Source organism: Pyxicephalus adspersus, chromosome 6, assembly GCF_032062135.1.
Source record: "Pyxicephalus adspersus chromosome 6, UCB_Pads_2.0, whole genome shotgun sequence".
In the NCBI taxonomy this organism is placed as follows: domain Eukaryota; kingdom Metazoa; phylum Chordata; class Amphibia; order Anura; family Pyxicephalidae; genus Pyxicephalus; species Pyxicephalus adspersus.
The window spans coordinates 56110515-56175235 of record NC_092863.1 but is presented as its reverse complement, the minus strand read 5'-3'; the positions used below and the strand labels follow the sequence as shown (position 1 = coordinate 56175235).

Below are 64721 nucleotides of genomic sequence, written 5' to 3'. Positions count from 1 at the left end.
GGAAAAATAAGACATCCCCCTGAAAATAAGACCTAGGGCATATTTTGGCATTTCAAAAAATATAAGACAATGCCTTATTATAGGGGAAACAGGGTGTATATATATATATATATATATATATATATATTTATTTTTATATTTATATAGCCTGCAAATGCCCATTTATTTTATTGCAATAATAAAGTCAATAGTCTAAAGATTTTACTTCCTCAGATCTATGTATTCAGGCCAGTGTGTGCATTGTGGTGTTATTCATTTGAAAAGGCAACACACATTTGTGTGTTGTGGTGTGGTGCATTCAAAAATGCTAATTTTTTGGACCATTGCCATGTACTGACAAAAATCTATGAACTGTCTAAATTTGAATTGCAAGTTAATATCCAACGTCAGGCTAGCCTCTGACACTGGTCTGACACATTTCTTATGTAAATACACACAAAGAATAAACAATGACAATACATTTTCTGTAAGAAAAGTGAGTATATTTATGGTTTGCTTTATAAAAGTTACTATAATACAATGGTACAGAGTATTCAATTCACAAAAAATATGAACAGATATATACAGGCAAGACACACCCACAAAAAAACACTTTCTTCAAAACATGGTACGTATCCAAGGCAGTTTTATGCACAAAAAATCCCTAAATGTAGAAGTCTTTAAAAAATAATTATATAGAACCCGCAAAATCTCTTTGGCAGAGATTCCAAAACAAAAGCTAAATGATGCTAATGAAAAAATAAGTTCTTTTATTGCAAAACCTGTCACTTGGCTTCTGGTTGATTTTTCTTTTTTTTTTTCTTTTGTTTTTTTAACTTTTGTGAATTAAAAATATCCTTATATACAAAATAATCCCACAAAACTTTCAGCAGTGTGCCATTAGATTTTAATTTTAAACAACCCCTTTAAAATATTCCTTATAGTGTTTTATTTATAACAAATACTACAATGGCAATTTTTATCTGACAAAGGAACCAAAAATATATATGAAGTTATTGAATAATCCAGTTGTGACTCGCCGCAATAGCCTTCGCAAATATTTTGCATGTGTTCCTGGCCATCTAACAATGAAGCCAAGCTGGTTTAACACTCTTGCAGTTAGCAAATTGTTGCACTGCTTGTGGAAGCAAGAGCATTAAATATGCTATATGCATACTACAATACAGATGTTCTATCTGGCAATAAATACAAGGTTTATATTGCAGGGGGTGACCTCCACTTACTTCCATTTAATTTGTTAATGCTTCTAAATTACACAGAACATGACAAAAATATTTATACAGAATGTACATATTATAAAGCTTGACACAAGCTAAAATCTGCTACTTGTTCACTCCAATATACAATGCCATATCATTCTAGGTTCATTTTCAATGTGCTAAAAGTTGCCGTCTTGAGCTGAAAGGGGAAATGTTGGTTCTCAAGTATGGAACGCAGTCACCCTGGTAGGTTCACTTTTTAACATATTGAATAGAAACCATTATGTCTTGAATTGTAACTTAAAAAAACTTGAAATTATAATAATCACTTCAGTTATTTACACTTTTTCAGATGCAAAAGAAATTAGCAAAGAAAAACCAAATCCATCTTGTTTCTACAAGAAACAAATGCTTAGGGATAAAGTCAGACTTTGTACACAAGATGCAAAATTCTGGGTACATGGAAAACTCTTCATTTATATATTTATATATATAGATATATACACACGCACTTTCACAAATTTTTTTTTTTTTTTTTTTACACAAATGCACAGATAACAGAATGACAGTTCATTGTTGAAATGTTTTGGTTAAATTTTTTCAGTCTGTATAAGAATAGTTATTAGAATGAACTCCTATCTTAAACAGAAGGATTAAAAATTGTATATAAAAAGTTTGATAATGGAGAAAAATACTTGTCCTGCGCATTTATTTAAAAAAAAAAAAAAAAAATAAAATAACAGGAATGCTAGCTTATATACACTTGAAACAAACACGCGTCCATTTCCTAATTTACAATTCAATATGGTACAAAGCATTCACATTTAACTATCAAAGCTGAAGTCCTGTCACCAAGTCCTTGTGATTTTTTTTAACCACATCAGGCATTGTGTGATATGTAGAAAAACAAAGGAAGAAATAAAGATTTTCACTGTTACCACCATAGCTTTGAAAAGAGATGTCACTGCTCCTAAACCATACAAGCTATTGATGCCCAATGTTACTTTCGAATAGGCCAGGGAGTGTAAAGATCTGGGCACATATTAAAGGCCTTACGTATTAAAGTGTCTAAATGAACTGTTATTAATGTACAGAAATACCAAATTGCTTCTATTTAGACACATAATTAATAAGGCTGTGTGTGAAAACAGAACACATTTAGTTATGTCAACTAGTAAAATAAAAAAAATACTATATAACTACACTGAATGCTCCATGATCATCTTAATATGCATCATATGTCATCTCAGTTCCTAAAATATTATTTCAAGCAGTCCCATTGCGATATTTCGCCCTGACATAACTTATATAGTCATATGGATGTTAGTGTTCTCAGTTCACTTCGTATGTATATATTAAGGAAGTGTTATTTAAACAAACCTAAAAGTTAGTTTGGAAGAGGTTGCAGGTGTCTTTAACATGATTCATTTCACCAGAAAATATATGTTGGCAGGTTTCCTGATCTACTAAATAAGCATTTCAAAATACTACCTCCCTCCATGGGTTAATATGAATACACTGCATGTCTGCTAGGATATAATGCATATACTAGGGATATAAAATTATGCATTTCCTATGTAGCACCTGATGAGAATAAAACTTGGAATACAATCAACAATAAGCTAAATCTGGACTTTTCACAATAGAGAGCAACTTGTAAGGGAAGAAAACTCAATACAAAAAAAATGTTTCGTATATGATTTTTAAAGTTCGTTTTTTTGTGTTAGAACTAGAAATATAAATCTGCCATTCCTAAGAAATGCATCTTTGCAGACTTGAAATCTGACAAAAATACATTGCTGACAGTTCCTGGTCTCTTGCAAGCCAGAAATGGCTGATCCTGCAGTGTATAGCAATGTTGTGCTTTAGAGTGGTTGGCTTGTTAGGCAAGCAATTCTTTTATGTCCATCACCATTAATGTAAATAATTCATCTCATTGTAACAGGTGTCTGGGATGTTTGTTCTCAGACATAGCCCAATGAGCCCTTACAAAAAAAAATACCAACTAGAAAAAGTTAGAATTCAGAGCTTTATATGATGGATGCAAGAAAAAAATATCCAGCCCATACTAGAAGCTGCACATCAATGCAACTATGAGTAAGTACATACTAATGCAAAAACATGATCCATGTAAATACTAATATGTTGCATCCTCTCCAAAACCCTCATCCACTGGAAAAGCCCTTCTTTAGTGTATAAAGAATTTGACCTACTGTTGCATAAAGATAAAGATCCATGTACTTCCCACCATACTGATAACAGAGCTCACTTAAGTGAAGAAAGCAATCTAAGCATGCCAGAGATGTGAAGTTGTGCTTTCAAATGTATAATGTCTGTGCATGAAAAAATGGGGTCTGTCTACTATAAATTATTTGGATGGGGTATTTGTAATTTAAATAATCTCTGGTAGACAGTAGTACTTATATCTTATACTCCATATGCACTGCAACGGGATGGTTCCTTTAATAAGCTGTTGATTTCTTTTTGCCGCTTTACAGCTAGAACAATCTGCTAACAGAGTCAAACTGCTTCGGTGGAGTAAAAACTCAAATACAGATTATTTGAAATCTGATTGGGTATGTAGGAGGAACACTGGCTAGCATAATATTGATATTTTGTATATCTGAGAATAAAGGGAAAATGTTTTTTAACTGCATTACTGAAGTGAACATAAAGTGAGAGATTACACCTTCTCAAAAAAACTCTGCGACCAAATAGAGGAAATAATTTCCAGAATGAAGGCAAGCAAACATGATGTCCACAGGAGGCCATGATTGGAAAAATGACAGTGCTATGACACTGAAACACCAGGATTAGCAATGATATAAAACATATATGCAGGGTGGAAGATCATTCTGCCTATAGCTGCACATCAGAATTCATTTTTTGGCAGGCATGCTCTTATCTATTTACTGTTACACACTCATTATCCTATAGCAGAAGAGTTTCACAGAAGCCATTCAGTTATTTGGATTGTTGTCTAGTCCATTACACGTGGATATTTCAAACACATTCCTTTAATACTGGCAGCAGTTTATAGCTAAAATAAATTAATTAAAAAGGTCTGGGTCATGTATGAAGGCTGCCAACACAGACTTGACATTCATTACAAGGCTACAACATAGCAATGTTTTTGTAAAATCAGACATGACTTAGTGACAACACCAACAAACTCATGGAAGAAACAATGCAGCCTAAGGCTCATGCACATAACCTAATGCAACTTGATGTCTAGTACTCTGATGCACAAACATGAAGAAATGGAAATCGATGCTTGCTGGATAGACTGGAAGCACATGTGCGACAACCTTTTCGACAAGCCTGTATGCAGGCTAGGACACAACATGGTACTGAATTGTAGTGCATTACAGCGGAAACAGTGCTCAAGGAGGTGTCCCTGCAGTTTTTCCCATGTGGTGTACATGAGTGCAGCAGTGTACATCAGGCTGGTCTGAAAGAATGCATCTATTGGCCTGTGAGCATGAACCGTAACTCTACAATAAAAGGGTAACAAAGATACATCAAGACAAAAAGATTGATTGGAACATTAGTACTGAGCTATTTTTGGGAATCTGAAGTGCAACATGATTAAAGAGCAAGACAGTCTAATTATGCGGTTTACATTGATGGTGTTCATATATATGGGTATTTATCAGGTGCTATACTTACTGAGGAATTCTATTTTTTTTATTTATTTTCCAATTTATATTCATGAATGTATCCATGTTATGTCTTTTAGGACTTTTGTGAAAACCAACAGCTAACCCTATTTTAGGGAGGGGAGGGCCCTCCTACCAGACCTGGACCATTACTGCCTATAAGATTTATTTTAATTGCTTGTCTTCTGGTCCGCGCACAGCTGACATACCCTTATATATAAAGATTAACTGCAAAAATGTATTATACAACAAACATTCCATAGAAAACAGAATAAATAAATAGGATGTGCTGTAAAAGAAAAGGGTTAAGAAGGAATTAGAATGATTTATGCTGATTAACAACACACACAAGGACAATTGTAAGCCTGTAAGTGGAGACTGTTATAAAATCTTCAGGACCGACCAATGCTGGTAGCGAGCAGTGTATTCCCAGGTGCAGCTTGATGCCCACTAAAGTCTGGAGCACTGATGACATTAGATTGTGCATACACACCATCTCTATAGCAAGTGCTGGTGGTGAAATAAATCAACAAGTGCAATTCACCAAACACAGGATTGTATCTTTTTACAGTAAAATGTGTTGCAGCACTGCATGATTATCACAGCGTGTGTGATGAATGGGCCACCTTGCTAAATCTGAATCCATCAAACAATAAAAATAAATAAAATTCCTGACTAAGAACAGATACCACAGGATGCCTAGCATTACCAGTATCAAGCGGTCTTGATCTGGTCCAAGAACTTCCAGGTGCCATAAGTTGTATTAAATTGAATGCCTCAGTGGCCAATAAGGCCATTTTCACTGAACAAGACAATTAGCCATGTTTAGTCATTAGGTCAGCCCCTGGCAATAAAGTGAACAGGATTCAAAAAAACTTTTCTGGATTTTAAAAAATAGTAAAATAAATCTTGTGGTATTTGCTGTTTTGCAGAACCTTATCAATTTTAAATAGCTGACAGATTAATTTTAAATAATGCCCAGCACCTAAATTTAGGGGCCTTTTAGCAAACAGTGAAATGTAATCTAGCAAATGTTTACTAAAAACAAAAAACAAAAATCCCTTCTAGAAAAGCCAAAAGGTAATAGCAGTCTTGCAATGGATATCATTGTAGCATCTCCTCTTTAAATTTATGATGACCACCTGATAAGAAAACTAGCAGCATTTAGGACAATAAAGGAAAAAGGTACCGTATCAGCTCCAACAAGAAACAAGCTTGTCTTAGAAAATACTTTCTACTGGTATATGTTTTCTGTGCCACTTGGTGACAGTCACCTTTTTATCTTCAGGGTGAGGTGAAAAACTAAACAAAAAAAAACCCACGCACACAGAGCACCGGGGTCCATACAATCAGGAACAATGTCTTAATGTACATGTGCTCTTGTTGCTCAAAAGCCCAAGAGAAGTGCGAAACCATTACCTTTTTTTCTTTTTATAACTTTTTTTTTGGCAAAAGTGCAACTTACACCTGTATCTTGCAGTCCACTATAGCTGAAAGGTGCAAAGAAAAGACAAGTTGATTAATTCAGCGTTCCTCTGCAGTTCTCTGTTCCGCAAAGACAAGGGATCTTAACGTCCTCAATTGGGAACTTATAATCATATGTAATCTCTTCATTCACATTGATATATTGTTTGGAGTAAATAACGATCTTCTTTTGGGACTCCACAGTGATGACCTTTGCGTAGCAATTGGGCTGTAATAGGGAAAATAAGTACTTTGTAATTCCATGAGGTATAATAGAGGTTGATAACTTTACAGTTTGGTGATCTATTTGTATCAGGGGTCTTGCTTGAATAAAGGATTTTAACACATCACTTTGAAGAAATGACTGTTCACCTGCTGCCTAATATATCATACCAGGTGCCACTGTAATAAGATTAGTTATCTTCACCGGTCAGTGTTTTTTGTAATGTTTGGTATGTTGAAATTTACAAAATTACTGTATTTTAAAAATGATTTTGAAGGCTACTGTGACTCAGACCAAGGACCACAGTCTTTGGGTGATCATCATAATTTGCTATGGTTTACCCATCCAAAGCAATGAAGAACGCCACACACACCAAACTAAAGGGTTCATGTAGGCTTTTTGTCTCTTACCCCTTGCAAAGCAAATCATAACTATCCAATAAATTTATGCTATCAATACCGTCTTTTTTAATGCAACCTGCAATTTAAATTTTCTAATACTTACTTACGGATACTAATACTGACTTAGGCTCACTAGTGGAAGTGCAAATCAGGTTAGGAATATATAAACATCAATATGTGCATGTTCACAGTTAGATCCATAAATATTTGGACAGACAACAACTCAGATGCAGTTGAACTGCAGACTTTCAACTTTAATTCAGTGGGTTGAACAAAAATTATAGTTTTTTTTTTTTTTTTACACAACCACTTAATTTGAGGGGCTCAAAAGTAATTGGACAATTGACTCAAAGGCTATTTCATGGGCTGGTGTGGGCAATTCCTTTGTTATGTCATTATCAATGAAGCAGATAAAAGGCCTGGAGTTGATTGGGGGGGAGGGGGGTATGTGAAAGATTTTGCTGTGAACAGATACTATGCAGTCAAAGGAACTCTCTCCATGCAGGTGAAACAAGCCATCCTCAAGCTGCAAAAACAGTAAAAACCCATTCGAAAAATTGCTACAATATTAGTAGTGGCAAAATCTACAATTTGGTACATCAGAGAAAGAAACAAAGCACTGGTGAACTCAGCAACGCTAAAAGACCTGGAAGTCCACGAAAGACAACAGTGGTGGATGATCACAGAATCATTTCCATGGTGAAGAGAAACCCCTTCACAACAGCCAACCAAGTGAACAACACTCTCCAGGAGGTAGGCTTATCGATATCCAAGTCTACCATAAAGAGAAGACTGCATGAAAGTAAATACAGAGGGTGCACTGCAAGGTGCAAGCCACTCAAACCTCAAGAATAAAAAGGCTAGATTGGACTTCGCTAAAAAAAAATCTAAAAAAGCCAGCCAGCACAGTTCTGGAAAACATTCTTTGGACACATCAAACCAAGATCCACCTTTACCAGAATAATGGCAAGAAAAAAGTATGGAGAAGGCGTGGAACAGCTCATGATCCAAAGCATTCCACATCATCTGTAAAACATGGCGGAGGCAGTGTGATGGCTTGGGCGTGCATGGCTGCCAGTGGCACTGGGACACTAGTGTTTATCCATGATGTGACACAGGACAGAAGCAGCCGAATGAATTCTGAGGTGTTCAGAGACATACTTTCTGACAAATCCAGCTAAATGAAGTCAAATTGATTGGAAGGCGTTTCATAATACATATGGACATTGACCCAAAACATACAGCGAAAGCAACCCAGGAGTTTATTAAAGCAAAGAAGTGGAATAATCTTGAATGACCAAGTCAGTCACCTGATCTGAACCCAATTGAGCATGCATTTCACTTGTTGAAGACTAAACTTCAGGCAGATAGGCCCACAAACAAACAGCAACTGAAAGCCGCTGCAGTAAAGGCCTGGCAGAACATTAAAATGAGGAAACCCAGCATTTTTTAACAACCTAGGGTTTTCAACCAAGTATTAGAAATTAACATTTTATTTGGAGCTTTTTAATTTGTCCAATTACTTTTGAGACCCTGAAATGAAGTCATTGTGTAAAAAAAGGCTTTAGTTTCTCACATTTTTATGCAATCTTTTTGTTCAACCCCCTCAATTAAAGCTGAAAGTCTGCAGTTCAACTGCATTTGAGTTGTTTCATTTAAAATTAACTGTGGTAATGTACAGAAACAAAATTAGAAAAAAGTTGTCTGTGTCCAAATATTTATGGACCTAACTATATGTGTCTGGATTTTTTAAAGTCTCTGACTGAATTAAGATGAAGGTAAACAAACGATAACTTACATTGCAGCTATGGTTAATGAATCGAGCAAAATTCCCACATTTTGTGGCATCGATAATGGTGTCATGATCAACCCTGAACATATAACTGCTTCCAATTCCTTCATCTTCATATCGCTTCTCCCGCATGTCTGCAATGACCTAAAGGGTAAATTGAAAATAAAATTGTGTTACATATGTATAAGTAACAAGGCAAATCTGGACCAGTCATCTGCTACCACAAATATCTTACAAGTAAACAAACTTACCTGCCGAATGTTTTGTCCCACATATTCAATAACCATCTCATCTGCTGCAATTGGCTCCATTGCAAAAAGGCCCCAGTCGTGAATATGGCTCTTGCAGAAACGCAATTTCTTTTTGCGGAACTGAAAAAAAAATTGCATGTAAGGTATTTTTCCATGGTTATCAGTACACCATTTTCAAAGGCTTTCAAAGTATTATTTGAAAACCCAACTCCAGAGATTTTACTAGTCTTGGAAAATATGGGGAAAGTTTAGAACATCTGTCAAGTGTTCCAACTGGTGTGATTCCGCGTCTCACATTTTATGCTGAAAATTTCTTAAACTGGTATATGGAAATGAACAAAGACAGTAGGAGTAGCTAGGACCTCTGTCATGTTTTTATTGCAGTTTTGGTTATGCTTATTTCCATCATTTCCTTTCCATTGTCATAGGGAGGCAGGAAGTAAGAAATAATCTGCTCAGGTGGGCCTATACAACGTGATAAAGATCCTATAAAAAGTTCTAATTCTTTCCCAATCATTCTAGAACTTTGAAAGCATTTTGGCTTCAATTGGGTTTAGTGCTGCTTCATCTTCTTGCCCAGTAACTCCATCAAATTACACTAACACAGGTCCCTTTTGAACCTTAGCTAGCCTAGGGCACGACTGAAGGCAATGGCATTTATTTATAGTTTCTTTATATAAAGTAATTTCCTTTTAGGGTTGTTAGTCCTGCATATTATGTAATAAAAAAAAGCATATTAAATGCATTATACCTATTTATAATCAAGTACAAAATGTAAAATAACAATAATAAAGGGCTGCCAAACCTTCAGCTGATTAAATTTGAGCAGATCACTATCACAGCTTCCAGTAAACGAAGAAAGCAATCGGCGTTGTTCTGATCTCCTTTCCGAGCCTGCTCGGGTGGAAGTGTGAGGCTGAGCAGGAATACTCTTCCCCTGGAGAATGAAACGAAGTTGTTACTAACAAGTATGTGGGCAGATAACTTACATAAAAGGTGAACATAAAAAAAAAAATGATTAGAGAAGTAGGTTTACTATACATTACACTTTTCATACAGAGTAGAATTAAAAAGTAAATACAATAACAATAAACATGTTAAAAAAAAAAAAAAAAAAAATCATCTGTTACTTAGGTCAAGAATCCTGTTTTGACTTGTGCAGACTCTCCTATTGACATGCTTAGATTCTTGATTTCATACTATGATATTAAAGCCAAGGACAACCAGGAATCTAGCATTTTTTAATACAATCAAGGCAAACTCCTTATTTCTTTCCAGATGTGGCTTTCACATAATGGAATCAATAACTTGTAATTCTTTTATATAATAATATAATAGGTTTCCAAGGCCCTTTCAATATTTTCTTTATCAGACTTGTTTTGTTCACTTCTAAACACCTACTCACTTTCTTTTAAGACTTCATTCGTAAACTCAGTTTCACAAATAAAAAAGTACATTGTTAATATAAAACTATAAATTGTATCCAAGTGTCCAACCAATGTAGTGAGTTCTTTACTTTTTCCAATGTTAAGTGATTTACTACGTGAAGCATTTCTAGTTCCATGAACAGTAGTAAGGTTCACCTACCTGGGTATCATTCAGAGGCTCTTCAGTCAAAGAGCGATTATTAATGAGGTATTTAATTTTGTCTTTCTTATCAATTTTATAATAGCCCTCGCTACGAGCACAGCCCGTAAGATGCTCTCGTAGTCCATCATCCCGTTTCTTCTTTTTGGGGGAATAAACACTGGTTGGTAAGAAATTGTTAAGGAACATGCATGGAAACATTTTTAAATTAGAAAAAATGATCCAACCAACATAAAACAACCAAACAATAACTACACAAATACTTGTTCCGTGTATTTTCTGATGCAAGAACACTACTTTGTTCTTTAACTGTAACTGGTGTTGTACACCTGGGGAGGGGATTGTGCAAATCCTAGGAGAGAATGGACAGAAGAAATGCTGTTTCCCCTTCCAAATGATTTACATCTGTTCATTCTGATGTTTAAAGTTTAGTGTCAAATTATATGGAAAAATGCAGAATAAGGAGGACAAAAATACAATCTGTACTTACCAATAAACAATCTTCTACAACAATCATTTATATGTGCAAAAAGTATGTTTTATTTTTTTAATCCCTTTAGAGGTAATCCCGAATGTGACTCAGGGTGGATTTTCCATGCAAAAAGCGGTAATCCCGAGTCACACTCGGGTCGATCAAAACATTCAAAATAAACACCTTGTTTCGTTGGCTTCCCCCAGCGTCCTGCTGGTCCCCGCAGGTCCTCGGGACACGTCTCCTTCCTCTGATCCCCAGCCAGTGACTGCAGAGACGATCTCCGGGGTTTCCCGGTGACGTCGGTGTGGGCAGGAGAAGCAGCGGGAAATTCAAAAAATTTTGTATTGGACTCAATACAAAATAGGTGTATTGAGTCTAATACAAAGAAAGCTTTATATAATATATTTTATATATATATATATATATATATATATAAATATTTTATGCATGCTACTGTACAGTTATATTACAGGTTTCACTATTAAAAAAAAAAAAAAAAAATATATATATATATATTTTTTTTTATTTAAAGTTTATTATTAAGTTTATTAAATATTGGACATATTTCGGTGAGTTATGACTAAGAATTATAGGCCTACAATGTAAAATAAATTTCCATGCAAAAAAATGTAATGCTTTTTGCGTGGAAGTACGGACAGAATTAGAACGCTAGGGGGGTTAAATAATCCTAGCAGCAGCAAGCAAACTAATCTAACAGCCACCTTTAAGTACTCTTAGGGTGGGTTAGACAACAAAAGCTGGCTGCTCTGTAAATCTCTATATAAGTGGTTTTACTGTGTTTTAGAGCATACTGTGCAAAAGTAAAATATTCTCTATTTTTTTTTTACTTTACACTAAACACTGCAATGATGCATTGATGTGAATTGAGACCATGAGTGATAAACCTCTGTGGAGTGGTAATTAAATGAAAGGTAACATTGAGCCCTGACCAGTTCTCTTTGAAAATACCCCGTCACTACCTTCTCTGCTGCTGTCTCAGCAAGCCAAGTAGTGAGTAATTTATAATGTTAAAATTTAAACTAAGGTCTTTTTAATATTAAGAATGGACACATTAACACCTGTGTAAATCATGTCATGCATTTTAGATGCAATGTAAATTTAAAACCCAATATTTTACCTTATAACTACTAAAAAGACAAGTCAAAGGGCCATAAAATGCAGTATATAAGACTGTTTGGTAACACAAAAAGTAGGTAATATACTTTACACCTGTAGACAAGACAAATGTATGACAATCAACCTTAAGGACTCCTTCATTCAGGTTGTCAATGTATCTTTTAGTGTTCTATCGGATTATCACCGACATATCACAGAGTAATATAATTGTAAAAAAGGATATGAGGATGGTAGACCCAAAGAGTGTCATTAAGCCAGTCCATACCATTGTCCTGCTGTAGCAGCCTATCATAAGTGATACACATATATTTGACATCTTCTTCATCTATTCCCTCATTCCATATGTCATACAGTATGGTCATCTCCTCAAACTCCGAGCGAGGCTTGAAGAGAGATCGAGGTGGAGAAAACTCAGGAGAAGGAATAGCAGAAATTTCATCAAACCTTTTCTTAATCCTCCAGTTAGGTTTTTTCAATTTGGTGTAGTCTTCTGCATCCCTTCTCTCCTCTTTCCATTGGTTCTCCAGTTCCTTTAATGGGACTTTCTGATTTATGGCTTCATAAACTGGAACACTAGGATGCTCATCGTTCCTAAAGTCTAATGGAACAGCTGCTGGATCTTTAATTCCACACACTTCATTAGCTTGATCAAACACACCTTTACCAAGGGCAATTTCGGTTAATGCAGCAATAGGAAGAGTTTCTGAGTTTTTGTCAACAGTATCTTCTATTGCTAGCGCAGAAGGAGGAGGCCTTTTGGGCCGCCCAGATTTCCTTTTACTTGTAGGGGGAAGAGTAGGTGAGGGTGCAGATTCCTCAGTGGAAGGTAGCTGCTTTTTAGAGGGTTCACATTCACTTTCTTCACCTAGTAGTTTACCTTCTGATAAGTATGTTTGAATTTCAGATGATTCCAGATCATCAACATTTAAACCAATGTCCTTCTCAATATCCCCTCTTGGGGGACTGGCAAATGGGATTGGTGACGGAACACTATTCATGATTATGGAAGCACTGGCTGGTTCTTTAAATGACTTTTCATCTGGCTCATCAACAGAGGGCTTCTTGTTAGAGGGGAGGCAAGGGAACATAGCATTAGATTCAGGAAAGGTTGGGGTAAAGTTAAAGTCTCTTCCAGGAGTTCTTGGAATGCCACTATTAATTATGCCCGGGGATTGAGAAAGGTAGGAAAATGGACTTCCAGGAATGTGGGGGGAAGTTAGAGCCAAACTATTACCTGTGAGTGGTGCATCACTACCAGGAGTGGCAGGAACAGTATCAGTGCTCTGTGATTTTCCAAGGTGTGATGATTTGACAGAGAACTCTCTGCCTGGAGTTCTTGGCAATTCTTCCTCAGACAGCATTTTTGTGACTGCTAAATGCCCAAAATTCTTTTCACGATGAATAGTTTCCTCATCTTTATGGGGTATTAAGGGAAGTGCAGTAAGAGCAACTTTGGAGACAGCTGGTAGGTGAACCTCAGAATCCAAATGAACAGCTGTGTCTCGTCCAGGTGTGCGAGGACAGAGTACTTCTTCCTCTGCAACAAAGAGGGGTAATTTAGCTGCTGTTTGCTGAGTATCTGAAGGAATCTCTTCAGGTTTAAGAACAAAGCTAGATTCACCAAAAGCCCCAGTAGGTGTTACAGGACGAATGGCCACATTCTCCTGAGCCTCTTCACTTGGGAGGTCCACGACCGGCTCCAGGTGGAGTTCTACATATACTTCAGAAGAATCTTCTGCAATAGCTAAAACAAATAATGAGTAATTATAAATGTTTTTTTATAATGTCACATCAGATCTTAGTAATCTACATAAAAAAATGTGCATTAGGAAAATCTTAGAAAGATTTTCTATTGACATATTCTTGAATAGGAAGTAATGTAAATTTACTATGCACATTTAAAAACACAAACATTACTTTGTAATTGCAGAAATGGCATTATCACTCTGCAACACATAGTGTATGCAGATAGTAAAGGTGTTGGTGGAACCTACCGGCAGAAAGCAAACATAAGATGGCAGCAGTGACCATTTTTAATACAGGAAACTACAGCACAGGGGAAACGTGGAAAAATAATTTCATGCTGGTTTACTACACGGGTTAAAAAAAACACCCAGAATCAAATAATGATGTATGTGGCTTTAAACAAGCTTTACATAAATGAATAAAAAAACATTTTGAATGTACCCACTGGTGTGACTGACCTAATTGGATCAAAGCACTTCCAGTCATAGTAAGTGCAAGTTGTCCAACTCTACAATTCCAAAACTGTAAAAACAGAAACAAATACAAACACACTTTCATAAGTGGTACCTTTGTTTGATGGTGATGGAGCTTTCTCAATATCCTTCTCAATGCCATCTTCCAGAGGTTTTTCTGTTAGCACTTCTCCCACAGCATCCTGTTCCAATACATTTTTGGACTCAACAGCTGCTGTATCCAAGCCTCTATCTCCGAGGGCTGATACGTGATCAGCTGCTGACGATGTTAAGTCGTCTATGCCTTCCCCTTCAATTCTTTGCTCTTCTTCAGCTGAGGCCTTAGCTGGACTACTTTGAATAGACATATCATCAACTCTGTCAATCTCTGCATCATCCTCATGGTCTACATCTACCTCCTCATCTTGATCATCCCCAAAATCTAATTCTTCCTCTTCGGAGTCCTCTTCATCTTCTTCAGATTCAGAACTTGATTCATACTCTGAGGACTCTTCACTTTCATCTGAGGAATCTGCTTCAATTTTAGAGGAGGTTGCACTGGTAGCATCTTGTACTGAAAAGTAAACCAATGGTTACATTAAACTTTGAAATAAAGGTGTTTAACCTAATTTACTCATTTCTGAGAAAAAACACACACTGTTTAAAATAACTAGTTCAGAGAGAGCTATTGGAGGAACCTCAGATTCCACCCCCATCCCCAGTAGGCACTTTAGGTAGGTTATGGTATCAACTAATTTTGGCCATGTTTTTTTTTTTTGCCAAACATGTTGGTTAGGTGAATGTTGCTAAGGATATATGGGCAGTGCAAACATTAAAACATGGGTATTACAAGCCTGAAAACACATGAGAATTCCAGCAAAGAAAAAAATTGAACAAAAGGAATTCCAACACTAGGTGGCAGTGCTTGTAATGCTTAAAATATAAAATTCACTGTACACTAGTATGTTTCCAAGCACTGGGGATTGAAAGAGCTTCTGTTTTGATACTCACTTATACTTTAGTGAATACGCTAAACTTGGGGTGACACAGAAATATACAATGTTTGCAATGTAAATTACTATGCATTTTGCTGCTTAGAGTTGTCTTTCAAAAGTAACTCCTTGTAAAAAATTAGTTTACAAATACAGCCTATAGGTCTTACATAAATCTCTATTGTAATTTTACATAACCCTAATAAACACTAGAATTGCAAATACCATCATCTGAGTCTTGATCTTCGTCCTCCTTTCCGCTGGTCACTTCATCTTCTGACTCAGATGAGGATGATGACGACTGATCATCATCTTCAACAAAACGCTTTTCCTAAAACAAAAAGAGAAACAAAAATAAATATATAATATATAAAGAAACCTTACAAATAAAATAAAAATACACACACAACACTTGTTCCTATTTCCTTTTTAACTGATTGTTAACCCTTAATATTCCATAAGGTCCCAAATTAACTCTTTTAGTTTTGTTAACTAAATTAATATTTTCTTGCTTTTTCAATTTTACCAACAATGAAAACAGGACCCTAGCTTGTAGACTGCCAAGAAGGAAGAACTTCTGATTCCAGAGCTGGGTTCTCACGCAACCAAGCAGGAACAAACTAATAAGGTTGTCTCTCTCCCTGCCAGAATAAATTTGTCCCTGTTCTGCTGTCCCTGCCCGAGACCAAATCAACTTGTTGCATCACAACACAAGTTTGCGTGGCTGATATCTGGAATGAAATTAGTCAATTAGAACTAGAGGAAGTACAGGTGTGGGAGCTTAAAAGTTAAAATCGTGTAGCCTTACCAGTCAGGAATATTTAAAAAAAATATCTGATTAGTTTCTTGTATGTTCTCCTTGTCAGAACAGAAATTGTAGAAGAGGTATAAAGCTGTAAGGTTATCTCATGGCTTGGTTTAATGATAACAGACAGCTAAAGCTGAACTGTGCAAAAACTTTACCTTACAGGTCTCCTGGCCACTCTCACAATGGACAGTGAAAAGTAGTCATACATAAATTAACATCTATCTGTCACTCTGTTTATTAATAAAACAAAGAAATCAAAATCTTGCAAAAGGACAGGACAAATGACCTTGCAGTGAGTTGCACTTACTTTACTGGACAGAGCTCCAACTGAGCTGCCATCTTGCTCTTCCTCTTTCTCAGATGTGTCTTCTTTATCTGAAACCTCTTCTTCTCCATCACTTTCTGCTTCTTCTTCACCCTCACTGGAGAGAGGTCTTGCTGGCTTTCTGTGGACAGTTACAGGGTCTGCATCTTTCTTGGATGGATCTGATGACGCATCCAGGGCATCTCTGTCACGCTCACACTCTGCAATATTCAAACCAAAATTAAATTGCTGGATTTCTCTCCCACATAATCTCACACTACAGTAAGCAATTCACTTGAATAAACAGTCACAACCAGTATACCACTATGAGGTAGAAAATTCAAGAACCGCTTTGCTTTTGATTCAAATGGTAACAACAAAAAGAGCAATTTCTTTCAGCAAGATAAGAGGTTATTTTTAACAATGGCAGCATTCTAATTGATGCTGCCTAATGGCATCACATTTAAAAAAATTTAAAGGTTACACAGGCAGTAATATTATTTCAAGTGATGCTTTAATACACTGGAATTTCCATGAGGACATGCTGCTATAAAATATGAGAAACACCCTAATTAGACAATATAAATCTTTGACAACTGTGCTTATATCGATGGGGTCACAAACCTTCATCCTCCTCGTCTACTGAAGGTGATGGACGTATTCTCTTCTGTTCTCCCCCAAGTGCAGCTTCAGGAGGTTCTTTTCTTTTCACCTTTTTAAAGTTAAACAGACCGTTTATTTACTGCTTTTTACAGATTACAGATCTAAGTTTTTTTGCAACTTTTAATGCATAAAATGAAATAAACAGAAATGAATGTATAAACCATTGAAGTATTAATTTATGTTACATGAACAGTGTTGAACCCAGAAGTTTTTTTTTTTTTAAACGGGTGGACAGAAATTGTAGGTGGGTGGCAGTCCCTGTATTGTGACCCAACTCATCAGTACCCATCCCAAAAACAGCTGGGTAGTTACTGAAAAGTGCCAGGTGGTGTGGCAAGCTAAAAGGGGCTGGGGAGAACATATTTATTTTACATGTGTTTGTATTTTATCTTATAATAGCAATTACATACACAAATGTTTCAATGAAAAAAATAAATGCTGCTTCGGTGTGAAATTGGCATTCCCATGTGCAATGTAAAATAATTCTATTTCTCAAAATGCATTATTTAATCTAACAAGCTATTTTACCTCCTTGTTAACACCTAGCGGTAGTCCGGAGTGTGACTCGGGGTGGATTTTACCTGCAAATAGTGGTAATCCCAAGTCACACTCGAGGTAGCCTAAAAAAAATAAAAACCCACTTACCGGGAAATTCAAATAATTTTGTACTGCAGTAAATACAAAACAGCTTTATTGAGTCCAAGTTAAAGAAATTTTCATATATATATATATATATATATATATATATATAAAATTATAATATACATAAATTATATATGCTACTGTACACTTACATTACATGTTTAACTATTTTTAACAGATTTTTGTGTTTCTTTATTTAAAGTTTATTATTAAATGTAATAAATATTGGACATATTTCGGTGAGTTATGCCTAATAATTATAGCCTATAATGTAAAATTTATTTCCATGCAAAAAAAATGTAAGGCTTTTTGCATGGAAATTTGGATGGAATTAGAATGCTAGGGAGGTTATTGAAGGCAGTGATGATGAAGTTCATTTTCAGATTATTATTCCAGATCAGTTACTTACACCCTGAAAAATTGTATGTACTCATCTCCTTAATTTTATCAGGATTGGTGGCAACTTGGTGACTGCAAATAAAGTATAATTCGTAAATCATCATGAAGATATAACTACCTAGCTTAAAACCTTTTTAGCAATTACACGTAAAATAGATGAAACCAACAGATTATGATTTTAACCCCCCTAGCGTTCTAATTCTGTCCGTATTTTCATGCAAAAAGCATTACATTTTTTTGCATGGAAATGTATTTTTCATTGTAGGTCTATAATTCTTAGGCATAACTCACCGAAATATGTCCAATATTTAATAAATTTAATATTAAACTTTAAATGAAAAAAACACAAAAATTTGTTAAAATAAAAAAATACAGAAACCTGTAATTTAACTGTACAGTAGCATGTATAATATAATATAAAGATTTCTTTGTATTAGACTCAATACAGCTATTTTGTATTGAATCCAATACAAAATTATTTGAATTTCCCGCCGCTCCTCCCGCCAGCACCGCAGGCTGAGGATCAGAGAAAGAAGACGTGTCTCGAGGACCTGCAGAGAGCAGCAGGAAGCCGGGGCACACCAACGGAACAAAGTAAGTGTTTTTTAAAATGTTTTTAGCGATCCCGAGTGTGACTCGGGATTACCACTTTTTGCAGGTAAAATCCACCTCAGGATTACTGCTAGGAGGGTTATTAGTACTAGGCTTTTCAAAACATTCAGACCTTTGGTTCAACATACAAAAGCTTTTTTTTTTTATTTATTTATATAACACTCTATTTAACATTTTCAAAAAACAAAACAAAACAAAACATACAAATAAAACAATAATCAAGAGAAATATTATGTTATATGACATATAACTAGTTTTCAAAGATAGAAAAACAAAAATACATAGGATGACAGGGGGTACACCAATAAAAAAAAATAAACAAGGGGAATATGTGCTGGGGAGAAGAAAGGTGTGGTAAGGGGGAAAGGGGAAGGACAAAAGCTATAATCTCCCAGGGCACATTATAAATAGTAGAACAAAAAGCAATTAAGGAGGTCTGGGATCTGCATGACCTGGGGCTAAGGTAACTCTGCAGAGTTTTGATATTGCATCTAGTAAAACCAAGTGTTGTGGAATTTCTCTTCAGTACAAAGCTTCAATTTTTTAATCACCAAAGGTTTATATCCCTAAACACCATTTTAAAAAAAATCTATCTTTAAAGAGACCCTCATGAGTCTTAAGGCTGCTGGGGGTATGAATATAATAGCTCTTCTATTGTATGCAAATGCCATTAGAATTAGTTTTAGAGGCTGAAAGCGGACTACCTACAGTTAAAAAAATCTTATGTTCAGTGCAAATGAACTATGAGGTAAATCCAGATAAAACACTATGTTACACATCCTAAAATGCACTATTTTAAACAATAAAAAAAAATTACCTTAAATGACGGAAGTCTGATTGCACCACGCAGACCAAAGCCAAGTCCTCCTATTCCATCAAAACCAAGACCTTCTCCCTTGTTCCAGCTTTCTAGCAGACTTGATGTTATTTGGTCCCTTGCCTTTGGTTTCTCTTCATCCTTGTTATCCCCAGATTTTACAGGGGTCAAAGACTGCTAATAAGGATGGCAAAACAGATTAAATCAGCATGGCAAAATAGATTAAATCAGCACTGTCGGACTATGAACACGTCTGGAAACTTTTCAGCACCCTTTAAAAACAATATATACTGCAAATACTAACCTTTGCTTGACACTCTTTTTTATCCCACCACTCATCAAAAGCCCGGAAGGCCACCACTTCTACCATTTTTCGGTTCAAATCTCTTTTCATAATGGCTTTAAGTTCTTTAACAATGACTTGCAGCACACCATCTACTGTCGCCTTGTGCGGATCTTCCTTCTTGTATTCATAGCCCGGTGGTGGCACAGAAGGGTCAAACTTTGGAAAAGGTGGCCAAGGCTGCCCTCGTGCAAGGTAAGAGGACATGGCAAAGGGGCGATATTGGTGCTGGTTGCCAAACTGCATGGAATTTCCTATGAAGTGGTGGTAAGGGTAAAGATTTTGTCCCTGCATCATGCGACTGAGCATCTGCGTCTGCATTTGAAAGGACATAGACATTCCTCCCCACTGATTACCAAGAGCACTCATCATGTCACCTTGCATCATGGGGAACATACCTTGATGGTATGGTGGTGGATGGTGCAACATATGCGGTGGAGGTACCCCAGGTGGAGCAGGTAATGGTGGAGGGGGTACTGTAACTGAAGGATGAGTAGGAGGAGGAGGTGGGGGAAGAGGTGGTGGCATGGGAAATCCTGGCTGTGGGGGAGGAGGTGGTGGCGGCGGTGGTAGTGGTGGTGGTGGTGGAAATCCTGGAGGTAGGATAGAAATGACCGAGGTCATAACGGCAGAATTGGTGACCGCTGAGTTTACAACAATGGATTTGGCACATTCTGCACTAGTGATAGAAGTGTTCATTTCATCATCTGAAATCTCCATGTCCTCTCCTGAAGAAGGATGACCCTGCATAAACAGAGAAACCACTATGAGTGAACAGTTTTCTAGGAAAAGGATTAACTGTCAGGATATAAACAAAAACACAGATTTGTTAGGAAAATTATTCCTCGGTCAATATAAGTAAATATATGGATATAGATATATAAATAGAATCATTAACCATTGAAAATTTGTTATTCTTTTTACTTAAAAGACAAGTTCCATGCACTAGAAATAGTGGGAAAACTCAAGTGATTACAGGTCATATTGAGTTACTATTAATGCTCTACTGCGCCTCACATCATTACAAGTGTATGGCGCAACATAAAATAATTCACTAGTTGGCTATTTCTGTAAAAAAGATTTTTTTTTATTGGCCATTTACCATAACACCATTACCAAGTGGAAGCTCTCAAACCCTCCACTATCCTGGTCCAATTGGTCCTGTGCTGTCCCAGGTTTCAATGCACCTGTTTTTTTTAATCAGCTAGGCATGCTGGAACTAGTTTCCAAAAATGTCTGTTCAACATTTTCGCATATCTGTTAAAGAGCACATTTGTATCCAGAGGTTAAGCCTTATTTCCCCTCCAGGTTTCCTCTTCTCCTTTGGAATAATTTTACAGCTCTTGTCCCACACAGAAAGGTTTCTGACCCGATACAAAAAATACACCCCTAGCCCCCCTCGTTGCTGCGGACCTACAAATGACTTCCTCACTCATAACCTCATCACATGCACAACTTTTAGAGTTGTCCTGGCTTTCTTCTTACACCTACTTTCCTCACATTTAAAAGAGCCCTCAAAACCCATCTTTTCAAACTCTCCTACCATCTTCTTCTTTCTCATAACTTTCACTACATACCCATCATTCCATACTGCCCCCTCCTACTGTTTGCTACTTTCCCCTCCTCTTAGATTGCAATCTCTTTTAGGCAGGGTCTTCTCCTCCTCCTGTGTCATTGTTTGTATCTGTCATTTACAACCCCTATTTAATGTAAAGCGCTGCGTAATATGTTGGCCCTAAATAAATACTGTATAATAACAATAATAATAGGTATAAATAGTAACCTTCAAGCTAGCAACAATATGTAATCTGTGTGACTTTAGGTTTAGAAATGCAATTCCAGTGAAACTCCTCATTTACAAGTGCCTGTTTTGTAAAAAGTACCGCTTGTACCAACAATTAAATTATGTTGTGTGTAGTTTACAAAAAAATTCAAAATAAGTGTTAAGTCCAAGAGGACAAGTTTATGATGTTATAGTTATAAATATCAAACCATTACCTACTTGGTAATATGTATGGTTTACTATTGTGATAGCTGTACTGAATGTCTATACACTGTACTAGTTCTCCTGAATTTGATTTTCTTCAGCTCTTCATTACTTTGTACTGTTGACATTTGTATTTATATTGTGTTTTGTATATGCCTCCTTCTACTTACCTAATGAAAATATTTAAATAAAAAAAAATTATGTTGTGCTAAGAAAATGAAGATTGCTAATACATTGAACAGGAGTATGCGCCAAACATAATGTGCTGCAATGTTTTGAAATGTATGGTCACCTGTGGACCTTGTTTAATCACTTCAACTTCCTAACCTGTATACCGCATATGGAACATAATCTTTACCTTTCTTCAACTGGACAATATTTCTGGTATTACTGATAGTAAAATAGTTCATGTAGCATTTACTTTGGGATAAAAAGTATTTTCCCAGAATGACCAATGTTCCTTTTAAGCCATAATTTTTTTTTAATTTTTTTTTACTTACTCTTAAAGGCCTTTTTTGTGTACATTTATTTTGATGTAACAAAAACAAACCAAACAAACTCATCATATGTTTATTTAACATATGAATGGTATATAAAGAAATAACCAAGAGGAGAACAAAAAAAATTAAAAAAAGTTGTTCACTCCTGATCAACACATTAAAATAACTAGTCTAAATACATACAGCTTTGTTTAGCATGAAGTATTTTCTGTAGCCTTTCAGCACAGCTCCAATAATTTAAATAGTTAATAGAAGGTATAAAAGGCACTTTGTCTTCACTAATCACAATACCTGTATGTGTATTTTAGGTTATACTGAACATTCTCTACAGAAAATATTGGGGATGCCACTGCTATTCTCATTCTAGAAAATGCTAGCAGTCAGTTACTGGATTACTGTTTTAAAGCTTTGAAACAAGGCGATCAGCAAGACTGACAGGCAACTAGTATTTGTAGAATGAAAAATCAATAATGGGAGCCATTAGGAGGCTACAATTTACATAATAAAATCATATTAACCTGCAGGGTGAATAATAATTATTCAGAAAAAGCTTAAAATAATTCCAAAAAAAAATAATTTCAAAGCAGGTGCCAAGCTGAAAATAGGGGACAAAAAATTGATTACATCACGTTATTCATTCCCTGAAATCTAACGTTTCACCATAGACTTCTGTTACCAGCAAGCAGCTGGTCCCTTTTATCCTCAGTTAACAGGGACACACAAAAGCATTGTACCCTTGCTGTAATCGCATAAGGCTGAAAAGCTATGAAACAACTTGTGAATACACAGCAAGGGCACCAACTATTTCATGCTGTGTAAAAATTATTCATTTTATCATTGATATTAAATATCAAGCTTTACATTTTATATATATATATAAAAAAAAACATTACTGTAGCTTACAACAACTACATGCTCACTTTTCTTTTCCTTATGCCAAAAGAATGTTTAAAGCCAAAACTTTTTTTTTAAATTTAGGATACAGAAGGGAAGGATAGCAACCTACTTATCATGATTGTCTTCCACTTAATTCCTGATTCATCCTTAAAACTTGAAGGAAAATTTCCTAACAAAGTTGTCATACACATACTTTATAAAGCTAACCCCATTGAACTAAACTGCAAGCACATTAAAGCTGTCCATTCTTTGAATTCGCTAAAGTTTATTTTAGAGGTTATCACTTTTAATGTAATTAACCCTTGCGAACGCTAATCTACATGTCAAACTTTTGCCAATAGAACCAACATCAAACATTCGTTTTCATTTAAAAGGTTTATTCAAACATCAGTCTTCGTTGCTAAAGGTCTCCACTGAATTTACATCACTGCATTTGCAGCACATGGTTGTGTCTTGGATACAAGGAAAAAAAATCTACTTGCTGCAACTTGCAGCAAAAAGAAAAAAAAATACCTTTTATAGGAACAAATAGTCACATGTGTAAAAATCATATATAAAAAGGTGCTACAATAAACTGCATTATATAAGAATGCACAAGGTGGGAATGCAGTCTAACCAGAAAAGCAAACTGCTTTCTGAAAGAAAAAAAAAGTATTAGAACTAATCCTGCAGAAAATTACTAGTACTTTGATTACACTACTAAATACACCCAAGATTGATTGCTGAAGTATCCATTATTTATTCCTTGATAGTAAACAGTGTTACCTGTTGAGTAAGCTACACAAGTTGTGATTATTCACACTTATACAGCACAATGTAGTTATGTATAATTAGTAGTCGTTTACATAGCAATAGGCCTGGAAGCATACAGGTTTGCTTTAATAAAAGGAAAAACACTGTCAGCCATTAGATAACTTCACTGAAATCCTCAGCCATGGGATGCCTGTCAAGGGTTCTGAAGGAAACTGATATAAACCCATTGCCCAACCTGACTGCATCCAGCTGGACAATTTGCATCTCGATCAGACCCAGCGCCAGAGATTACACAAGGTTATTGACCTGTTCCCCTCTCTCCACATGATTGTGTTTTGGCATAGCAGTTACTACAGCTTAAAACATTGCATCTGGGGAGGAAGGTGAAGGTACATATGCTCCTTTATATCCAAAAGCTTCAGAGTGGAACAAAGCAAAGCAGAAGTAGGGAAGCACATATAGAAGGTAAGTAGCAGTGGATGTGCTCTCACAAGAACCCTTTACTTTGCTCTAAATGAGCTATCCACAGACCTAAGGTAATAGTCTGTCATGAGAACGGTCAAACTGGTTAGTTAGAAAGCCTGCCTTGATCGCTATGGTTCCTTCAACCATAATATACGGTAATCTTTAATTGGGAGCCTCCGCCTGCATTGCTCTTCTATTTTCTTTCCAGAAAGCCAAGCTTGTTCACAGATATGCCAGAGATCAGACAGATCATGCCTGCATTGCTGACTACCTATGGCTGCATGCTTCTCTGTAATACTTACACATTACTTTACTCCTGAGTGCAATGCTTCTTAGAGTGTATAGCTAGGCAATCTTTTTTGTTTTAGCAAGAGTAGGGAAGCTAGAGAAACCTCCGTCAATGTAAAAAACACTTAGCAAGTGGTATTACCATTACCTTCTAAACCAAACAAAATGATTTTGTTTTAGATACACTTTAAGGGGGTTGGCATATAAAGCAGCGAGGGTGATTTTTACCAAACATTCTCTGGTGGAGAATCTTCCAGATTTATGCATTTTAAAATGGTGGTGACAAGTTCTCTACTACAAAATTTTACTGTAAAACACTGGTCATTTGTTTAGCAATAATGTTAAGGAAAGAAACATATCCAGTGTTAACAACTGAAATGAAAATAACTGTTTGAAGAACACCTTACTATACTAAAAGAAATCAGTTATAAATAAAATACATATGTCTAATTCTAAAAATACTGGCTTTCTTGGTGATCGCAAGGTCATTCACATCTCTGTCTTTCAGGAGCTGTGTGATCAATTTTGTAGTATGCATCAAGTGGGACTAAATTTCAGCATTTAAATATTGCAAGCAGGCAGTATTTTATTGCATAAGGAACAGGCAATGTCCCTTCAGCAATAAATCATACTTATCTGCCAGTTTGCAATCTTTTTCTTTCAAAGTATGGCGGCTACTTTAAAACTCTTTCGCGCATGCGTGACATCATTCTAGCTAGCCCAATCAAGATGGCCAAAGATCCATAACCCAGGGAAAGACCAGGTAAAGATGTCGTTCTCTGTGATGAAGCCAGGCAGGCTAGTGTAATTTAAAAACTGTGATTGGTTGCAAATTTTTTTTTATTTTTAAGGTTTATTTCTGCTTTCAGGTAATGGTCATATTGGAAGGTGAACCTTCCTACCAATGACAACTTTCTGGCAGGGGACAGCAGGTTTTCCACAGAAATTTGAATAGTATTTTGCCCCATTTAATTTAAATTCTATACCGATAAATGGACTATGCTGCAAGTAAACACCCCGACAACATGATGCTACCATCTCCATGACACACACACACACAAACACATACATACATATACGGACCATGTTGAATAGTTGAGGTAGACCACCATACTACATGTATAATTTTCCTGGATCTACCCCCACATAATATGCATTGCCACCTTCCAATTAAACACTAAAAAAGAGGACTACTTGGACCTTCCTAAAATATATAGATGGAAATATTTCACTATACAAAAAAAAAATCTATAAAAATTTCTACATTAAGCAGAACTCCATGAAATAAATCCATCCCATTTCCAGTTGCATCAACCAGCTGACAGTCATTACTTTATAAAAGTATAATCATTGTACATGGAGCAGGGCTTTTACAGGGACCCATTATGCTCAAACACTGCAGAATGTCTGCAGAAATCTAGGAGGCTACATACAAAACTCCTGCACAAGCATAGAAAGAAGCAGTGACCTGGTCTTTATTAGAGAAGACTTTTGCAAAAAGTTTCAAACTGGATTTTTGCACATAAGTATTAATAATACATAGAACACACCTATATTCAAGTAGGAATGCCTGTTACATTTAGACACTATTTGCTTATACAGGGGCTCATCTTTAAATCAATTAAAAAAACAAAAATACATATTATTTTCAAAAATTCCAGCCACTGCAACGGTGGGACGTTCTGTCTTTGTGTAGTGAATGACCCAATTTTTTTTTTAACAAAAGTCTGCTAAGGGTTTAAGGTAAAGTTTCAGGCATCCCTGGCACTCTCCATAGGTTTTTGTAAGTGATGTGTCCTAAGAAGAGTGCTGTCAGTATTGTGTTTACAAAACGATGCTAAAATGCGAGTTCTCTTTATTATGTACCATGTTGTTCATAATTTAAATCAAAATACAACAGCAGAAAGAAAAAAAATAGAAGCAACTAATTAAGCTATTCTATTGATAAAAAATGTTGAAACCTACTTGCTTCTGAGCCTGCAACCTGTGTACACAATCCCTTATATATTGTGCTCTTGTGATACAGTGAAAATCTCGGGAGTAATTTATGTACCCTAACGGTTTAGAAGCAGCAATCCTTCTTATAATGCTCTTCTTATAGGTCTATTAGATTCTTGAATTAAAAATTGAAGAGGCAATAGACATCAACAAAAGATGGTAAAATAAGTTTAGCAAAAGCTTGCAGGTAACTATGCCATTTGGCAGCCATCCTTTGTTAAAAATCTGCTAAATTGGATGTAATGGCTTAAAGGAGAAATCAACTATAGATAATTTTTTAAAACATGTTTTTTTCTTTAAAATAGTACACAATTATAAAATTATGAGAACAATGTCTACATAATCCACGTGCAAATAAATAGACCAAATCAGTTTTTGTATTGCTTCCTGAGCATCTTACCTCATCCATTTTTTCTGATGTAGGGGTTGCATCACCTGCCATATGATCCTTTGGTTCTGTACTATCCACTTTCCTGCAAGGTTGACTCAGTTGATCAATTGGAGTTGTTGACCTTGAGTTCTGGCAAAGAGATGCAGTGCCAAGTATCGGCTCATCATCATCATCAGAATCTGGCAGTGGAGTTGGGCTTATATCCTCTAACCCAGTGCTGGAAGGTCTAGAGGAAGGTGTAACATCCTGATACTGGGAGTTTGAACTGTAAGGAGGGATTGGCGAGAGTTGCGAAGAAGAGGATGATATAGGGCTTCCTTGCATCATCACTTCATTGTCCGAATTTGGTTCATTTAGAAAACGTAAATTCGTTCTTTGCTCTTTTAAAAGCATTTCAATTCTGGAGTCTAAACTATTGTGCTGCATTTCCGACTCCAAAGTGGGTGTTCCTGGTGAGTTTCGACTCTCAGGGGTCCGAGCACGAGATGCAGGTTTATGCTCTATGAGGCACTCAGGCTCTGGTGGAGGGGGTTCCTCTGGTTTTTCCTTAACTGGTATAAAGTCAATATTTGTAGAGCTACCATCAGAGAAAGGCTCTGGTGGCAGTGGTGGAGCAGTTCTCCTATAATCAGGTTCTCGTGATGTCTGTGGGAAAGAAGTCTCATCATGATGGGTGTAAACTGAAGATGTCTGGTAAGGGGAAAAGGCTGACTTACTAAAGTTCAAACCAGAATGGCTCAAGGGTGGTGTCTGTGGAAACTGTGAAGTCTCTAGTTGAGATCTGGTTGCATTAAAAGTCTGCTCAGATCCTCTAAAAGCATTGGAGCTGTGTACATAGTGATGTCCTGGCCTCCGGTTGTAAGCGTCCGTAAACTTTGTTTCTTGTCTCCTTGGTTTAAAATCTTGACCGTAATGAAAAGCTGGTGTTGTTTGCCGACTAGAATAGCTGGAGTCTTGAGAAAAAGGTGTTCCCAGACGTGGGGTGTGAGGGGTTCCTTGTGACTGGGGGGTAATCTGGCTGTAAGAGTTAGGGGTGTCTTGTCGACAGCTTGAATAGGCTGTATCGTGGGAAAATGGAGTACTGCTGTTTGGGGTAACTGATGCACTTACACCAGTTTCTTTAGTACGTTTCACAAGTTCATTGACCTGGGTTTCAAAAAAAAGATTAAAATCATTATCATCAAGTATACAAAAAGGAAAGACAACAGAAAGAAAATTAGTCACAAATATATTTTAAAATTAAATACCACTTATAACAATCACTAACTGACCACAAAATAGTTGTTAAAACTTAGTAGGTTTAATAAATCACATCTGCTAAACTATAGTTTCTAGGCATAGCTATCATTGTAGATCAAAATTATATTCAGTATTTTTTGCCTTAAAACATTGCAGCTTTGGTAACATATCTTAAGACAAGGTGGTTAACAGTAAATAGCCTCAGCCTTAATTTTCCGGTGTACAAGATACAGCCCACAAGAGTTCTGTGTGGGGCCTACCATGATCCAGATCTCAATGTATGTAGGAAACAGGGGCCCATATAGAATTTATCACTGGAACTACCTGCTGTCAATTGCAACCACAATCCAGTACTAAACCTCAGATGCTGAAACCATCAGCTACTGGACTGTAATTGGGCTTAGTAGCAGCACAGAGGGGAAAAAAAATTACAATGCTTCAGTAGCATGTTCAGAGAAAAAGTAAGGCAACATCTTTGGCATCCTTGTAACTCCAGCATTGCCCAATCAACAGTAATAGATCATTGCTTGAAAGATCTATAATTTGATGAAAATCATTAACAATAGATGACTATTACACATGACCTGATCCAGATCCCTCATGAAAAAAAGTTTAAACATTTTTAATATTGTGATAAACCAAACTTTTACTTTTCTGCATTTTAAAATATATATGTGTGGTTTTAACACATAAGACATTTAAAATGATTGGACCCACTGTATTGAATTGCAAAAGGTGCAATTAAACCAAAAATAAAAAATGCGGTTTACCTGTGGAGTTTCATTCACTGTAGGTGAAGCATCCAAGTCGCCACCAACTGGAAGAGTCTGAGGTGTGTACAGACCATTAACTAACAGTTCATAGAACCGCATCCGTGTCTCACCTATAGACAAGATTAATAATGAACACAGTATAATAATTATAGGTTAAAGAAAAGGGTAAAATAAATCAGGCATGTACTAAGAAGTGCCTGAAGAACAGTTAGTGACATAACTATGACTGTATAATGCTGCATAATATGTCAGTGCTATTACAAGATAATGTTAGTAACAATAACAACAATGACGCAGGTCCAGGTTGTTTTGTTACAATTTATTGAAAACTATCTTGGGATTTCTGCTGTAGTTGCACTATCTGCAAACATTTTGCATTTGCAATCACTAGTCTCAGCTTTTTCCTGAATGCCAAAGTTGTGAAGATGCTTTCTGGTAAAGCCGTGTCCCTGTCCCCTTTGCCATGTCATGGCAGGTGTAATAAATAAAGCGCATTTCCAGCCACATATCATTTTTAGTTTTCTTTAAATCAGGGAAAGGTTTTCTTTTTCCTAAAACTAAAATATTAATAGGCCAGTTTAATGAAAAGAGGAATGAGAAAAAAATTAATGGCTGAAACCCAACACCACCTATATGCAAATGTATGTTTTAGCAGCTTTCCTTTAAATCACCGAACATGAATGGTTAACTAAATTGCAGCTACTGGGCACCAATGAATACACGATTTACCAGTCATTGCCCTGCATTGTCATCATTTAGTGCACATTTGATTAGAAGGAAAATGACCAAACTTTCACACAGGTTATTTCCAAATAAATGAAAAGCAAGCCCCAGTTGATACATGTGCATGACTTTCAAGTGAAGGCTACTTTTTCTCCCGTGGCTGTGTTATAGATTACAAAAAGAATAGCTTAATCTGTAAAAGAAAAGATGACACAAGCACTGTGGAGAGGAATGTCAAGGAAGGATTTGAGTTATTAATGTGTCACAGTCCATTGAGCCTTATAAAAGATCCTGGATATAAGCCCACTTTAAAAAAAAAAAAAAAAAAATTTGTGTATATATATTTTATTACACACACACACACACACACACACACAATACATGAAAATTTAACGCTGCTTCTTTTGCACTGAAATCATTAAAAGCTATTCCTGCAAAAAGCACTTTGTATGAGGGGTATTGATGAACCAGTAAACATAAAACAAATTACTGTGTGTGTAATATATATATATGAATTATTAGTATAGATATATTTGATATATTTTACTAAATGCCAACAAATGTGTAGAAAAAGTGTGTAGAAATATTTCTTACACACTGAGCAACAATGTAATATCTATATAGAATGATATGTTTAACTAAGTAAATTCAAGTAAAACCAATGAGCAATGTTCTCTTGGGCAATATAACTGCACTTTTACTAGGCCTCATACATTTGGTTCCTTAACTGAAGTTATTATGTGTTTCTACTACCATGGCTTGGTACTTTACTTATGCACTGCTTTCCTATGAACAGAAATTTTCCGACTTGTACTCGAGGGCAACAAATGCAGCGCAGAGGGCAGATGTGCTTTGCAGTGAGGCCCCTCTTTCCTCAGTTTTATATCTAAAACCAAATAGCTGCAACCTGCACTGCTGTAAACAGGGCATATCTTCAAAAATTAACTTGGTCAAGTGATGCAGGGACTAGTGCAGACATAGATCCTGGAATATGTAAACTTTTATTCTAAATTAACTCATTGCATGAGCTTTACTTTCTTGTCAGCTTACTCTTAAACACTTTTTTAACTTATTATACATTAATTAGACCACACATGCCAATTTGGTATTTGGCTGCATACCTTAGTCTAATGCATACCTTAGTCTAAAGAATATATATATATATATATATATATATATATACACAAATGCCTGATAATAAATTGTTTAATATTTGTTCAAAGTATAACAATTAGACAATATTATATTATTAAAAGGATTAATAAAGTAAAAATTTATATCCTAACCTGTACCAGTATATGTGCTGTAACAAAACAAAACAAAATACTACCACAATTTTCTTCTTGAGTTATCCATTCCAAATCTGGCTCCTAGTTGACTGTGACTGGCTTGATATACGAAGTCAAATGCACAATAGCCATTAGGTGTTTACCAGTTAAACCAAGGAAACAGCAGCTTTAAAACGTATTTACACCCAGATCACTATATTAGATTATACGTTCCAGCATACTAAAAGATATACAGTATGCATGTAACATCAGAGAGGTCTGGTCTTGTTGAAAGTTTGATCACAACCTAATACCTCCAGTAACTATATGGGTCAATGTTTTTGTTTTTTGCATAAGTCACTATTATGTTTACTATTATATTAATAATGATGTTTTAATAAATACAACTTTATAATCAAAATTACAGAATATACTGCAGACTCCCATCTCTCTTCTCCATTTTAGTATGCTTTAAAAGAGCCAAGAGGAAATGTTTTGTACTTAATATGAGACATTTCCAAGGTATGCCAGGTTCACTTAACAATTTTGTCTGTGCAATTGCCTCTGCGCCTCATGGTAATATCTTTGATATGTCATTGAGTAAACCAAAGCAAGTGTAAATTGAGATAAAGTATTTCCTATTCTACAAAGATATTCTAAAATGACCTGGACACATTTGGTGGCACCCCTTTAAATGATCCTAAATAACTGGATTACAGTATTTTTTAAATTAGCTATTTAAAATGGGCAAAATGGCTCACTTTGCTGTTTGGTTTAACTGGTTTCCAAAGAATGTGGATTGGAGAAGCAAATAAGAAAGGTATATTCGGGAATCAGGAAGGATGTAGACAAGCATGTAAAGGCAAAGTCTGTAAGAACCATCACCAAGCAGCATGATGTTCTTGCAAAAGGGTTGCAAATATTAATATAAAAATTTACTGGCCATTTGACTGTAGTCAGTCCCCCTGGATGCACCTGCAAGAGGAATACTTAACCCCAAAATGGGCAGAAAGATAGTAAGAATGGCAGACAAAAAAAAAAAAAAAAAACAAGAACTTCTAAAGAGCTGAACTCCCAAGATTAGGGTCATTGTTGTTTGATTGCACCATCCGTTGCTTTTTGAGTAACAGTGGGCTCAACAGAAAAAGGACCTAGACCTAGAAGGACTCCTAAGTTGAAAAAATACATAGAAAAGCCATACTGGAATTTTCTAAAATGTATATTGACAAGCCACAGTGCATTTAGGAGAAGTGTCCTTTAGACAAATGAGACAAAACTGGGGCTTTTTGGCAAGTCACATCACTTCTATGTTCACCAATGATAAAATGAAGCTCTAAACAGAAGAACATCATAACTAATGTGAAACATAGAGAAGGCTCATTTATGCTTTGGGGCTGTATAACTGTGTCTGACACAGGGTGCCCAGAGTTTTTCCGGGGGAACAAATAAAACTCAAAAGACTAACACAAACTGCCCAGTGACAGAAGCCAACAGGATAATAACCCAAAACACGCTGAAATCACTCAATGAAGGCAAAGAACAAAACCTTGGACTATCCTGATATGACCTTCATTGAGCCCAATTCTTTATAGAAAGAATTGAAACCTGCAGTCTGAGCTGGCACCATTCAAACCTAATACAACAAGAGCAGTTTGCTCAGGAAGAGTGAGCAACACTACCTGTTGACAGGTGCAGAAGTCACTTTGAGAGCTGCAGTAATTGCTTTTTTGTTCCGTTGCTTAAGGTTGTATAACAAATTTTTAGGTTAAGGATGCCATCATGTTTATCCATACCATTTTCATTTGTGTTATTACTTTAAATATAGTGTTGAATAAAATTTTTAAACCACAGTCTGTTTTTCATTTAAAAAAGAACAATGACAGATGTCAAAAACTTGTCAGTTTCAAATTATTTAAAGACTATTGAGGGTTTAATATACATGAAAGGGTACAAACAACACTGTCCATTCTTGTATGCATCTCTGCTGCCTGAACAACATTCAGTGTGGTATCACTCACCAATCTGCTGATTTTGCACTTGGGCACAAATGCAAGTAGAGACCCATCATTTACCGTACATGCTTATGACCCAATGTTTAAGAAACACGGACACAAGGCCATCATAGTAGCAGGTGGTTAAACAGAGAGGAGAAGAGGAAGTACAAATAAAGGGTGGAGTATGTGCAATCCCTAACAAGATGTACTCAGGATCCACAAGTTTACCACAAACATGTTTAAATCACAAAACAAATTAATATGGTATTAATCAGAACAATACCTATTGATGGAACTTTGCATTCTTAATAACAAGGAAGTCATATTTTTGGAGCTAATTCCCACATGATGGGGCAAGGTTAGACCATATCCAAGGAGGAGAAAACAGCCAACGTTTTGAGGTCAGCTTTAAGAACAGCACTTTGGGTGATGCAGTTGAAAACAGAGTTGAAGAATTGGCAGAAGTTGCTGCTGTATGAACAATAGCCTTAGCAGGGTATACAGAAGGGTGATTATGCCAAGCATAGTAAGTCAGACAGCTCTAGGAGAATAGGAAGTGACACCACAATGACAATTATTCCTTCTGACAGCACAGAAGATGTTGTAATTTATATTCCAGGCAGGATAGGCTTCCATAGGCTGTGTTAGTCTCAATCCCACAAGATTTCCTAATGTTCATGCTATTTTCCTATTATGAAAGTTACAGAAGAAAGTTGCTGAAGGTAACTGCAGAAATTGAAGACGGACTCGCTTCTAAATGTATACAATAATCAAGGGTAAATATGTTGTTTTAAAAATACTAACACTACAATTTCTTCCCTTCTTCTGAAAATACTAGCTGCCACTGTCATGTTGTCAAGCGTTGTCACGCTGAACCACTGCCTTCAGTTCATTCAATATTTTTGACCTATACAAGACCAAGGTCATATTAGCTGATGGACAGTGGGGTTGATATACTTGAGAAGTCCCCTATAGTGAATGTTCATTTAGTTTACTGATCGTTTTACCAACAATGTTAAAGCAAAAGTTCTGAATTTTTTTCACAAACAGCACAAAGACAGTTTTACATTTTCACCTAAACTGCATGTGCAAGTGAATTAAAGCGAAAAGATAATTAAAGACAAGACCATGATTGCACATGATTGGATCAGTAGCCCAATGTAAATCAAAGTTCTGCATAGTCAGAAAACCACCAACAGAGGTCACTGATTCCAGGCACAGATTAATTGGAACAGTACTAACATGCTTACTCTGGTCTAGTTTTGTATGCTGCTTGTTGTGCAAACAAGAATGATTCTTTCCTTGATCCTAAACCCACCAAAATCTCTTGAAGAGCAAAATTTGCAAATTGAGTCTGTGGTTTTCATAGAGGGAGGCTGCCTCGCACAAGACAAGAAAGCCGCTATAGTTCTTTCCATTGACACTCTAAATCCATTGTTTAACACATCCATAAAGGGTCAAAAGTGTATTCAAAGAAATCATAGTAAATAAAGCAGACTTCCTAAGCAATATTGTGACTTGGTTTCCTTGAATCTAGATTATTTGATAGCATTTACATTCTCTAAAGAATTTATGTGGTGTTGCTCCTTAGGCATGAGTGCAAATCCTATTTCATAGAAAACATTTCAGCTATTTGCTGCCAATTTAAAAGGATGCTGATGAAGAGCAAGATGCAAAACAGCCAGAAGTAGCATATTATTTAATATGCATTACAATATAGTACAGTGTTTGCCATTTAGGGTTCCAGAGTTCGTAAGAGGTTCTTTGAGCAATGAACAATCTAAGCCTACTAGGTCACTTACCACTGACACCAATTATATTTGTGGATATCTGTAAAGATGGCATTCTTCCCAATGACTATTGTAAGAGGCATTTATCCCACTGACCACAAGAGTAATGCACCATGAATTGGGCATATCATAAATATTAGCGGTGGTTCCCTGGTACCTGAAAATGATTTCAGGGATTTGCCCATGTTAAAAAGGCTAATCCAGTATGTACAAATGATTCCCTATAATAAAAGCAAGCTAAACATTGAAAGAAATAAAGTAAATAAAGAAAAAGTTGACAATAGAGGAAAACAAAATGCCCAGTCAAAGCCATTCCAGTCTTAGCTTTATTGATTATACATGACAAACACAACCTAAATCAAGTCAGATAGCTCACTAATATAACTGTCAAGTGAATGGAAAACCAAAAAGTTAAAATGGGACTGGGAAGGGATACTTTTCTATTTGTCTTGCTGACCATGTAGGGGATGAGGAGAAATCACCCAACTTTGATTGCTGTTACAGGGGTAACTTTTTGAGAGGACAATTGCCCCACTTTGTGAGATTTGCTTTACCTACCTGTTTTGTCTAGGAAGGAAACGGTTATTTTTACGGTGATAGACCAACTGCAAAACATAAAATGGCATAAGGGCTGAAGTTCTAACCCTTTTCTAATATATTTAAAGCTAAAAAAAAAATGTTTGGGCTATACATGCACTTTAAGATCCAACTGAACCTTTATTTTAAATCAGCTAAAAAGGACACGGGGGTTACAACAAAAATGTGTTTTTAGAGCAGCAATCCTTGCTATCTTTTTGAAGCAGCAATTTATCACCATGTAATTATATAGGCACAGCACTTTACAAAGTTCATAGTCAGCAGTAACCTCTCTGAAGAAGTCCAACACACCCCCTACTGAATCAAGGCCAACGCTCTGCAATATTCTGGGGGCACGAGTTTTGTTGATTGCAGAACTATAGGTCTAAGTAGGGATCATTGGGACCTTTGCACAGAGACTACTGCATCCTCACATATAGCAAGGGCCTCCAGTTCTAAGTTGCTGGCAGGGAACAGGCTTTTCGACTCAGAATAATGCTACTTTAACAAGAAAGGGGTTTTATTGCAGCAACTGAATAAATTCAGTTTATCTATAAGCACAGAATAGAAAACTTTTAATAACTAATATTTGCTTCTGGCTATAGCTGGGACACAAAGCAGAAGCCAAATGTAATAGGATTAATCCCCCCCCTCCAAGTGGTAACCCCAAGTGTGACTCAGGGTAGAAAAAAGAAGCTGGAAGCGGTACCCCAAGTCACAGTCAGGGTAGGCAAACCTATGGAAAACAATAGTAAATCACGACTTATCTGATCCGCCGGCGTCCTACTTCGCGATCCCCGTCTTCTTCCTTCCTCTGGCCAGCGTTCTCTGCACTCGATGAGTCACCAGGGAGTTCCCGGTAACATCGGTGCATGTGGCTGTTCCGTTCGGACACGGTGGGAAATTCATATCTATTGGTATTGCATTCATTACAAAATAACTGTATTAAATGCAATACAGTGGACTTACATGTGTAAAAGCAGTACATTGTCTTTCATGAACATTTTATTTACAGTATACCATAATAGTATAAGTATATTATTTATTTTTAACATTTTTTTTTAAATATTATTTTGACATGATTTTGTGTTTTAAACTTTATTATACTCATATTATACTGTAAAAAAATTTCATGAAAAACGTACCACTTTTAGACATTTAGACAGAAATGAACTGCCCAGGAGGTTAAACAGCTCACCTGGAACGGTGTTACAGTGCACAATGAATGAAAATGCACTACTGTGCATGGAGACACACCAAATCAAGTAAAAAGGGACAGGTGCAGATTATATTTTAGTGGTTTGCGCTGGGAGCCCTTTTTAAAATAAATGGACTGCCCAAACACAAAGTACATATATGGAATACTGATTTACTCTAATATCTTGCAAAAGCCTTGTTTTACCTACGTTTGTGCAATCAAATTGCACTATATTTACAGATATTAATTGACTCTATGCCATGTGGGTGTGTGAAATACAATTCACATAATTAAATGCAGAAAAAAACTCTAGGCAGTAACAGAAGTTCTGTTAGTAGAAAAAAAAAACCTGGAAATGGTTACAAGAGTACATATCACCTAGCCACAGTGCTGTCTATCCAGTCAGGAACACCATTCGATTACCAGCTTCAACTTACAAACTGAAATATGATCCTTTATTAACTGCTAGCCATGAACCAGCAACAAATGTTAACTACAGGTAAATAAGTCTAGCGCTTTTTTTGCATGTTCTCATTTAGTGATAGGCTGAAAGCAGTGGTTGGTCCAATGACTGGTAACCTCAGGTAGTTAAAAGTGAGGTTTGTGGCCAAGGTAAACCATGTGTGCATATAAGCAGTGCTCCACAATCTCACAATAGATGTCAATAGTTTGTATGACTGAGACAAATAAAATGCATTTGTTTTCACTGTACTAAAATGTTATGTGCTACAAAAAAATTGTATGTCACTGGAACATGTATAAAAATTTAAATGTTTACTTCCAATAGTAATAAGTCAGATCCACCATTATTAAACTGAAATCTTGAACGACAAGTCCTTAATAAAGCTTTGTTTTTGCCAACAAAGGGAGGGATATACACTATGTGGACCAGTTTAGTCACCTGTGCTTAAAATAGAACTAAATCCTTGAAGAACATTTTTAGTTTGTTTTTTTTTTTCTACAAAACATGTTGGCTTGTTGCTTTTTGTCTATGTTGGGGGTGGCTTTTGAGGCATGCACATAGCAGTGGCTATACCGCACAGCTTCTGGTACAGGAGCACAAATTATAGGCATGAGTGCACAGCCCTCAAAGCATCTGTCAAACACAGCAGTGGGGCATGTGAGAAGCCGCCAGGTCTCACTGCGGACACACAGGCTGAAAGCACTGGTGCATGGTGTGGTTACCCCGTAGCTTTTGAGACTGCATGCCATAGCACAAAACCAGCGTTATCACTGTATGGCAAAAAAATTATTACATTCATTACGGGCTATTATGTAAAACTTATAAACAATTGCTTATGTTAGTAGGACGTTAATCAAAAATTACAGTTTAGCTATTGGGATAGATTTTTTTAAAAAAAACTTTGTCATACATACAATGTGTACATGTGGCAATTCAACTGCTTATGTCCTATCAGAAAATGGGGCTCACTTACACTGAACACATTTGTATCATTGATGCCCAATAACTGCAAAAAATGACTGAAAAGGCTATTTTAGTGCCAACAAAACACTATACAAAATGTAATGTGTTTATTTCAAATATCTTTATAGTGTATGAATATATATATGTATGTAATAACTCCTTGAGGGGGGCTGTGTCCCATACGGTGTTTGGGTGCACTGTTCCTCTTTTTAAGATACATGGGGAATGAGAAATGTAGAAAAGTCAAACATATACTTCAAAACTGCATACATACAATTATTCTGTTTAGATTCTTCTCCTTCTTCCTTTTTTAAATGAACAATGTGAATGTTGGTAGGACTGATTGATCAAACTAGGAGTTGATGACTTTTAAGTGAAAAAGTACCACAATAAAGTGTAGTCAAAAAGTATAATTATACATAACTATCAAACCCTACTAAAATGAGAACATCTTTTTCCTTGTATACAAAATGCTGTGCATTTGTTTGTATCTATATGTTAGGACAAATGGAAAGAAACCAGTGCATGAGGAAAAAAGAACTTTCAATAGTTATGTGACAGCTATAAGGATGCAAAGAAAAAAGGTACACAAAGTGTCAATTTCCTACAATGTAATGATAAGATAGTAACAAGCTAACCTTCTACTGCTGCAATATAGTACTTGTAATACTACTGTGAGCATCTGTAACCACCTGTAATGTTGATTATTTGTACTTTGCATGTGCTGAGTGGGTAATTACAAACTAAAACAAAGCAGCAAAGACACTCTAACAGCAAGGCATTCATCTCAGCACTGTGCCATGTAACAGTATCCCTGCTTTATTTGCATTTTCTAGCTTGTCCCTTTAAGAAAGTATGCATGCAAAACACAGATTTAAAAACACAAAATCGAGGTGTTGGATATTGGTCTGGCTGTTCTAGCAATCAAAGTGTGAGATTATGGAAAAAGGAGATGGTTTGGGGAATGGGATTACTGGGAAATGTCAGGAGCAGAAAGTTTTAGTGATAGACAGGCCAGATCTCCAGTCTCCTAGCAACAGACAACACTTTCCACACGTGACTCCCAGGGTACAACACAGACCGAGCCTGCACACACACAAACTTCAGTAATGAACCGGGGCGGATCGGTAACGATCTGTCACCCCCTCAGCCCGGGTGAACCCCATATTCCCGTGCAGTATTATAATCATTACCCACCTTTTGTGTCCAGCTCCGCATGGATAATGTTGCCCATCACGGAAGTGTTGTGCAAATGTTTCACTGCATCCCTGGCACCTTTCACGGTGGCAAAGATGACTTTGGCAATGCCCAGGTGTTTCTTGTTCTTGGGGTTGTACAGGATCTCCACCTCCTCCACTTCCCCGTATTTTTTGCACATGTCGCCCAGAAAGTTTTCCCGAATATTGTCGTTGAGTTTCGCAAAAGTGACTTGCTTTGGGGGTACAGGCCCGACATAAAACTCATCGATCTGAGAAGAGAGGAGAGACACATTTATACCTCAGCCGTAACACCACAAGGGCCAAGCTGTCAACTCGGAGCAAGTCTGCAAAGTGATGAAGAAGATCAGCGCCTGGACAGCCACACGGATACTGAGCATCATTCGCTGCACGATGGTTGCTATTCGCCACTTTTTGTTACAATACATTAGGACAAAAGTAAGGAGCAGCCGGGACTGGCTGCGAGTCATCAGGGATCGGTGGCAGCTGGTAAATACCTTGAGTTTGGGCACAGGGAGATCCAGCTCTTTATTTTTGGTCCATATTCTGCCGATCCGGGGATCTCTGACTGTATCCACAGGGGGGACGCCCGAGTTCTGTAAATAAACAGACAAGCCTGGGATTAATGAATAGAAGGGGATGACACTGTGCACACACAGACCTTCCATTGCCCCTACAACACATGGGGCCACAGCCTGCAGCAGGCATGACAGCTTGCAGCCCCTTGGGGTCAAGATGTGTGGGGCACCTACAGGCATGCTAAAGTACAGTCCATCGTAGCGGTAGAGATTGTGCTGTCCCTTCTTCAGAGCAGGGTCAATAATCAACTTGTAACTCTTCCAATGGTGACTTTTCTTCTCGCCAGAAGTGCCGGCTTGGTTGGCCGCCTCCATGCCGTTGATCCAGCCTGCAAGACATGAAGGTTCAGCAGTGAGAGCTGGGTATGCGGTGCAGAGCAGACAGTGCAGGAGACATGCACACACATGTATACACACATACATATACACACAGACATCTACACACACACACAGACATGTACACACAGCCTGATGCTCCACCATTGCTGCTGGATGGGGGACACACACAACATTCACACACAAATCACACATTCGGTCCAAGCTCACTTGTGCTCTGCTTTCTGCCATGGTCTTCTGGGTTCTTGCTTCTCTCCCCGGGCTTGGCCTCCTTGAAAGACATGCCTGCCCGCCTTTCCCACACCCCCCAACCCCTGCTCCCCTGCGCCCAGGGTCGTCTTCTTGCCCCGCAGGAAAGGCCAAGCCGCCTCACAGAAGCCTGCCCAGGTTACATGACATGCTGTGGAGGGCACCGTGCCTGCTCCTTTTTGGTGAGCCAACACATATTGTGTGTGTGTGAGCTGCTTCTGCTCGCTCTGGGGCAGCCCACAATGCACCGCGGCCTCCCCTGTCCTCCGCCTCCCTCCTCTGTCCCCAGCCAGGCAGCAGTCCCGGCAATCAGCCTTCACTTCCGCCCCGCACATTCGCCTCTACAATTCCGTCTCCTCCACGTAGAAATACTACAACTCGAAACAATCGGCATGCTTGGCTGCTTTGATTCTCTTACGTAGTCGGAGATAATATTTTCTCCTCACTAGGCCCCATGTATATGAATGTGTCTGACAATGCCCATCCGCTTCCCTTGTATTTGCCGCTCACGTTTCCTAAGCTGCCATCATTTCCCGGGTGGTTCGGGTGACGGTGATGTTTGTGTTCCGTAAATGTGTGTTTATAGTGACAAGTGCTGCGGGGAATCCCCTTGTTGTGATGGGGAGCTGTGTGTGGAATCTGCCGAATACATTTACATGGCGGCTCCGAACATTCGCCAGACAAGATGGAAGTGGCCAGGCATGGAGCTGTGCTCAGGGAGGGAGACACTCAGGGGATTCACCGGGCCTGTCTAGGTCACATCTCATGGAGGGGATCCTGAGGGCACTCACCCGCCTACTACACCCCAGTCCTCGTATCCTCCGGGGCCTCTGGGCTCTGACACTCACCAGCCGGCTTCCATTTTGTGTTACACCGGGGAGAGGGGGGGGGGTACTGCCTGACAGAACACCCGGAGCAATGGGCGAGGGTACAACATGGCACCTATGGAGAACTCCTATTAACAGCATCATACTGCTACTTGTATAGCCACAAGGAAGGGGTCCCTGTATGTATAACTCTACCCCCATGCTGGGAGTTGTAGTCCTAATAAAGGAGTCCCTGTATATTCTCAGCCTTAGGTAAGGGGGTCTCTGTATTCCTTCCCCATGCTGGGACTTGTAGTGCTAGGGAAGGAATCCGTGTATATATGATCCTACCCTCATGCTGGGAGTTGTAGTCCTTAGTTCCAGTAAATGAGCCCGTGTATTCCTTGCTAGGTCCCTCTATTCCTAACATCTGACTGATACTTGTAGTCCAGGAGGAGCCCCTGTATGTTCTGGTACTTCTAGACATATAGATATCCTTATATTCCCACCCATGTTCTGTGGGAGAATGTATGAATGAGAATTCATAGCCTTGTGCTGGGACTTGTAGTCCCGGTAAAGGGATTTATGTGTTCCGGGGTTACACTCCCAGTCTGTCCCCTCGCCTCATGCCGCTACTTGTGGTGCTGGGGAAGTTCCTGTATTCCCATCCCTGTGGTGATATTTGTGGTCCTAGGGAAGGGGTCCTTGTACATCCCCTAGTCTCATGCTGGTATGTGTGGCCCTATAGACGGGGCCCCTGTAGTCCTAGGCTCCTGCTGGTACTTGTAGTTCTAATGGGCAGGAACCTGCTGCTTGTCTCCTGTGGGCACAGAGGTGCTGGGTAAAGCCGCAGTCTCCCAGCCACATGCTGACACTTGTAGTCCCGGGTACACCCCTATAGCCCTGACGGGACTGGCTAGGAAATGTTCCAGGGATTTATATTTCCGAGGGGCTGTGGGCTGGCTTTGTGTATGAAATACATTCTGTACATGGGCGGGAACACCCGCTGCAGGGTGTCGTTCTAAAGCCCCTATGGGCATTCTGCGGCTTGGAGTTCCTCAGAAGCTCTGTCACAAGCCTGGCATTCCTGGAGCAGCTTTCAGAGGAATGTCTCCACACTCTGCTGTATAGCAGCCCGGTGTTTGTTCTGCATTCTGTGTATTTATTATCACAGGCTCGGACAGAGAAGAGGCTCCCTCACACAATGCCGCGCTCTGAGCGGGCCGGGGGAGAGCACGGGGTGTCCCCAGCTTGGGTCCGGGCCATGTGACGTAATGGGCAGGCAGACTGACTCTCCCCAGAGCGCAGCCAATCAGCGCGCAGCTTGCATCCGCCTGTGACTTATTACTGTAGTCTGCAAAACATCCTTCATCAGACAGCCAAGGAGAGGCCAACAGAGCAGGCAGCCATTATCCTGCCATGGATTGAAATGGCCAACTCTCTGTAGACACTGACTGGGTGTTTCTCCTTTGTTACAAACAAGGGATTCTTTTTTTAGCTGAAGCAGCCACCAGGACTTCACTGTTTTGTGTCCTTTATGTTTGCCATTTCACAGGATTTGGGTTGTTTTTCTTTTTATTTTTGTGAAGAAGGAAGATAAAAACATAAATAGCACAGCATGTCTGGATTTTCTCCTCATGAACTGGAATCCATCTTGCTTTCTCCTAGGTCATGGCACACCCAAAGTTTTTAAGTAAATCCCTTCCTTTTTATTTCAGCCTTGGATTGTTACTCCTCCAAACTGTTACTGAAGGTTCCTTTTGAACAATAAATGACATATTTACAGGTTTTTACAGATATTTTGTTGTAATGAACATTAAATAACATATAGTATCAAATTTAAAGGTAATGTACATTCCTGTTATTACAAGTACAACTTTTATAGCAGTTTACAGTTTGTTCAGTTATGTTTTTTTTTTTTTTCACAAGTTTAGGTGTAAGTCAAATCTGTATAAAGTCTTAGTACATACAGGCTGACATTCTCTATGCTTATTGCACAGATGGGACAATAAAGTACTCAAGTGCTTTTTATCATTTTTATGATATTTTATTTTTACCTTTTTATTTTTGGTATGTCATAAAACCTGTAATTGATGCCACAAATCTCATGTCAAATCCATGCAGGGATATTTGCCAGTTTAACCCCACAGATCTGCAGATATCAGCTTGGCTGTGGAGGTAAGTAAATGCTTTTGTCCTTAAGTAAAATCTAAATTACAGACTTGGAAGAGTCAGAAAGTCAATCTGCATCTCCTGTGACCTTCAGGAAGAACATATCCTATTTATTTGTGTCTGGGTGGATATGTATTATTAATATGATTAATAATAATGAACAGGATTTATATAACGCCAACATATGCAGCGCTGTACATTAAATTGATGAACATATATAATATTATTATTTTGTATACTGATATTTTTGTTACCTAGGTATACAGTTGTCCCTTTCCATCCAAGTTCTGGATTCCATTGCCTAACAAAGCTTTTGTAGAAAGCTAAGGAGATCTCCCACACCTCACTACTGAAATGTCAAGCTTTTTAAAGCTCTCTGTTTATCCCTAGATATTCTGGCATCTAGGTAAGCATTTCTTCTGCTTGTAGTAAGTGTTACAGTTGTGTTGTATTGTGTTCACTGGTCCCACCCTAGTCCTCTGTGGATGTTTATGTAAGATGGTGGACATTGTGAGTAGATGGACGGTGGATGCCATGCTCTGCAACACATCCCTATCATCCTCTACCTATTGACAATCTGTATCTGTCTTGTTAATCTGATATTTCCCATGCTTCTAGATCATTCTTGCCTAATGTGCAGGCAGTCTTGTTAGGCCTTGTCTCTTATGAGAAAGCTGAGTCAGAGCTAGGCCCTGCTGGTCACAAAGGAAGAAGCTGGAGCTTGTGAAAGAGGCAGCAGCATTTCATGGAGCTCTGCCAGCTGCTTATCTCCTAATTGTAGCTACGCACACACTTTTTCTGTATGTGAAATCTGCATTATGTGTATAGACAGGAAGAAATATAGGGGATGAGGAAATGATTGGATCCTGTGTGCACAGGGATTCATCTGTAACACAGAATATTCTGGTATGTTAGTACTAACAGCCTTTGTCATTTACTGCTGATAAATTCTGGCAGGACAACAGTTTACTATTCCTAATAAACAGGATTTATAAAGAGCCACCATATTACGCAGTGCTGTATATTAAATAGGGGTTGCAAATGACAGACAGTGACACGGGAGGAGGAGAGGACCCTGCAGATGAAGAGATTACAGTCTAGGAGATTGATGTGGAATATTTAAAAAAAAAAAAAAAAGAGGTATTATGATTTAGCTCCAGCAAATAAATGCCTTATACAACGCATGTTTGCCTGGCTGAGCTTTGTATGGAAAATTACAGCTATGTGGGGGGGGGAGGATTAGACAGCTGGAGCTCTGCCCAGTGGGGGGGAGGGGCAGTGCTTTCTGCAGCAGGGTTTACTAGAGGTGACATGTTGGAGGAGTCAAGGAGCAGAACTAGTTCCACCACTCAGAAAACACAAACCGGTATAACTAGAAGGATTGTACTTCCTTCTATATAATGAGTTTGTTGTTCCATGCTTGGAATAGTACACCACTTAACAAAAACTAGCAACATGCATTTGGACAGTTCAAAGAGAGTTGTTTTTATTCACGGAAAAGGCTGCTTGATACTTTTATTGGATGGCTTATATTATTATTATTATACAGTATTTTTATAGCCCCAACCTATTACGCAGCACTGTCCAAAGTCTACAGTCATGTCACTCACAATCTTATGTCCCTACCATAGTCATATGTCTTTAATGCAGTATAAGGTCAATTTTTGGGGGAAGGCAAATAACCTAACTGCATGTTTTTGGAATGTGGGAGGAAACCCACACAAATGCAGGAGAACCTGCAAACTCCATGCAGATAGTGTCCTGGCCGAGATTTGAACCTGGGACCTAGCGCTGCAAAGGCCAGAGTGCTAACCTCTGAGCCACCGTTTTGTGATTCTTTATTTGTATTTATTGTTTTTTGTACTAATAAAGTCTTGAGATGATTTAGAAATAAAAAAAAAAAAAAGAATCGCAGTACACTGATGTTTGCACCTGCAGCTTTAGTAGCATATTCAAGATGTTGACTGCAATTAATCGTTGTTATTTGTAATTGTAAATAAATAGGCTGCTGTTATATACCTCATTTATGTCTGTCACTGTTTGTGATATAGGGAATATGATCTAGGTTTATGTCATCAGTCCTGAGGTGTGCTATGACTTTTCTCGTCTCCTGTGTCAGTATGACTGTCATTGCCTGTTGTGATAATGTAGCTATATGTAGAGCAACTCAACCTCTTTACTGATACATTGATACAGTACATGTTGTGAATGATGCTCCCCTTGTTTAAAGCATCTAAGCCAGTGTTTCCTAACCAGAGTTTGTTCAAGGGTTGCTCTGGGTTCCCTTAGCCATAAGCAGTTTGGATATCTCAGATCAGTTTATATTTTTGGTTATCTGTAGGGGACATTCTTCTCAATTATTATTATTAATAATAATAATCAGGATTTATGTAGCGCCAACATATTACACACCGCTGTACATTAAATAGGGGTTGAGAAATGACAGACGAATACAGACAGTGTTACAGGAGGAGAGGACCTTGCCCCAAAGAGTTTACAATCTCGAAGATTAACCAGCAGTGTAAAGCTGCGTACACACGGCAAATTTTTCTCGCCCGATAATCGGTATCGGCCAATTATCGGGCGAAAATCTGCCGTGTGTACAGTCCTGGCGGATCCATGGACGATGGACGACGACCGATCCTAATGAAAGGGAAGGGGAGAGCGCGCAGCAGGGTGCCGCTCCGTCGCTCTCCCCCTCCCCTCTCCATAGAGCATGAACGGTGCTGTATGTACAGCAACGTTCATGCATCGTGCAGTCTTTTCTCGTTGGAAAGGATCGTGAAAGATCCTTTCCAACGAGAAAAATTGCAGGTGTGTACGCAGCTTAAGAGACATTCTTGCCACTGATCACAAAGCTAATATACTGTACACTGTGAATATAGTAAATATAGCCGGGTTACCTGAAAATGAATTCAAGGGTTTCCCTTGTTAAAAGGGCCAAGAAAGTCTGATCTAAGCTTTTCCAACGCTGCTGTCCTGGTTCAGGCTGCAAACATCCCCATCTCCCTTCATCTCTATTACAAAGAGAGAAGTTACTTTGCAGTTCACAGAAGATAGCTACAAGGGCTGATAACACTCTGGAAGTTGCAAGGCCTGGTTGATTTCTAGCAGAAGCAACAGGTAATTTCTGAACTCAACAAAAATGTACTCAAAAATGACAAATAACACTACATCTAGGGACTTACAATATATAGAGATATTGTTCCTGAGGTTAGGTTAACTTTATTTACTTCAGCTGTGTAAGGCTATCTATAACCAACAGTGGAAAAGTAGATATCATTTAAAACCTGCTAATTAGTCAAATAAAAATGTACATAGGATAAAGAAGCGCTTGCCTTCATTAAAAAAGAAACTTGTCACTAAACTGGTCAAATTGTGCTGACATAATAGATGGAAAACAATTGCATAAGCGGATGGTTCATTCATACAGAGATATAAGCAGTTACAATTATATGCAACTGTTAATTTTACCTGTAAAAGCCACATTTGACCCTTTTCCTCTCTTTTTGTCCCCTGTCTAATATTATTGTGATTGGCACCCTAAACAATAGAAGGAACAGTCTAAGGAAGTGGGAAGAAATCGCACAAAGCTTGCATCTACAGAAAAAAGGTCAGCATATAGATTTTGGATCTTGTGTATTTTGAATGTGTTTCACTAAAGGTAACCTCTATGTTTTGCTTCATTATACAGTATAATTAGTTTGAATTGTTATATATATATATAAAGTTTTCAGTTATCCCTGTTCTTTGTTTTAGTTAAATGTTATTAGTTGGTACATCACTCTACTATGATAGTATTAAACCTTGTGTGATTTTTTTTTTCTTGTAAATGCATTGAGCACACCATAATCATGTTTTGGGCACATTCAGACAATAGGTATTCTATCACAGTGTTTATTGCCCCCAGGCACCTACTGTCAAACATCAGACACTCAGGAGCAGCAACAGGCTGCCACTGGCTTTTTCCTGGTGTTTACAAACAAACTTCTATGCCAGTGCATGCAAGCAACTGTAAAAGCTTTGCATGAGCATTTCCTTTTTTTTCTTTAAACTGTTTGCAAGCAGCACCAACGTAAACCATGCCTAGACGCTGGATTTATCATCAAAAAAATGCTGCCTCCTAGTTTGTCAAATAAAAAAATAAAAATTGCCCCTACTAAATCCAGAATGTAGCCCATTACTGACAGAGGTAAAAATGGAGATATAAGCAATGTGTGCACTTGCAGGATATTTGGTAGCTGGAAATGAACTTTAATGATTGTTTCCAGTGACAGATGAACCAACGAATGCTGTACACACAGCACCAGTTTTGTTCTATTGGGAGGAGAGACTGTGCCCATTGATAAGTTTGGCAGTCTTTCGCAATTGGTTGTTCATTGATCCGCCATGGCAGATTGAATGACAATGGGTGATGCCTGCCAGATTTCACTCTAGATGATCATACCTTTTGCCTCTGGTGCCAATTTATCTGATGTCTATAGGAAGAACATGTGATGACAGGTGTATTTGACCTGCAGCTATATTCCGTCTGACCTGCATTTACTCTTCTTCTAAGCTGTATTCTAATTCAGGTGCTTTTGCATTCCTACTGATTTGTATAGGGAAAGAAGCAACTCTGATGGGAAAGTCCTATTAGTTCAACACATTTCACTGCTGGTTCCACAGATGTGTGAACCCAATTCAGTTGCTTCTTGTATTTAGAAAAATATGATACTGCCCTAAATACAGGGCTGTATTAATGAGTCTGAAGTGTTCCCATGTAAACCAGATTTTTATGGACCAAGCTCCGTTAATTTCTCTTCTAATTATTCTTAAAGCCTAAGTGTACCCCCCCTCCAATATTTTATATAAAGTGTGTTTAAACCTAGGAATACGTAATATCTTCCAGTTTATCAATCCTTTAAAAGTTTTTGTGGACTTCTGTCCATCTTTTTGTTGTCTCCTATTCTTTGTCAGTGTGAGGACAGCCTAGGATCGGGTCATGCTAAATCTGTAGCGTATACTAATGAGAGGTCCAGTGATTTTTGGCTAAGGTTCATAGAAATGGCTGAACAGTGTTTCAAAATAATGAATAAACAACACACATTTGTGTTTCAACTCTACATTCTAGTAGTTTGTATGGAATTTGGTTTTTTTTTTTTTAATCTCCTCTATGCATGTTTATATTCGTGGTGTAATAAAAAAAAAAAAGTTTCCCTTCTATACAAGTCATACCACCTTTAGCTACAATAATTGCAACCACATGCTTCCTGTAATTTAATATCAGTCTTTCACATCTCTGGGGAGGATTTTTAGCCAACACTTGGTGCAGGGCTGCTATAACTGATATATGTGTACAAAAAAAAAATGCAACTATCCTTTTAAATGTCCCTTCCCTCCCCCCACAACCCCCTCAGCTCCTTTACTCACCTGTCCCTACTCTTTTTTGCAGAACCATCGAGATAAATATTAGAAAGACTGACCTGGGGAAAAATAGGAAATCAGAGCCTGACCAGAAACTTTTGGTAGAGGGAAAAGGCAAGTAGAAAACTTTGGAGGGGTTCCTGGTTGAGCCAAATTTATAAGATTACTGTGCTAAAAAACAATGAAACTTTTAATTCAGAAACATGGGTGCGCTTTCCAGCATGTACAGATGATTTTTAGATTATACTTCAATGTCTTTACTGGTATAGGCCTGGGCTTGGACAGAATTGGTTCCCTGCTTGTTTTTTGCTGCTCTGATGTTTGACTTTCTCTTGTGTTTACAATCATTATCTTTTGTTCTGTGGGTAACTATCTGACAATTTATGTGACTATCCAAAGCAGATTTGGACTTGTTCAGTTAATGTCTTCTAGATTATTTGCCAGAAAATCTCCTCCACATTGAATTACACTAAATATTGGTATGATTGCCTTACAGAAAGTGTGTTTGTTTTGTGCAAGACAACATCAGGCAAATAAAAGTGCCCAAAAGGCATGAGGGACCAGCCAGTTGGTTGATTGGTTGGTTGGAGATGAATTATGAGCATTTATGTTATTGTTTGCTCCATTCTTTAGTCCTGCATTGAGGTGGAGGAAGGTGGGGGTCTATATGTAATAGACAAATCATTTCACAGCTCCCATGTGCAAATCACTTGCATCCCTTACTAATAACTATCCTGGTAGCTGTAAAGTAATTATATTGGTAGACTTTTATAATACATTGAGTTTGACGTATTAAAACTGGAAAACGATAGACAATCAGGGTGATCCAGCAAACCTAGAATGGATCTGGGTCAGGATTTAAAACATTTGCCAACTAATAGTGAATGATTTTTAAGAACTCTGTTCCATGTTTGCTGGATTACCCAGGTTTTCCCATAATAGTCCAGCTTCATCTTTAGCGTGATGCTCTCTTCATAATGGATATGAAAGGCCTACAAGCCATTAGTTATGTTTCTTATTTTTTTAAGTCTGGTGGAATCCTATGGAAATTCTGGTTTCCTTTTGTTTTGCCTTTCCTTATTTAATTTGATGGGATAGAAATAGGGTAGATCACAATGAAAATGTCTCTGAGCAAGGTATGCAGTTAGGCCCTCCACAATGATGACATTTAACGTCTGTAAGTACTCAGAATACACATTGTTGTGCTATTTAGTAAGTAAACTTCTGTATTCTACTTTAGACAGAGGTGTGAAATCCAGAGGCCATCACAGTTTTATGCTGCTGAAACCATCACTAATGGTTTTTACAATGCATGACAATGAAATAGAGGTTGAACATTTTGAAGTAGGGAGGTTATCGTGACATCCAGGCAACTAGCAATTTCAGAAGGTCTAGAATGGTAGCTGCTTTACTTTTCTAATGGTATGTATCAGACATTCCAACCAAAGTATTTTTTTTTATTTTTTTGCTATAGTGTTTGCTTCAAATAAGAAATTGCCATTTTATTGAGCTTTTCCTTTGTTTACACAAACCTTTTATCTATCCTACCTATGTCTGCATACAGTGATAATTTCACTTTAAAACTGAGTAACCAAATGCATAAAAAGATGTGTCTATCTAACATCAGTACAGTGCAGGACTGGTGGTCTCTTGGGGCTCCAGCTCTCTGCCAAGCAGGAGCAGTGGGAATCATTTCTTGCTCTGTGTTTGACCTCTTTTTCTTTTTTTGCTTTCCTCTGAGACATCATGGCTCAGATTCTGCTTCACAACCCTTGTTCCCAATTCATAGCACATATGTTTGCATATGTTTAGTGATTTCCATAACTACCATCCCATATTTTATAAATACAAAATGAATGAGTATGTATACAGAGGTATGATAGGCTTTTTGAACACAACAGTTTTTATGTGGACTGAAAGTGATGTTTTTATTTCCTATTCCTTCCCATGTATGCATCAGTTGGGATCTTTTTATATGAAAAATAACCAACAAGCCATTTTTGGGAACAGCTGATCTAATATACCAAAATAGAAAATGTGTTTTTAACATTCATGGCTTTCTTTTTCCAAAAAAATGTCATTTGGGCATCATTACTATTAAATTGTCATGAAGTTTGCTGGCTAGTGAATAATATCAGTGCATTTTTGTATCTTTGCTGTTGCATTAGTAAACATAAACTCAGGAAGGCCCTATATCTTTAATATCCAAAGGCGTTGCCCTATATCTTTAATATCCCAAGGTGTTTCCCTTTACAGAGTGCCTATAGTCAACTCTGCTACACTTTGCTCAAATTTCTGATCAAGCATGTTGATGATGATGATGATGATGATGGTTTATTGCCATAGAAAATATTGCCAGTCTAGCTGGCATACTTCAGCAGCCTGACTTAGTTCCCTTATGACATGCCAATACCAGTAAAAGTAAAAACTAGTTACTTTAAAAATTACTAGCACCTTAGGTCTCTTTCTTGAGAAACTACGACTGCTAAATGGATTTGATAAAAGCCTCTGGATAAAGTAATAAAATGGACCCTGCCTTTTTTTTACTTTTGAAGTATGGGAAACCTATATTGCCACCTTGCCCATGTACATCAAAAAACACATCGCATCAACTTCCCTTACCTCCTAAATTGTAAGCTTTTCGGGGCAGGGTCCTCTCCTTCTCCAGTGTTACTGTCTGTCATTTGCAACCCCTATTTAATGTACAACCCTACATGATATGTTGGCGTTATATAAATCTTGTTTATTATTAATAATTATTTAATCAGATGGTATGTTTATCGGTTGTTGTCTAAAGATCCTCCTGTTAAGTTCTAACCATGTTATTTGCTGTAACCTTCTTCATTGATGCCTTTTGTTCCGGAATGTTTTGTAACCATTGTTCTCCCTTTATTTTATAACTATACAGACTCCTGTAACTTTTTATATGTAATTGCTCTTTTTTACTCACAAAATGTTAAATTAAAAATCACCACAGTGTAGTTCAAACTGTGCCAGCTCTGGACAAAAATACATTCACCATAGCCTCCCTTCTCAGGACCCTGAGGTTGGCTTATTTTTTCCAGGATCTCCTTCTTTCAGTATTTGTTCCCCCAAATTCCTTTCAAAATTTTTACTAAGCCAGTAACCTAATTTTCTCAAAGCTTTGCTGGTCCTTTGCGGAAACTAAACATTATTTCCGCAATGGCTTCTTTTTTCTCCCCCCTAAACGTGGTTGCACATGTTGAACAGCATTTGTGACTATGCACCTCTGCAGAATTTCTATGCCAGGCACGCAGAATTCACATGAAAGTAGTGGCATTTGTCTTCAATTGGGAGGAGTTGTTTGACTCAGCATCATTCTGTGCTGAATACAAGACGTATACAACAGTAGGCTTCATGCATAAAACAGGAGGGGAGGAAAGTCGTTTCCTATTGTAAGGGATCAGATGCTTTTCTTCGGTTTCTAGTCTGAGCTGAAAAATGACAGCTGGAATCTGGTTGATATTGGCAACACATTTTTTTTTCTTTGTTCCTGTTTTAAACTAGTTTGGTGTGTGTGGCTGTTTACCTACATGTCAATATAAAAGTAAATACATTTTAGGCCTTTAGCTGGAAAAAGGAAATAGTACAGACTTTAGGTGGTAGAGAGGGTGTATTTATAAGGGGTTTTTGAAGCTTTGATATTTCAGTCATTTCAGTGTTTGTTCAGTCATACCATTACCCAGAATTAAAACAAGGAGGACCGTGCTAAATTAGAAATATGAAGGCTACTATTGTTGATTTCTTTTTTTTTTAGGGTAAGTTCTCCAAGGTTGTCAGTACTTATTCTTCCTTTACCGACTGGTGAGTTGGTGAGCTGACATAGAACCAAGTACCAATTGTTGGGTCACCCAATGTGCACATCCTTTGCCCCAGTAAGTGAATCTCTAATTAGTGAGAATGTAAACTCTGAAGCCTACACCAAGTAATGGCTGGTTGCTTTTGAAGAATAAGTGTACATTTTGTGTTTCCAATCAAGTGGGCCAGTCATATCCCATTCAGCCTCTGCATGTGTTCTGTCTGGATAACCCATAGCTCTCTGCTCTTCTGTTTCCTTGGTGCTATATACACAATATACAATCTCAGTATAAACCTAGCAAGTTTTCACACAACTAGTCTTTCCAAATAAAGCTAACCTTTCATGCAAGGAGATGAAAGCTGCCTTCCCATGAAAATGCTAGATTCATGCTTGTCATATTAAAACAATGGCTGCAGATTTTTCTGCACAGAAGTATGTAGATCAGGAGTTCTAACTTCATGCTGCCTGACCATGGCTCATGCTTGTTTCAAATCACTGAATACTGAAATGGTGACAAAGAAAGAACAAGTTCTTTCAGATTCAGCTATTGATTTCCTTTTTTAGTTTAAATTGGGATTAAATGGTAATATTTTATATCTTCAAAGATTAATTAATGTATAGAAATGTTACCAATTTAATAATGTACAAACTAATAAACAATCAACAAACAACCCCAACAGTACACCACTGGTGTACAAAATGCCCCTAGAAATGTTATTTTCTTCCTGTGTGATTAGCCAAATGATTCTCTTGGGATTCTCATTGCATCCCCATGCTATGGCATATCAGTTTGGTTAAATACTTCCTAAAGGTTCATTAGTTCTAAAGGGATGCAGACATTTCCACTCAGGAATTAGTTTAAAAAAGAAAATCATTAAATAAATGATTGTTTCTTCAGAAAAGTAACAGGTTGGAACCTACAAACATGTTTGGTAAAATCCTGGCAATATACAATGATTACCTAGAGAAGACTAATTTTCTATAGACAAGTGGAAGTTACCCTTTCTTTTATGTAAATAATTGATACGTGTTATCAAAGTTAACTGTGTTTGTTTAAAGAGCATACCAGCACCAGATATATGGAAATCCACTAGCCACATAAGGTTTTTGGATCATCACATTACATGCTTACCCCTCATATTTTTCTTGTTTTTTTATAAACTCAAATTGGGCTTTTTAAATCAAATTTCAGGGCATTGTGTAGATTCCTTCCCGTGACACTCGTGTTTTTCAGCATTTGTTGAAATAACGTTTACCCTCTGCAGATCAGAGTCTCTTGAGTTTCCAGGTGCAGAGGACCGACAGTCCCAAGAGACGTTCCAAGATGTCACCACAGACTTCCTCTGGATTTGGAATGTACAGCCACTAGGAAGTCTTCATATCTAACAGGTAGGATGGTGGACAACCAAAAAAAAAAAAACCTCATTTCCTACGCAGAGAAAAAGTAAAATGAGTGCATAAATAAATTTTTGCATTTTTATACTGTTGATGGCAGCAATTGGAGGAAATAAAGGAAGGTGAATATGTGGGGGTGGGCAGGGTAGAGGGTGGCCCCCATCATTATGGAATAGTAGTGGGCACTCATTGCGGTGATTTCTTGTCGTACTGCTGCTCTTTTTTGTGAATAATGAGTATGAATTAAGGCAAGGGGTCTCGTGCAGGAAGAATTCAAAATGCCCAAGCAATGATGACTGGGCAAGAAAATTGGATGTTGATGTGACAAATTAATAAAGTAATAATTTGTTTGATGAATTTAAACCAATAAAGTCGGTCTGATAAAAGAAATATGTTGTTTTGTGTGTCATTTATATACAGTTTAGAGTTTCCTGTAGTAATTTCTTTGTTACATGCAAGCGCAAAGCAAGTTGTTTACATAGCTCAGGCTAAAAATGTATAGAAACAACTAAATACAGAACATGATTATTACTGCTATGTTACGCTTGTTCTGAACCAAGTTTACCAGCTTCGAGGGGAGGTGAGTATGGAAGTAAACCGCTTTTGCTAGGATCTCATATAATGAGGATGCTCTGTCTTAAGTGCATATAACATAGATTTTATTTATTAATTTAAAGACAAAAAACAAACAAATATAAAACATTGGTTAAAAACATACGAATTTGAAGTTTCAAAACTGTTAGAGAATGATGCTGCTAAATCTCTATTAGAATCCTAAAAATACACAGTAACACTAAGGCTGGATTCACACATTTGTGTTGTGTTAATGTGCAACAATGATGTCATGTGTTAGTATACTGTTGTGCCATTAATCCTGAATTTTATCCAATACCACGGAATTGCAGCACACCACAATGCACTACCATATGTTGTGGTACACTTGGTTGCTAAAAATAAATGGCATGCATGTTTTGTTTTTTTCCCTTGTTTTTGGTGTAATTGAAAGGCCTATTAAATGAAATGGACTGTTTTGATGCAATACATGATAACAATGCAAAGATGTAAATGGGCCCTAACCGATTTGAAAAAATGATGTGGATAATATATTATCAATTGCTATGATAGAAACAGCCAACTAAAGCCACATACACACGTGCAATAATAGTCGTTGGAAAGGATCTTTCACAATCCTTTCCAACGACTAATATTGCACGATGCATAAACGAGTGTTGTACATACAGCACCGTTCTGCTCTATGAAGAGGGGAGGGGGGGAGGGACACAGCGGCACCCCCTCTCCCTTTCATTAGGATTGTTAGTTGCCCATCATCCGTGGATCTGCCAGGACGGTAGTTTGGACGACGGTCGCTGTACACACACCAGATTCTCGTACCGATTATCGGGCGAGAACCGTAGTCATGCCAACCACCCCACAAGGTGTGTGAACAATAGTCTTGTCCTTCCCCTTTTTAGCCTAAATCATTTATAGGTTAAAGTGTGAAGTGCAAAAATACAATCTTGGTATCCCCAGGACATTTCTGTTTCCGTTAAATATGGAATGGAGACCATCTGAAATATTAATTTTGGACTTTCTGTCAAAAAAAACCTTCAGGAATTTAGAAGTTTTTATAACATTTTTTTTAATTTTATAAAATTTAATAAAAGATTAAAAGTAATTAAAAGAGTCGATAGCATAAAGCTTTCTGCATCACATATAAGAAACATGAATTACTTACAGCAATAAAATGATTAGAACACATACTTAATAAGTTATCTTGGCACAAATATCCCAGCAGAACTGTGACATTTGTAAGCATTTATGCATGGTTCTATTCAAGTACTAAGATGCAAATATTAAAATTTACTATATGTAATGTACATGTAGGCACTCATTTTCCCTGTGCCTTAGCTGAACGACCTAATCATGCAAGGCAATAGATTGAGAGTCTATTGTAGTGGCATATCCAGCTGCTTTCACTGTACATGTTCTGCAGCTCTCCCTTTTAAATGCAAATTCAGCTCTGTATCTGTTACTGGTAAGAGAGGCTCTGCGAGGGAATGCAAAGCAAAGTCCTTTTTTGTATTGAAGTCCACAGCAGGTGCTCTGAGTCTCATGTTCACCCCAGCAGCTGACAAAAAACATTGTCCCACCTGTCAAACTGTAGACAAGCAAACTGTACTGTAATTCTCTGGATACCCAGAGAACATGCAGGAACAGTTTCACTGCTTCTTTCAAATGTCCAATAAATTGAGCGTGTGAAAGAAAAGTTAGTAGTGAGCAATAATCATTCAAACTATGTTTAGTGTATAGCACTGGGATATTGGAAATATACATACTTCGATTTTACATACAAACTCTGAATCATAAAGATGTGTTTCATTTGTTATTTGATCAGATATAAACTATGTTTATTTTGCATGTTGTGGTAACCCAAAGCAGCGCAATAACTATACTTTTCATTTTCTGCTTCTTTGACATTTTTAGGGCTTTTATCCTGTAACAACGGCTTTTCCTTGTATACATGTCAATATTGAAACATAAGCAAGGTCAAATGCAGGTCTGGTTTCATAAATAAATAAACTCAGTTTACAATGTAAATACAGTAAAATGACCATACCAAGATCTATAAAACCTGAAAACCTGGTTGCAAAAGAACTGTTTTGTTCTTAACTGACGTATTATATATAAAAAAAAAAGTTAAAAGGAAAGAAAAAAAAAGGGGGTAGCATCTCACAGAACTGTCAACTCCCTAAAAAAGAAAATCAATCTCAATATTGTAACTGTAGTAAATTAGGATGAATATGTTGATTGTAATTCCACACCAATGTCTGGTATTTCACAGAACAACAGTATTGGATAAAAAAAAAAACTGCCTAAATCTCTTCGTACTCTGACCCCAAGATACCAGATCTTCCAATTCCATGATATCACTCACCCTAACCAACCATTGGTAAATGGGAGGTGATATTTGTTTGCACACTTTTGTTGCACTGAGCAAGTGATAGGAATATATTAAATGCTGTGGAGAACACTTGTAAACAAATGTAGTGTTGTTCTCCACAGCACTTTTCTTTCCTCAGGGCACACCTTGATGCTTACAAAACGTGGAGTGGAAATCTCGGTAGTTGGGTTGTAGTTTAACCAAAGCTGCCTACAGTCTGTTACAGTGACAGCAAAAATAGGTGTCTTCGTTTGCTTGTGGTAAGCCAGCTTTCTCCTTTATTCAAGGATGTTTTTTATACACTTAATATGCCAATGCAATCATCATACTTATGTGATTTACAAGCTCTCAGATAGGTAAATTTTGTAAGGATTTTTGTAGATAGGTCAAGAAAACTGTGATGCTTCTAAAAATGAAAAAGTTACTACTGGAGCCCCCATGGGGGTACCAAACTTGAATTAAACACACAGCCCAATCTAAAGGTATTTAGACCCTTGGTGCTGAACATGGAAAAAATTTACATTTAGGAAAAAACGTATTTACCAATATAGATTTTAAAATCTAAAAATGCTTTTTAAACCTTTATTAAAAAGATTTTGTGGCCAAGATACTCCATTCTACAACCTTTTGAATGCCTACTAAACAAAAAAGTGGTCTCTAAGGGCCCTAACTGGTTTATTATTATTATTTTTAATTATAATAATAAACAGGATTTTTATAGCACCAACTTATTACGCAGGGCTGTACATTAAATAGGTGTTGCAAGTGACAGACAAATAGAGACAGTGATACAGAAGGAGAGGACCCTGCCCCGAAGAGCTTACAATCTAGTAGGTGAGGAAATGAACACACAATAGGAGGGGAGATATGTAGTGGTGGGAAGTAGTGATGGTTTCAAAATACAGAAGAAGATGGGTAAGCAAGTTTGGAGAAATGGGTTTTGAACACTTTTAAATGAGCAGAAAGTTGGAGCAAGCCGTATAGGATGGGGAAGACCATTCCAGAGGCGGGGCAGCTCTAGAAAAGTCTTGGAGCCGTGCGTGTGATGAGGTTATGAGTGAGGAAGTCATTAATAGGTTATTGGAGGAGCAAGAACTGTGGAGGGATTTGAAGGCAAAGCACAGGAGCCTGAATTTGATTCTAAGGTGAAATGGAAGCCAATGAAGAGAACTGCAGAGAGATGCAGCAGAAGAAGAGCGGTGGGAAGGATGGATGAGTCTGGCTGCAGCATTCATAATAGATTGTAGAGGAGAGAGTCGGGTTAGTGGAATACCAGGAAGGAGGAGGTTACAGTAGTCAATAGAGATGATAAAAGCGTGTACCAGGAGTTTGGAGGACTCAGGGGACAGGTTGGGGCGGATTTTGGAGATGTTGCATAGGTGAAAGTGACAGGACCTGGAAATGTTCTGAATATGGGTGTAAATGGGAGGACAGAGTCAAAGGTGACGCCAAGACAACGTGCCTTAGGGGAATCTGAATGTCAGATTGCCAAGAGCTAATATAGTCTATTGTAAATTTAAATGACTGCACCTTTTAGCCATTTAAAGCCTGGCTAACTATTCTAATTAAGGATAAAAGTTATATGATTATCCACAAATGGTACATAAACCCAAATAATCCTCAACAAGGTGGTGTTCCTTAGGAGAATTGCTACTGAGTAGGCTCATATCAAGCTAACTACACTGTTATTAACTGTGCCTGTTGGGCTGTGGTTGTTGAATTCGTGATGAAATTTTAATTACCTGCCTGTCATGGAAATCCGTTTGCTTCAATACATTATAATCAATGACCTTAAACAATATTGACCAAGACATGGTGGAACTGTGATATGCAAAAATTTCCCTTTGAAATCAGAATTATCTTCTTTGACAAAATTTGACTCCGACGATATATGTTATTTTCTATGGGTAACAAGATAAACTTGATATAATATATACTAGTTACCTGTGCTCCCAGTTACCCATCTTACAGGTTCTGCAGAAAGAACAGCAGGTCTTTGGATATAGTACATTTTTACTACATCGTTTACTGCAGTATAGAAAACGTTATCTGCCCTAAAATGATTGGATCCTTGATCAATGTTGTATATTGGGTTGTAAATTGGCTGTTCAGCTCAGCCCAAGTTATGATAAAACCTAATTCCTTATGGGACAAAGCCCCATTCCATCATAACCACTAGTAAATACCATACTGCTCCCCACTACTAAAGTTGACATTTTACAGCTGATTGACATTGAAGGAGCTGATCACTGTAGGGGGGTAAAACCCCTATATAGGCGGAAATCAAGCCTTTGTTAGGTTAGACACTAGATTCCAAAGAATTATACAGGACACAGGGATCATTCTGAAGACTACTGGTACCTTCTAGCACTTGGAGTTGTTAGCACTGATTTAAAAATACACCAAAAGCCTCAAATAATTAATTCATTATTACATTTGTGGTAATGAGATGTGATGGGTCCAAAGAAAGAAGTGTAAAACCTGGATCAGCAAAGATAGCATAAGCACTCCCAGAAAAGGAGGACATAACGTGTAAGAAGAAAGGGGACTGTGCTAAAAACTGACTAATCATTTTTTTTCAACAAGTCGCAGTTTTGTTTTTTTTTTTCAAGCAAGTTTCAAGTATATAACAAATAATTATAAAAAAAAGAAAAACAGTGCAAGAAAACATGCAAAATACATAATTTTTATTTAAATCTCTATAGGACAACATTTTTTTTAATGTCTGGAACAGGTACTTTTTTTAAGGGTTGCTCTTTTGTGTAAAGGGTTTTGTACAGAACAAAGGTACAGTATACATAAACCAGCTGGTTGAAAGTCTTTTTTCTGGTTTCACTAACTCTCACTTGTTTCTGGAAAGTTGCTGAACATTCTGTTTGTAAGCCAGGGAAGGAAACTCACTGCTTCCTGTCTTGCATCATATGTAGCTTGATCTTTCTTTCTCTAACAGTTTGCCACAACAGCTTCACTACAACTCAGTAAAATACCAAATGAAATGGTCTAGTCAAGTTAAATTAAAACGGAAACACTGGACTGTATTAATTCCAGTCAATGTGCTGCATATACAAAGAGAAAAATTACACCATCAGCAAAATGTCATATAAAGGAGTACCTCTGTGCACTATATACAATTTAAGCCTTCAGCCTCTATATATACAACGTTGGCAGTACATACTATAAAGCAAAGGTGGCAATATTACCAATAGTTGGTGTCAGTTGGAGAAATCATTGAAACAATGGTGCTCCATCATTGGCCATACCAAATGTCCAATATGTACAGAAAAGTAAACAAATCTCAATGTCTACCTTGTGTAGCCAGGTACATCATCCCCATCACCCAGCATGTGCAGCCAGATAAATAGATCCCTATCCAAAATATGTTTAGCTAGGTACATAATCCCAAACTCCCAGCATGTGCAGTCAAGTACATCAATTCCAATGCCCAGAATGTGCGCTCAGGAACATGAATCCCCAAGCTCCGGATTGCAGCCAGGTACATTAATCCCATTGCCTAGCATGTACAGCCAGATAAGTAAATACATCTATGTTTATCCAGGTACATCATTATCATAGTCAAGCATGTGCAGCCAGAGAAATAAATCCCAATCCCCAGAATGTCATTCCCAGTGCACAGCATGTGCAGACAGGTACCTCTCCTAATGTCTACTATGTGCAGCCAGGTACAACAATAATCCCAATGGCCACTATATCCAGCAAGGTACCTTATTCCCAATGCTCAGCCTGTGCCACTCTCCTCCTCCTGTCTCAGTGGTCCTGGGTCCCCCAGCACGAATTTCAGTGTTGGATAGGTCTGTGACCTTCTTATATCTTTAATTGGTCTTAAACTGAACAGTTGGGGGGTCTCGGTGTTCTTTTACCCTGTACTGTCTGTGCTCTGCCTTATTCAGTCTTGGTACATGCGACCTGGGCACAACCCATGGATTCCCTACAGCAGTTCAGCAGACTCGCTTTAACAGCTTCAACAAAGGGCATTGGAGACATAAGTGGTATAAACTTCTGATGTCTATTTAAAGAGAACCTGTTACTTACACTATAGCATCACCATAGGTTGGCTGTCAGCTCCCTTGTGATACCAAGAAAGAAAAATTAGGAAAATATAACATTATTATATAAATATAACATTTCAAGTGAATTTAAAAAAATAGAAAACACCAAAAGCAAAGAGCATATGTGTATGAGGACAATGCTATTATGCATGCTAGGAATGGCCAAGAACATCAAACTGAGCAATAACTGTAGGGCAACATTAACTTTATTACCTCTTATATGATGACCTTTAGAGGCATTTAAAGTGTTGCTAAATACAATTGAATTAACTTTTGCAGTAGTACTGTTCTCATAACAATGATAGCACTGTTCTCAGAACATAACATACCTCTGTTCTTGCAATTTGTCACTCTCCTAATTTAGTGTTGTTTTGCCCATGTAATATGGCATTTATAGATAAATACCATGTAGCTTACTTATGTAAAATGGCAATTATGTAGATCAAGTAATTTTAAAAAAACATATTTAGATAAATATATGTGTTTGTCTGGGCTTCCTTTGGGCACTCTGATTTCCTCCCACATCCAAATAAACATGGTTATGTTAACTGGCTTGATTCAGCACTAAGAGACTGTTTATTTATTAGAAATTCCTTGCTGAATGGTATGAATGTCTTTTAAATGTTTTTAATAGCTTGGTACCTAATAGACAGCACAGTCAAACTTATCGTTAGTGTTCTTCACATTAGTACTCTCATTGCAGTATGGTGGACAAGCATTGGCTATCATGGGCTGAACTCAGTGTAGCCAATAATAACTTTCTTTTTATAGCTGTGATAGGATTTAGCCATGTACAGGACACAACTGGTACGATGCTGCCATCTAGTGTTCAGCAATGGTAGGTTGTATCACCAATAAACTGCTGGGTTCTTTTACATTTGCCATACTTATTCCCATTTTATAAAGGTTCATTTGAACAACTATATGCATCACTGCACTTCATTATTAGTATACAACAAAGGATATATCCCTGACTTTTTAGTCACTATGAATCAGCATATATAACTCAATATAATAAAAAAATCCTCAATAAAAGTCATACATTCTAAAAACAATATTCTACATATGATAAATGCCATGGGACCTCATGTAACCTGATGATAAACAGATTAAGATATCTCAATTTAAAGAACACACTAATTATGAAATATAAAAATATGTCCTTGGGATTTTATATGGTAGCCCATACAATCATGTTGATAATGAAGTTTAAACTGTCTAACTAATCTATTAATGTAAGTCAAGGCACCAATCCACATTTCCAGCTGTCATCACAGTGTCCTGCATGGAATATCAGTGCTCTAGTATTGTCCTGGGGGCATAAAGTGAAATAAACACTGGTGTAATTCTTATGGCTGCCACTAGAGGGCACCATTGCTCTTAAAGAGGGTAATTAAATTAAAAGAACTAAAGTCCCTCTGAAGTTTTGTAGATTAGGCAGTTGATTATTGCAAAAAGGGAAAGGCAATGTCCTTCCTGCAATAACTGCTCTTACCTGCCTGATCGCCACTGATCTGTCAAATTTTGCTAAGCTGCAAATGGATTAGTTGCCAGAGGAACCTGGTATCCTCAGCTTTTCTTGCTTATTGAAAGAAAAAAAAAATGAACTCCTACCTGCCTGCAAAGAAGTTCTGCCACCCCATAATAGACAATCAAGAGGCAATGGATCCTTTGGATAGCGGTTCGGAGGTATAGAACTGATTTTACATTCCCATTTCTTTTCGGTGCTTAAAAATGCTCCTTGACATTAATTAATGACATTATATTGGAGGGATTATAGAAATGGAAAACTTTGGAGGTAAGAACTGTAACTCAACACCAAGGTAAAGGCCTACCAATTAAAAAAGAGGAGAGATTGGTAAAATATGTGGTTGGTATCTATAACCAAATTTAAATCTGACTGATACTCACTTTTCCAGTATAACATCAAATTGTTTTTTATACTTTGGTTCAACTCAGAACTCCAAACAATAACAAGTTAATAATGAAAAATGTACTTTCCGTCTTTAGAAATCCCCTGTGGAAAGTTTCCCCTCAGTTTGATAGCCATGATTATTAAGCTGCAGGTTGCCATTGACCAACCACAGCCTGTAACTGGACAGTGAAAGTAGAAGCAACACAGTGATGAGCTCATCGTGCTGTCACTTTCTCTTTCTATCAGTATTCTTGTCACTATATGAAGTGGTTGGATACAGGGATGACAAGAAGCCCATACCAGGTCAAATTAAGGTACTTGAACTGATTTTACTTTAAAAATACAAGTTAAATCTGTGTAGAGCTCAGTGTGGAGTCTTAATTCACACGATGTAATGCTTTAGGGCAACACATTTTCATATGTAATACATCCAATAACAAAACACACAGTGCACAACAGTACACATTTGTGGGTTGAAATTATCTGGCAATTCACAAGTAATAAATGGTTTGAGAATATGTTTTCCATTTCAGATAAAGTGAAAATATTGCCACTGTTATTGTTAATAATTTATAGAGAATCATCATCTTATATTGTATGTACAAAGTGCTGAAAGTGTAATATGAACAAAAGGTGATAAAACAGATAAAACAAATTCCTTAACAGTGCAATTGATGAGGACATACACGTACACTTCTATAGCAAAACATAGGCAGCATTAAAAATTATACAATGAAAGAGAAAATTCTTATACAAGTTTTTAAAGAAAACTAGTAAGACATTTGTAAAATTTCAAAACCTAAGAAGCTGTTATAATAGTGTACTTAGCACATATAGGACTGGGATAGGTATGAAGTGTTTTATATACATATATATTATATATATAATTTTTAATTATGTGAAATGTTCATAACTTAACTCAGGGCTAATAACTGACACATTATCTGTCCTATTGCCAAGGGCAAGTAAAACTACCAATTACGGTAACCTTTTTGCACTTTTCTCATGTAATCCTGACACTGCATTTGTCATATGACAGTTTGATAAGTGTCTGCTATCAGCACCGAGCTTAGGCAAGACAGGAAATCCGCTTAGGGAGCCAACACTAGCCTGAACCTAACACTTCTGCGTAGAATAGAAGCAAAATCAAGTAATTTCTGTGAGTTTTACTATCAAGGGATCCAGGACGCAGATTTAGTTTAATAGAAATGTCGAATAGTAAACAATTCTCTTTATTCTAGAAGTGTGGTCCTTAAACTACAGTCTGATGATTACTGTAAATCATCTCTTACAATAGGAAGCTTTCATTTTGTAAGCAAAAGGTTGGGAGTTGCTGACTGCAGAGTGGCAATAGCTGACAGCTATCTGAGAACACTATCATAGGTACTATTGGGTACAGTTATCCTAGCCATGATGTTACCACAAGAAGTGGCTCAGAACAAGAAGAAGCCTATATGATAAGTTCCAATGAAAACAAGTGATGAGACACCATTCTCCCACTAAAACTATCAATGTGATGTTCATTGCAACCCTTCGGGCTTCACAAACCCATCAGCTTTTCAATGGTGAACTTTTAGCAATACCAGG

At 37.4% G+C, this 64721-nt stretch overlaps 2 protein-coding genes and 1 long non-coding RNA gene across 4 annotated transcripts in view; 2 read left to right on the top strand and 1 right to left on the bottom strand.

The window, feature by feature from the left end:
• Positions 1-5014: 5014 nt before the first annotated feature.
• SETD1B (SET domain containing 1B, histone lysine methyltransferase) lies at positions 5015-41747 on the bottom strand. 2 transcript variants are annotated; one of them, XM_072415919.1, is made up of 18 exons: positions 40574-41744; positions 40202-40356; positions 39947-40045; positions 39430-39700; positions 29255-29367; positions 27255-28391; positions 19928-20710; positions 19624-19800; positions 17115-17202; positions 16494-16711; positions 15604-15709; positions 14502-14954; positions 12412-13932; positions 10577-10743; positions 9795-9926; positions 8990-9109; positions 8745-8882; positions 5015-6551 (listed from the first exon to the last, which is right to left on the bottom strand). In XM_072415919.1, the coding sequence occupies exons 1-18, from the start codon at positions 40644-40646 to the stop codon at positions 6378-6380; spliced, it is 5925 nt and encodes a 1974-aa protein (XP_072272020.1). In that variant the 5' UTR covers positions 40647-41744; the 3' UTR covers positions 5015-6377. The 2 variants fall into 2 exon arrangements, with proteins under 2 accessions (XP_072272020.1, XP_072272019.1); XM_072415918.1 differs by lacking the exons at positions 5015-6551; positions 8745-8882; positions 8990-9109; positions 9795-9926; positions 10577-10743 and having other exon boundaries at positions 12246-13932; positions 19624-19797; positions 40574-41747.
• Positions 41748-41799: 52 nt separating this feature from the next.
• On the top strand, positions 41800-54601 carry LOC140333907 (uncharacterized). The gene is made up of 3 exons (XR_011921443.1): positions 41800-47203; positions 49025-49110; positions 50237-54601. It is a non-coding gene; the product is annotated as an uncharacterized lncRNA (long non-coding RNA).
• Positions 54602-62780: 8179 nt separating this feature from the next.
• RHOF (ras homolog family member F, filopodia associated) overlaps positions 62781-64721 on the top strand; it is a 36488-nt gene continuing 34547 nt past the window's right edge. The window contains exon 1 of the mRNA XM_072415917.1: positions 62781-62908. Within this exon, the coding sequence (XP_072272018.1) occupies positions 62822-62908 (87 nt within the window). The 5' untranslated portion in view covers positions 62781-62821. The remainder of the gene's footprint in view (positions 62909-64721) is intronic.

Bases quoted from the DNA above. Each gene is read 5' to 3' on its own strand.
- SETD1B (XM_072415919.1), bottom strand. From the start codon at position 40,646: ATGTCTTTCAAGGAGGCCAAGCCCGGGGAGAGAAGCAAGAACCCAGAA. The intron at 17,203-19,623 runs GTAATTTTTTTT...AACTTTAAAAAG, and splicing joins TCAGACTTCCGTCATTTAAG to GTGAAAAGAAAAGAACCTCC. The intron at 15,710-16,493 runs GTAAGTGCAACT...TTTTTGTTTTAG, and splicing joins TTGGAGCTCTGTCCAGTAAA to GAAAAGCGTTTTGTTGAAGA.